At 54.6% G+C, this 70,765-nt stretch overlaps 3 protein-coding genes across 3 annotated transcripts; 2 read left to right on the forward strand and 1 right to left on the reverse strand.

Annotated features, from left to right (window-relative positions):
- Nucleotides 1–2,029: 2,029 nt before the first annotated feature.
- Nucleotides 2,030–13,837, reverse strand: LOC103625954 (protein CASP). Its single transcript, XM_008646355.3, has 18 exons — nucleotides 11,937–13,837; nucleotides 11,146–11,435; nucleotides 10,474–10,623; nucleotides 9,918–10,006; nucleotides 9,361–9,470; nucleotides 9,176–9,270; nucleotides 8,522–8,574; nucleotides 8,186–8,351; nucleotides 7,356–7,448; nucleotides 6,782–6,910; nucleotides 6,523–6,642; nucleotides 6,194–6,274; nucleotides 3,884–3,991; nucleotides 3,396–3,539; nucleotides 3,222–3,320; nucleotides 3,041–3,120; nucleotides 2,515–2,607; nucleotides 2,030–2,419 (listed from the first exon to the last, which is right to left on the reverse strand). The coding sequence occupies exons 1-18, from the start codon at nucleotides 12,070–12,072 to the stop codon at nucleotides 2,353–2,355; spliced, it is 2,103 nt and encodes a 700-aa protein (XP_008644577.1). The 5' UTR covers nucleotides 12,073–13,837; the 3' UTR covers nucleotides 2,030–2,352.
- A 147-nt stretch (nucleotides 13,838–13,984) lies between these two features.
- Nucleotides 13,985–16,202, forward strand: LOC100278613 (uncharacterized). Its single transcript, NM_001151835.3, is given in 4 exon segments — nucleotides 13,985–14,570; nucleotides 15,058–15,230; nucleotides 15,617–15,759; nucleotides 15,911–16,202. Coding segments are annotated over 4 exon segments (702 nt in total). The 5' UTR covers nucleotides 13,985–14,291; the 3' UTR covers nucleotides 16,018–16,202.
- A 6,464-nt stretch (nucleotides 16,203–22,666) lies between these two features.
- On the forward strand, nucleotides 22,667–26,222 carry LOC118471984 (uncharacterized). The gene is made up of 3 exons (XM_035958948.1): nucleotides 22,667–22,892; nucleotides 24,840–24,951; nucleotides 25,940–26,222. The coding sequence occupies exons 1-3, from the start codon at nucleotides 22,761–22,763 to the stop codon at nucleotides 26,005–26,007; spliced, it is 312 nt and encodes a 103-aa protein (XP_035814841.1). The 5' UTR covers nucleotides 22,667–22,760; the 3' UTR covers nucleotides 26,008–26,222.
- The last annotated feature ends 44,543 nt before the right edge of the window (nucleotides 26,223–70,765 follow it).

The following is a 70,765-nucleotide window of genomic DNA, read 5'->3' on the forward strand; positions in this document are numbered from 1 at the left end:
CGGGATGTTTGCGATCAGGGAGCCTGGCATATGCTCGACGAGGGAGGGCAGCACAACCATGGCGACGTTCGGCGGCGTGGCCATGATTATGTCCGTCAGGCTGGGCACAATTCTGTCTGGCGGCGCCAAGATTGCAGGTATAGTGCTGCCAATCAAGGGTTGGATTGCAGTTTGGATAATAGGTGGGGGGACTCATTTGTAAAAATGCAGCAAGGATGGTTATACACGTTAGATATAGATCCAGTGGCCGGCGTCGTGGTTTGCACAGGTTTGCACGAGACGTGCAGTTTGCACCTGATCTGCAGCCTTGTCAAACCCTCCTTATTTATTGGCTCGATCTTGTTTTCTTTCTTGTGTAAGTCATTATTATGGCTCTTTCTAATTAACCAAAACACTTTACTATAGTATCTGTCTATACATACCTCATGTATAGACACAGGGATAACGACGACTTCTCAATTCATCCTCCATGCATGCACATCACCTGCTCTATCGCTGCACGCAAATAGAAAAGAAAAAAAAGGCGAGGAATGGGAGCATGGATTTGTGTATGGTCGACAATAATATACGGACAACGGAGGTCGTTTTCCAAAAAATGACCATGGCGGCATGGCCTCCGTGGCTGCGTCCACTTGTCCCCGGCCACTTTGGATGAATCGACCCCCCCCAGTCGCACAATTATCCGATTGAATTCAATGCACGACCAGCAACACGGAGGACTGCACACTGGACTGGAGTGCAGTGCAACAAAAATGGGACAGTCAAACAGATTGTGCGATCGCTGACAGGCAAATAAGATTGGCTTTGGCTATGGAGACGGAAAATGCTAGGAGAGAGCCAAAGCCTAGCATGGGCGTGCTACGTAACGTACTAGTGCTCCAAAGATGCTAGTGAGAGCTAAAGCCTCATATCTAAAATAAAGTTGTTGCATGCTTATCAAAATAATATATTTTCTATTATATTTTATATGCTAAAAGCTATAGATAATAGAGGGGTATGCACCGAAATCTATATAACATGGAGCTCGATCCCAGCGGCACAACCTATAATATCGAGACTAAAATCCAAAAAAAAAAACACGCTGGGTGTAAAAAAAAAAAAAAATCAGCCGTGACCTCCACCACTCCACCTCCCTGTACTACCACCGCACCGGAGCCCACCTCCCGTGCCGGCGAGAGGCTGCGATCTGCGGCTATTCGGCAGCTCAGCCAGTGCTAGTCGTTGATGGCTGCTCGTGCTCGGCGTTTGGTGCCTTCCGCTTCCGCACCAATTGGCCGTAGCGAAGCCGATCTCATACTTGGAATCGCCGCTTTTGCAGGCCTGTTCGGTCGCTGTTGCTGCCGCTTGTGAGGGCCACACAAGATGGCAGTGATCAGTGAACAACCACGTAACGGAACTCGATGTCTTGACGACTTCTTTTCTATACTGTATTGTAGTACTCTGCTTTTTTTTATTATGGTAGTATATTAGAGCAGTTCATTTACTACTCTTAAGAAGTGATTCTAACAGCAACTTCTATTCTAAAATTTAGATACTATTTGACACAGCTCTAAAACTTAGAGCCTGACACAGCTCCGATTCTGACTTCAACTTCTATGAAGGAGCTATGCCAAACCTTCTAGGAGGTGAAGCTATTTTATAGTAAATGCTAGAGAAATCTAGAAGCTGTCTTATGGTAAATAGTAAAGAAGCTAAGCTGTGCTTTTTTATAAAGGAGTTGTAATTTATGGCTTCTTCAGCTCCTTCAAAAAAAACTTCAGGAATCATGCAACTACCTATGAGTGAAATGCATCCTGGCAAACTTTTTCTACGTTCTCATGGATCCATGTTCATTACAACTTCACTCTACGTCCAATCGTAGATCTAAACACATTTCGAATGGACTACTTGAAAAGTCAAATGGGTTCACGTTCATTTTAAGTGTACTCTAGACCCAATCATGGATCTAAACACACTTCAAATGAACCACTTAAAAAGTGAAAAAAAATAACGAATGACCATTCCATGAGTTCATAGAGCTAGAAGAGAATGCAGAAAAAGTTTAGAGGCATTTCACTCTAAACGATGTAGTGATGGTATGGCATACCGTATACCTTTGTGACAAGTGTGCTTTCATTTACCAACAAAATGGTAAATTGGCAGTACAACAGTATTACATAGTTCAAAGCTCATGCCGCACCCACGCCTGCCCCCAAAACAGGTTTTTTTTTCTTTTTATCTACAGAAACATATCAAGGCGCTTAAGGGTACAAAGCAAACAAATCAATAGCAATCTCAGCAACGATCCTGTCCAAAGATTCTATAGATCAAAACCCAGAGAGCCTCTTTTTCTACTGTTATATGGAACTTGGCCTAAAGCATGTGCGTTAGCCTCTGATTACCAGCATCCAGAATGATTTCATCCTGCTGAGTTGTTGTGCTGTGCAAAAAAAAATGGTGTCAGCCATGCTCAGGAGTTCATTTGAAATTTGTTTGCAAAAAACAGCTTAAATTGCTATAGCACTGCACACTTACTTGAGATAGCTCAAAGCTGACATTCTGTACAGTAATGTAAATACAAGGAGATGCAATCCGATGCTGTAGAAGAATATAAACGTCCGTGCGTATCTGAGTGGAAATAAATAGATGGCAATGTTAATACCATGTTCTATTCCCCACTCCATGACAAAAATAAAGAAATTATGGCCCCATGCAGAATAAACATATATGATTATGTATCATGAAAGATTTATATATATGGTTCAACTTGGAACGAGTTTCGCATGCAATGAAGCAAAAAATAATAATAACAGATCTGGACATTGCATATTGACCATGTATGGAAATTTAAGCATCCCTGTGATGAGTACAGCATGATTTCAAAAAGGTAGAGTCATAGTAATCAATTCCAGTTTCTAGTATAAAAAACAAATGGGCATACAAAGACATGTCTAACTTGATTTTTCTACAATAATCTACCAGTTATTATCAAACAGTATCATTAGAAATAAATAAATAAAAAGGTAGGTGGGATGATTTTTACACAAAGATAGTATCATACTTGTTACCAAGGACAAAACGGCCACTACTAAGTGTGATTTTGTCTCTTAAACCAAGTTCCTTATAACGCTGATCCTTTTCCTGGGTACAGAAAGGAAAATAAAATATAAATAAACTATATGCAATACCATACAGAACAAGAGTTATAATAATATGTTATCTATCAATAAAGTGAATGATACCTTCTTTGAAAAAGCAGCAAACGGGTTTATGTCATCCTCATACATTTTCTTGTACTTTGCTTCAACATCAGAAGAACCACTTTCAATATCTTCTGCGTACTGCAATAACACAACAAAGGTCAAATGCAAGAAAATGCGGAGAGACAAATTTACATAAAAAGATTTGTGATAAACCTTTTTTGGTCCCCTGGAAACAATCTTGTCGTGGCTATAGTCTTGGACATATCGAATCTTTCCATACAGTTGCACATTATCAGCTTTAGTTTTTTCCAGTTCAACAGTCAGCATCTCATGCTTCTCTTTTAGTCTCCTCAGTTCCTATTATCCTCAAAAATGGCAATTAATCAGTGACACACATTCATGTTTCATGTAGACAAGAGACATCATGTGATAAAAAAATCTAAAGGGAAGTGTGACAAAGCCAGAGGCTATGAATATGATCGAGGCAAATCCCCATGTCACCTCATTTTCACTCTTATAAATATTACTCCAAAGATTAGCCCCGTACACCGATCACCAATGGTGTAAAACATAGTGTGTTCTCAGCTTTCCTCAATAATAAGAAAAGCCATAGTGTATATTTGTCTTAGGACTAGACAACCAATCTCACTTGAAACAGTAAGATGACACTGCCAGTTTCTACAAATTCATCAAATATATACCTCCTCAGTTTCACGCAGACGTGCACGGAAACGATCCCTCTGGTTGCAAATGACCTTGAGCATCGAACTTTGATCTTGATCTGCCGATGCATGCCTTGGATCAGAGCCCTGCAAATAAAAGACACAAGTGAATCTGAGAAAAGTGGGCATCCCACTACACACAGAGGGTAAATAGAGTCAGATTATAATAACCTTAGTAACTACGTTCCAGGATCGATGGGATTGAGAAACGGGAACGTGGTACATTACTAAATCTAGGTTTTAACACAAACGAGAACGAATGTTCTTGGAACGAGGAACGTGGCCAAGTTCCATGTTCCTAGTTTCTAAGAATGAAACCATAAACTAGTAATTAGAAATAAAATAAATAAAAAGGGAGGTGGGATGAGTTTTACACAAAGATAGATTATTACTAAAGTCAGGTGGTCCGAGTAGCACTCCTCAAGTCCTGAGTTCGAATCCCAGTGGGAGCGAATTTCAGGTGAGGTTAAAAAATGTCATTCACCAGTTCCCCTGGTTGTGTGCACACGAGATGGACTAGCCTATGGGGGCGGATCCTCGTGTAGGATTGGGAGGGCTCAAAGCACGAGTAAATATTTGGCCTGTAGGGGGCGGACCCTCATGCTGCACGGGAGGCCAGCTTTTCTGACCTTTATCAGTCGGGGCTCCAATTGAACTTCTTCTTAATATAATACCGTGAAGGCGGTATTTCCCCTACCACCGAGTTTTTTTTAAGAATGAAACCATAATGGTAGATAGATGAAAACTCGAAGCAAGTACATACATTTATAGCCAACTATACTGCCAAAAGTACATGTACAGCAAGCACAATATAAGCAAAATTCTTGGCAAATTAGCATATTTGCATAAATTAATGTCTAGAATGGTGAATTCTGGACACAGATATCTGCATATATTACCAAATATTTCACTAGCATGCATGGTTTTTAAAGCGGTAAGGCGGTCCAAGGCGTTGGAGCACCGCCTGGATGCCTAGACGATGCCTAGGCGAGGTAGGCAGGCAAGGCGCCTAGGCGTTAGACCACTGCCCGGACGCCTAGGCGTCGCCTATGCGACGCCTTAAGAACAGAGCTAGCATGTCTACAAAATCAGAACATTGGAGCTGTTATTTATGCTGGCAATGGAGCTGTTAGTAAAGAACCAAAGGTAAGTACAACCATTAATACAGAAAACGATTGTAAATACAAGTATTCTAGAACAAACTTCACAGCATATCTTAAAATAAACAAAAGTTATTGCAAACAACAGCAAGATAGGGTGTGATTGTTAGACTTAATCTTGAGTTCTTGACTAGTTAGTTTTTGTTGATTAAGTGTGTGTGTGTTAGTGAAGTGCTACTCTGAGTTGTGCTGCAAATGTTGTCGAGTGGCTGGCCGAGCTGCCAAGTTGTGTGGCAAGCCAGTACACCAAGTGGACGTGTTATTTGTGTGCAAGTGCAGATCATGCACGGTGCAGAGGAGACTCCGTGGTGTGCGTGGAGGAGTTGTGGAGCTGCAGGCAGAGCGCTAGACGTGGCTGGGTTGTCAGGTGTTCGTTGGTGGTGCTAGTCTTTAGGGCCAAGCAGGTGTTTGCCTATCTAGTCTGAGATGCGGTGGTCATCCGGTGGAATCCCATCAAGCCTGGAGATTATGTGCTTGCATGCAGGAGTACGTGCGTCTTAGCGTGTGTATGGGCAATAATGGCCGCATACTTAGCGCTTAAGCATGTCATTACTTCTTTATCCAAAGTGTGCAGTGTTTGTTCGCAGAGTAATAGTGTGTACTGCACAAGTGCTGTGCGTGAGCAGCGTGTCCTGTGTGGGTACTGGCGTGCAGTGCCGCCGTGAACAAGTGTGTGCTGTTGTGAGAATTCTTTTGTCCACCAAGAAGCTAGCAAGGGCTGCTTGCTTGTGCTGTTTCATCCTCTTCTCTTCTTATCTTCTCCTTGAGCCAATTGCAAGAGTGTTGTGTGAGAGAGTGAACTGGGTCAACAATGGGTATCAGAGCTCAGGTCGGCCCAGTGCATTCGCAGACAAAACTTGGCTCACAATGTTTGAAGGGGAGATTGACCAATTGTTGGAACCGGACCGCCGATACACGGCGCACCCGCACACACACCCAGGCCATTGGGCCATGACACCCGCACCTGAACGCACATCAACGAGCTATAGGTCTATTGGACCAACACTCCCCCTCCCTAAAAAGCTAGCCCTTTAAGTCGCCTTCATCCATATAAACCATGATTGCCCACCCACAACTCATAATGTGGGGCTATTCCAACAGTGATTAGCAAAACTAAACTAGAAATTACCTCAGATGCTTCACTTGAGCCGATTTCTTGAATATCCCAGTCATTCAAGAGTGAGCCCCTCCTATCAGTTGAACTGTAGCCCTGCATAGATGATGAACATCAGATCTATGCCCTTCTGAAAAGTATAGCAATAATATAGAAGACTTGGTTTCTAACATCTGAATTCCGAAACACGGAATTATGTAGTTATAACAACACTGACAATATTCAGTTTCAGGTTGCAGTTCTGAAGTCTCATGCATGCTAAATGCACAAGATTCTATGAATAATTGTAGGAAGCTACTATTAACAGGTATCAGGTGAATAATCAAATGAGCATGCAAACCAACCTTTAGTATGTCATCCTCAAGTTTCAAAATCAGCTTTTGCTGCTCTTCAACCTTTGAAGTTAGTTCAACAATCCTTTTTTCAGCTTCCTCAAGAACACTTGTTTTCTCTGATATTTTAACCTTTAAAATTAAGCAAATCAGCCAGTCCAATAGGTAAACGTAACAGATACGTTGTAACCTTGCATGCATGTTAAAAACTAATGTCCTTAGAGAAAATTGATTAAACCACCACGGCTTCCAGCATCCAAACTAGAGGTACCTTCAGTTGTGTTAGCTCATGCTCCATTTTACGGTTCTTGTCTAGAAGCAATGCTTCCAACTTGCTCATTTCTTCACCATTAGTAGCAAGCTCCCAGTCTTCAGCTTCAATGGAGTTGTAACCAACAGCCTGTCGGAAGAAATACTGGTGTCAGGAGGACGACAGACTAAAGAATCAAAAGAAAGATGAAATCACATGCAGTAATGGCAAAAGGTACAACACTAACCATATGGCAAATAAATCATTTTTAGGATCATCAACAAGGCATCACAATGAACCCTAAATATATCATTTTAGGGAGAATGGAACACAGTAAGCTGACCTAATGTATTATTTAGATTTGATTGAAAGAATGTGTGTGCGTTGAGAACAACCTTTTATAGGATATAGTTGCAGACTCGCAGTTAAGAATCTAGAAATTAGCAGTCAGTGTTCAACTAGCCTACCACAACTTGCTTGGGACTACAAGGCTTTGTTGTTGTTGTAGTGCTTAACACCATGGTGGACTGGTAGTCCCAAAAAAGGTTAGTACTGTTCCAGTTGCAGTGAACAAGAATTTTTTTTGTTGTAATACCTGCAAAATCTGAACCTTTTTCTTGAGATCATCTACCAGTTTTTGTGTAGGTCTTTCCTGGAGTTCTTTCTTCAACTCCATAAGAGCACTTTCCTACAAATAGGAAATCAATTAATAAAAATATAAATAGAAGGTGATGTAGTTGCATAAAGATAAACAGTTTCAGGAAATAGCATGACAACCCAGTTCACATATTTAAAAATACTAATAGAAGCAATAAATATGCATCATGTTTTACCTCACTAGGATGACTCTGTCCTTGTTTCTAAGACAAGATGCAAACCTGAAGGATATACTCATGTTTATCCAAATCACCCATAAAACATGAGGTAAATGAAGAATGTCCAGTGAAGAGTGATGGAAGCAAAAGAAAATAGCATGTCATGAACTGCTTTTGGGCAAAGGAGCACACAGTGTGAGTAACTAAACCGGTTACAGTCCATGTATGAACGTATACGCTCTATAAAGGCTTTGTGACCTTCACAGATGAAGGAAAGATCAGGCAGGAAAGTTATCAAATGTTGCTAGATCTATTAGCATCTCGATGATAGGCTGTGGTGGTGTTTAATGTGTAAAAGGCGTGAATATAATATAAAGAATAACTAGTTGTAACAAACTCTCTTCTTACTGTAATAACACAGTATTCTTCTGTGTGGCCAAGGAAGAAAAAAACGGGCAACTTTTCTAAATATGGTTATCAGAGTATCCCCCCTTCCAAAACTCTATGTGAAGATACATGCAAAATGAACGGATTATATTCAGATTGATATTTGATGATCAGTAACAAGAATACTGAGTTGATCCAAAAAGACCACTTAATAAAGTAGTACCTGTTCAGTGAGTAAAGTAGTCAACTTCTTAAGCTCGTTCACATGCATTTCTCTCTCACTTGATAAAGTACTTTCAATGTTGCGAAGTTCTGCATTCAACTCCGAAATAATCTTCTCCTTGGCGTTCAAGGAACTCTCAAGTATATCACTTGATTCCAAATAGTCACTGCAGAATTATGTAGTTCGCAAGCTCCAATTAATTTTAAACAGACATTGAAGCCCACTGCTAAAGTGCAGCACTAGCGCACTACTGCAATTATGTATCGTACACAGGATGAGTCTCTGTGTGTGGGGGGGGGGGGGGGGGGGGGGGGGGGAGGGGGGTTGCAAACTGACCTACTTTTGCTTGCATCCTCATTAGTTGTCTGCAATTGTGAACGCAGATCCCCCTGTAGTCAAGTAAAAAAGAATAGGAAAAGTTATCTTGGGCCATGCACTGAGCAAAACAATAGTTTTACACATTTGAAGTTATCCACAATTTGATGCTAACATAATGAATAAGGAAAGGTGAAACGTTAACGCGGTACCACTACATAGCATTATTTCTCAGAAAAATGTGGTTAGTGTTTGACACTAAACTTTCAATATAAGGTAACACTATTTAGTCCCTGAATGATTGAATCATAGTTTAGTTAATTTGGCCCTGACTCTTAAGGATGCAGATCATCAGGAAAGATTTGGTACAGTTTACTCCAAGTTCAAATCATATTCCAAAATGTCCTATCCTCATACCAACAATGAGTATGTGGGAACAAGCTCCTCTTGCTTGCGTGCCACGGAAACATAGATTTTATACATGATTCTGATAGACAAATTTCTACAGAAACTGGAAAAAATAAAGGACAGAAATGGCCACCAAAAAAACTGACACCAGTAAGTATGTTAAACCATTCACACATGACTGGTGGTAAAAAATATTGTAACATGTTGGACATGTTAAGCAGTCAGAACTCAGAAGCATTAAACTGGAATTTCAAATCACAAGGCTACCTTTTCCCTCTCAAGACTGACTAATCGTGCTTGAGCCCTTTCAACTTCATCCATCAGAAGGCTGACTTCAACCTCCTTTGCAGCTCGATCCTCCTCTGGGGAAAAAAATGAAATGCTTCAATTCACTATAACCTTTAAAATATAAGTCACAAAGATGATCATGATCACACTGGTTGGAAAGAGACCTGATTGAGTGCGAAGCTCAAACAATTGGCTTTGCGCCGATTCATGTAGCTTTTGCATATTCTTTACACTTTCTGTAGCTTGCCTTAGTTGGTCCTGCAATGACCGTTCCCTACAAGTATGGCAAGCCGAAGGTCAAAATATACAGTATGAGTCATGGTACATGAATTAGCCTTTGATGTCAGGCAAGAATTCTATATGGCAGTTCAGGTGATAACAGACTAACACTCTAACAGAGCGATTTTTTTCATAGATGTAGTATAGCCTCTTCTACTACCTTCGAAATACATGTCATTCTACAGTTTCTAGGGAAATTTAGCCAAATTTCCAATCTTACCCCTACTTAATTTCATAATTTAACTAAATTATCCACATGCATATCTCGTTTCCCGTGCTGTTGCACGTAAGCAGTCATGCACGCACCAATTAGAAGACACAACTGGGTAATAATAAAATGAGAGTAAAATGGCCGTATGATTGAACTTCTTAGTTCTTGTGGCCAACTCTAAAACAGCACCTGGTTTGATCCAAAGGTAGTACTACAGATGATTTTGCATACCTATCTTTCAGGGCTTCTAGAGTTTTCTGACTATCCTCAGCCATGCTTCGCTGCTTCATTTCAACCATCTCCCTTACTTTCTCCTCCATCTAAAATGATACAAATGGTAATAAAGCGAAAAGGTACAAAGCTTGAGAGATCGAATTGGTTATTATAATTTATCTGGAACGCTTTTTTATATAAGTTTGGACCCCTGTTGTTTATAAAAATTTTGACTCCTGACTGCATGCTTGCTATTGGTAGATAAAGGAATCTTCTACCCTCTATACTACATTTAGACAACACTCACATAGAAACATATTTCTACAAAATAAAATGTAGATAATAATGTGATGCTCAAAAAAAATTACAACACATTAAAATGGGTAGAGATCTAGTATTTTAATTGGAATTATTATATGGATAATGTCAACTCTTATGATTGACAAAGAAATAGGACAAGAAGAAACTCTTATTTGTAACACCAATGTCATATAAAAGTAAAAAAAACAAAGACATGTACGATAAATTAATAGTAGAGCATATAACTAAATGGTGACAGAAGTACAGAAAAGACCTGCTGTTCCAGTTGGCGATTACGCTCTTCAAGTCGCCTAATTGTTGCCTGCTGGTTCTTCAAGTGTGCAGCTTCAGCACGGTATTCTTCAAGCTCTAGTTTCATCTTACGGTTCTCAGTCTCCAGTTCAGACAATTTCTGGTCTTGATCCTGCATGAAATAGATCATTAACACTAGAATTGTTTATTAAACCCACCTATCATATTCAGACAAGCCTCTTGTTAGATAAACTGATTCAAGATCAAGCAAAAAAAGTGAAGTTGAAAATTCATGATGCTACGGAGGAAAACAGACCACGTCATATTTTTCACAAACTACTATCATGTTTTTTTTTACATTTTGATAACTTACCGTGATACATTTATATTTCTCAATGTTAAATCCGCATCATTTGTTGCACAAAAAAACCTTGCATTTTTCGAGTGTGGGAATACAGCTGGGTGATTTAGTACAAAATAGGTGCTATACAAGAATTTTGATCATATAAAGTATTTAATATGTTAGGTAAATTATAATAAGATGATATCTGTTGCTTCATGTTCATGATGATGTGCAATCTTTCAGCCTTGAAAGAGTAAGGACTTCCCACTGTGCATTTGTGATTGGGAGTACAAGAGAATTGAATTAGAAGAATGCAAGTATACAACAGAAGAAAAAATTGAAAGAACATACAGTCATTGAAGCAAGAGCTGGATATGGATCAGGAGCTTCATAGAGCTTCTGATAGATGTTGAGAAATGCATTTTCTCCAAACTTTGCTCTCTTTGTGAGGTTATCAACTTCCTCTTGATAACTCTTCAGCAAAGAATTGAGTAAACTGAGTTTCTCATCTGATGATGCCTTTTTGAAATCCCGTGTGTTCTCAGCAAGCTTACGCCTGTTCTTTTGACTAGTTTCTTGATTCTCCGCAATCTTTAAACCTTGCTCATCCAATCCACTTCTTTCCTTCTCCAAATCAAAATCTAGAGTGCAAAAGAAGCCAGAGTTAGAATTTTTCACCACTAATATGAAGTGAAAGTCACATAACAGTCAGTGTGGCCAAATAAATTACAACATGGAAACCCCAAACACTGAAACTACTAGTGAATGGTTTCCAGGAATATCAGAATGCCAGGTTTGAGATGAAGAGTAGCATTTTTTGCATTCAAACTGCATTTGCGTATTTCTGCTAGTGGATTGCTGAGTAATGTAGTCGAGCACAAGTTATACGTTCTCATAGAAGATTCAGATTAAGACTCGAAGCTATTTGACAAAGTGGACGGAGCAAATGTTAGAGCCGATGGCTGTGGCTATGGAAATGGCAAATGCATGTCGGCCCTTCAGGGTAATGAGTACGATCTAAACATCGTAATTAGAGAAAAGTCGAAACATCCTATTCAACTGATCCTGGAGCTCACCAACTCAAACCTACACCGCTTACTCGACGAGTTCAACTAAAAGGTCAAGCAAGGACAGAAGCACACCTTTCCAGAAACTGCAGACGACGGCAAGCGGCGATGAGATCGTCGCTGCGGTAGACGACTGGGACGGCGGTGGCGGGGGCGGAGGCGGCGAGCGGTCGCGGTCCGACGCGCCCGCTTGCGCCGGCGAGGGCTCCATGGGGATATGCGCAGGGGTTCAGGCCTTCGCCCTTCGGGGATCTGGACACCTGGATCTGGCGGGTGGGCGGGATCCGGTGGTGGGACGGACGGCGACCGGGCGACGACGCTCTGTGAGGAACCGGTATATATGTGGCCTGCCTTTCAGAAATCAAGTGGTTTCGTGTAGTTGTCGCAGGTCGCAGAGATGGGTTGTGTTGTCTCGTGGAGCGGTGAAGAACTGCTGAACTGGAGATGGCGATGCCGCGTGATTTCGGACGACCAGACGTGTTACTTGCTGTTTTCCGTGGTAAAAAATACAAGTGGAAGAAAATGCAAGCATTCCATTTGATTTAGCACCAAAATGTTACTGAGACGAGAACACATTGGTTTTGCCATTTTATATGCGAATGCGATTTTTGTGGATTATTTTTTTTTGTTGTAAGTGGCACAGGACAAAAAAGAAAATATTATCTTCATTCATAAATATATGACACCGCTGAATTTAAAACAAAAAACTTTAACCATTTGTATTATTAAATATAATGAGTTGTTATTTATTTATTTTTTTGATTTGTTTTATCACTTAAGTTAGTTTGTGTTTGACTTGAAATTTTACATTTTAAATAAATATTTTGAATAAGACGAATGATTAAAATTTTCGAAAAAAAATAACGCTGTCATATATTTATGAACTGAGATAATATTAGGGTAGGAATGTATCGATAATGTGGCTAGCAAAGTAAAGAGTGTTTGGTTTCTATAGACAAATTGTTAGTCTCTTACTCTCTTTTGGTTCTTAAATTACCAAACACAAGGACTTTAAAAGGATAAATTATCTCTATTTAGGTCTAGGTTTGCGCCTCTTTAGGATTGGCACAATGACTTAGCCATACAGGCCCAAGTTCGCAGACAAGAGAAATTCATTTTTTTTTTCTTTTCTCATTCATCAAATGGTGTTTTTTATTATTTTTCATGGTAACTCTATTTAGCACATGACACACAGACATTATAGCCTCACCTATCATTAGGGCTTGTTCGATTAGCTCTCAATTCATGTGGATTGAGTGGGATTGGGTGAAATTAAATCTCAAGTAAGTTAAACTCCTTAAATTTTTCTAATCTCATCCAATACATGGATAACGGGATTAACCGAATAAGACCTTAGTTGGAGAGTCTCGATGTTTCTAACATAGCGCTAACCATCTCCATTAGAATTCTGTTATTACTTTACACAATCCTATTGGTATGTGGAGAATAGGGACGTTCCTTTTCATGAATGATATCATGTTCCTCGCAGAATGAGTTAAATTCGTTTGGCAAATACTCTCCATCATGATCAGATCTCAGGCGTTTAATCATTCTTTCAAACTGATTTTTTAATTTTGTTTTTATAGATTTTGAAATAGATAAGATACACATCTCTTATTTTAAACAAGTACACATCGATATCAATATCATGAAATATCTTGTCCCTTCTTTTGTCAATATTCCATTTCTCTCGAAAAAATCAATGTGAACTAGTTCTAATGATTCTAAACTCGTCGCCTCTGTTGTCTTGTTAAATTATTTAGATTGCACATATATTTTATATTTAGATATTTTTGACAAAAGTAAATTTTAGGATTAAGCTCATGTACATGTTAGGACATATACAAACTATTGCCATTGGTTTTAATTTTTAAGTATAAGAGACCGTATGAAAAACTAAATCTTCTACATCATAAATATAAGAGTTAAGGGATAATATATAAAGAATTGTGTAGAAACGGACTCTTCAAAAAAAACACATCTTAATTTTTGTTCACTTAACCCCTATAGACCTTTTAAGGGCTGGTTAGTGACCATGAAATTGGATAACAATAGAATTCCTTTCTCACGAATACTTTCCAATTCTCCGATCACTAAATTAGCTTAAAAAATCTATAATTAATGGGGTTGTAGTAACTGCTGTGCAGTATGTGACTGGACAAACCGCGGATCCTCTTCGGATCTTCCTTCCCATGGCAAAATTCAGGTTCCGGCCGACTCCTATACATAGGCAGCCAGCCTTTTCACCCTTTTCCCTTCCCCCTCCCCAACCCCCCACACAGACTAGCAAGCCGCGCGCGGAGGCGAGGCGTTCGCACACCTCGCCGCGCGTCCTTGGCCTCTCCCCGCGCCACCACCGTTCCGTTGCGCCCGCTAACGATCACGCGTTTCCGGTGGGAGAGAGAGTAGGTAGGGAGAGGACGGGACAGGATGCTCGGGTTCAGGCAGATGTCGTGGTCGTCGGCGGAGGCGCAGGCGCCGTCGGAGCAGCTGTGCGAAGGGGTGGCGGCTGTCGTGGCGGCGCGCCAGGGGATGGAGACGCCGCTGACGGCGGTGGCCGAGGCGTTCGAGGAGCTGGTGCGCGGGATGGACGCCGACGGCGGCGAGCTCCGCGTCGCGCCCTTCAGCGACACCTGTGCCCTCGTCTCCGTGCTCTTCAGCAGCCTCGGGATGGCCTTCAGGTTCGCCGAGATGGAGTACGTCACCAAGGTGAGCGCCTGATCGATCCGAAAGTTCTGCGCGATCTCTCCTCTCTTTTTTTTCTCTCTCTCTCGCCCCTGCCGGGATCGTTTGCTTCGCTTTGTAGTTCGTACCGTTGTTGCGATCTCTCTGTGTCAGGAATCCAAGATTTTACACGGCTGGCGAGGTGAAATCCAACGAGTGATGCCTGGATAACATGGCGCCATATTATTTATTACTTTCATCAGATCTTCCTTCTTTCTAGAAAAGAACACACGTCACCGAAAAAAAAACGAACTTTGCAATCTTCTCCTTCAAGGAAGCTCCAGGAAAGAAAGTTGTCGCGTTGATTTGACTCGCGGTCGATTGCGTGCAGACTCTTTCAGTATTTCAATGGTCGGCGTTATTAGCACCACTGCACCAATCAAAATTGCTCCCGCGTACTCCCGGCAACGGAACGTAACGCCGCTTCTCCGCGTGAATACTGCGTACTCATACCACCCATCTATCCTTCCAGGTGAACGATCTCATCGGTGCCGGCAAGTCGTACCGCACGCTGAGCGACATCCTCGACAAGGACATCCAGAACGACTGCGTGAAGAAGCAGGGAAGCCACTCCCGGAACCTGCGCAGGGTCCGTCTCGGACTCGGCCTCATCAAGGCCCTCTTCGAGCAATTCCTCGCCACCGAGTAAGTCTCCTTTACATTGAGCCAAACGCAAACATCTCGTCACTGAAGTCTGGACATTTCAGGCCAGATAGGCCGTCTTGACTGAATCTCAAGGCGTCTATCTGTCCTGTATACAGCTTCTGATGTCCTTTTGTGAGATGGCAACTTCTGATGGCGACGAATGCATGATCCAGAACTGGCTATCTTTCGGATAAATATGTTTACCAAATTGCCAGCTAGTGCTCATAAGCTATTTAAAGCCAAATTGCCAGCTAGTGCTCATAAGCTATTTAAAAACACAGTGTGGCTGTCAAGTGCTATGATTGACACTTTGACAGGTAGATGTTTTGTTCTAAAAAGGTGTATATTGACAGGTCGCTCTGTTCTCTGGCACTTGATTTTTTCAGGGGTTCATTGTATGATGCTGCTACGATAGCTTACGGGCAGGTCTGCGCGCCGTTTCATAGCTGGGCGATCAGGAAGGCTGTTGGCGCTGGCATGTACACCCTTCCAACCAGGGAGCAGTTGGTAGTGCGGCTGAACGAAACTGGTAAGCAAACATGAACACCCACCACCACGTTTTTAAGCATTACATTACAAGTTTACCAAGCTTCGAATCTTGGTGCCCCGGAAGAAAACGCCTTGATTTCTCCAGGGGCTGATCAAGTGTTGACAGCGTCCTTTATTGATCGTTGACGCAGATCTCTCGGTGCAGAAGCAGATGAGGAGATACATTGACGCTTCTAGTCCTATCATAGAGTACATCGATAACCTTTTCCTCTCGAGGAACATTAGTCTAGATTGGTGAACTAGTTTTTCTGAGCTGTACTGAAAGTCAAGTTTGTAACTTGTTCACAAGCTGTTGTTGGTACCATCGATTTATTTCTTCATAGTTGTTTACTAGGTATGTGTCCGTGCGTTACGAAAGAAGTAAAAAATTTATATTAAACATATATACGAAACGACAAACGTCACTATGATATGCAAAATTTGTGTGGCAAACATTATCAATATCGCAAAACAACTTCATGTACTGCTACTGTTGACCTCGAGCGAGTCGTGATTGCACCTCCCGCCCGAGGTTGGCTTTGGGCAAGCCGTGACTACATCTCTCGCTTGTGTCTCTAGTGGCGGATCCAGGATTGATCTAAGAGAGGGGCTACTAACTTAAGACTATAACAAAAAAATTTAAACCAAACAAAAAAAATATAATTGATGCATCCATGATCCATCCCCTTGCTATAGATGCATCCATCCGGTAATATGGTATGTAAACAGCGTAAATTTTTGCGGTTCGCATCATATACCCCTCCATCAGCAGACGTATATGCAAAACCTTTTGTTGCACCCAGGCTAAAAAAAACTGACAATAACTTTCGTTGCCTGCGGCGGCGGCTCGGGCTCCTGCGCAACGGTGCTCCACGACTGGCGGCTCGGGTTCCTGTGCAGCGGCGCTCCACGGCTGGCGGCTGGTGCATCCACGCGAGTGCCGAGTGCGCGACCGCACCTGGTGGTGGGGGGCGACTGGGGCGAGCAGCGAGCGCGGCAGCGCGCTGTGGCGTGTGGGTGGAGCCGTGGCGGGCGAGCGCACTGGCGCTGCGGCGGCGGACTGGCGGGCGAGCGCGCCTGGTGGTGGAGGCCTAACGCTGGCGGGCCGCGGGCGAGCACGCTAGTCTGGAGAGGAGGCAGGACCAGAACGCTGGACGCAGGAGGTGGCGAGGCGGGTAGAGGGAGGCAACGGCAGGGAGCGACGGCTGGAGCTGGGGCTGTCGCTAGGTCACGCGACGATGGGCCTCTATTGGGCCGCGATCGCCGACCGGGGCTGCAGCCTAGGCAACCCTGGGTGGAGATCCGCCCCTATGTGTCTCCCACCTAAGGGTGGCCTTGGGCGAGCCGTGACTGCGTGTAACACCCTGAATTTGGGAGTATAAAATTTCTTTTCTAATATTCACCAAATTCAGGTGTTACCCTCTCTTTTCCTTGCTTTTCTTTTCTTTATTCTAAATGGTGAAGAGTTATTATATATATATATATATATATATATATAAGTTTTTAGCGTAGTAAAATAAAATCTTGGAGAAACTTTGGTTGTTGCATTTCATGCTGAAGCATAATTTTTATCTGCTACCGCATTTATGCTAGTTGGACATGATCTAAAATAAACAAATACATTCATATGTATATATAAATATATATATCTATATCTAAATAAAAGGAGTAAATAGAAAAGGAAAAGAAGAAAGCAAACCCACTCCCCATTCCCTGTCTCAGTTCAGCAACCGCCCCGCGTCGATGTATCATTTGAACCCCATGTCTCCTCAACCTCGCTACTCTCTCTCACCCTTGCACGGTGTTCGAACCAAAATTGAGCGCGGACGGTCCGCGCCTGTGGGCCGGACGGTCCGCGCGTGCGCAGAACAGATTAGGGTTCCGAGTTTTGTGCTACGGTTGTTAGCTAAAATCATGGGATAAGCTCGGAAATTAGTTTGTAAAGGGTCCAGCCCCCCTCCTCTATAAATAGAGAGGTATACGGCCGATTTGTAATCATCAACAATCGAATCAATACAACTTCTATTTCGCATTTTATCCTAGGAGTAGTTCTAGTCTAGTTTAGCTTTAGCCTTCCAATCCCCAATTCTTCGTCTCTCTTCGACTCTACGTCGATTAGAGGAGTCTAGGTCGGCCGGCCCGAGCCTAGACACCACCTAGGATCTCTCCTCCCCGACGGGGTCCCTCCCGGGAGCGAAATCCAGGCGCCGTCGGCGGTCTTCCGCCGCCCCTGCGCACGCGCGGACCGTCCGGCCCTAGGGCGCGGACCGTCCGGCCGTCAGGCAGGGAACTCGGGCTCCTGCACCAGGTCGCGGACCGTCCGGCCCTGTGCCGCGGACCGTCCGCGCCTGACCAGAAAGCACCGCCGCCTCGCACCAGGCCGCAGACCGTCCGGCCCCCGCGCGCGGACCGTCCGCCCCTGTGCAGAGAGCACCGCCGCTGGTTCTCTTGAGTAATTGGCGCCTCCAAAAAGGCGTCAACATACTTTTTGGCGACTCCGCTGGGGACAACACATATAGACCTATCAAATCGGCCCTCAATGGCCGGTTCAAAAGATAGCTCTGAGGTTTCCACCAGCAATATCATCACACCGACATGGGAAGCTTTGCCGGCTGAAGAACAACTTCTGTTCGAGGAGCGCCAGGAGCAGCTGATCCAAGAAGCAAAGGCGAAGTTCCTGGCTGACTTCAAAGTGGACAGGAACAACAAAGTCGTTCGGCAACGGGCGACAGATCTGGCTTCGCTCCGACCTACTACGATTACCCCAAATGTAAGTAGCACCAACGAACTCCAATCTCTTAAAGCTTACATAGACGAACAGCGAGAACAGATGCAAAATATCATAGGGGTTATGCAAAACGATTGTAGGAGACTAGTACGTGCATTTGATAAATCTAGTATAACAAATTTTCCTTCACACGAGGTTGAATTAGGAGATAATACACGTAATACATCAGCTAAAGGTTGTCACGACCAGTCACAACCCCCTTATGGGATGCCGATGGACACGTACCCTGAGCAAACGCAAATCGGCAGTAAACCAGCCGATCTACACATGTCCGGACCGTCCGCTCGCGAGCGCGGACCGTCCGGGTCAGCCACAGTCGGGCCCATTTTTAATGAGTTACCTAGACACACACCCGAGCCACCACATAGGGCACCGAATTTAAATTATCCAGTCGGACGGTCCGCATACAACGACGGACGGTCCGCATATAATCACGGACGGTCCGGGTACGTATCCGGACAGTCCGCGCATGAGTCTTTTGAGGGGGATTATTACCTAAATCCTCGCCCGTCCCAACAACACTTCCCATCACATTATGCAATGCACCAGCCCATTAATTCAGGATCCAGAGCCCAGGAAAGCTTCCCGGCCCCACCTAGAAGGCCGGAAAGAAACGATCAAACATATGAGCCATATAGCGCAAATGGAAATGCACCACGTAGCCCAAACCAATGGGGGAACGACAACATACTAACATGCAACCACCCCCACCTATGTTTGACCAGAGAGCCGGTGGTCTTGCACCGGCTGCCATTGGTATAGTGAGAGAAGAAATAGCCGGGGCGTTCCGAGATAAGCTCGGAGTAAGCATGATCCCTGGAGGGCAATCATATCGGAAGCCTTATGACAGCCGATTTGATCACCACCCATACCCACAGGGAACTAGGATACCCGAGTTTGCAAAGTTTTCGGGTGACCAAGGAAAGAGCACGCGTGAGCACATAGGCCAGTTCCTAGCACAATTAGGAGAATTGGCTGACACCGAAGCATTCCGTGTGCGTTTATTTTCATTATCCTTAACAGGGACTGCATTCACATGGTATGTCACGCTCCCTCCTAATTCCATTTTGTCATGGGGAGACTTAGAGCAAAAATTTCATGAACACTTCTTCTCTGGTGATTATGAGCTAGATTTAGTAGACTTAGTGACCCTACGACAAGAAAAGGATGAATCGGTTAGTGATTATATCCGGAGATTCCAGGATACGAGAAACCGATGCTTTCAAATTCATCTAACAGATAAACAACTGGCGGGAATAGCCTTTGATGGATTGCGCTATTATTTGAAAGAGAGATTAGAAGGCATCCAGTTCTTTACTCTAGCACAATTACATCAGAGAGCTTCGGCTTGTGAAAGCCGAAGCAAAGAACTAGTCAGAACGGTTCATCATAATGTCCCTATAGTAGAACACAATCAAAGTAGTTCGGACGATGAACCAAAGAAAGTTTACACTGCCGAAATAGTTTGGCCCGAGCAGGCCAAATCTTCGGCTTGCTACTCCTTGCAGTCAGTTCAAAAGGAACGACAAGAGGAGGTTAAGTTTACATTTAATGTCGGCAAATGTGATAAGATATTCGATGAATTACTAAAAAATGGTAACATTAAAATTGATTATATCGTTCCACCTGCCGACGAACTAAAGCGTCGCGCATACTGCAAGTGGCACAACTCATTTTCACATGCCACTAATGATTGTAATGTGTTCCGACGACAAATTCAATCGGCCATTAATGAGGGACGATTGAAATTTCAGGAGGACACGGAGCCCTTCCCAATGAATGTGATCGACTTTAATGGCAAAAAGGTCCTAATTCGGCCCAACACAGCCGATAAGGGCAAAGACAAAGAAGTCATCATCGGCAACGCACGGGAGGCCGATGGAAACAACAAAATTTCTTGCAGGAAAGTGATGGCCGAGAAGACTCCTGATGGAGGGGAGACACTGAAGGTAACCATCACAAACTCCAGCGCTGGGGGGCAAGCACAGACAAGGGGATATGCGCGAGAACCCATACTACGCATCGCGGACGGTCCGGTGTCTAGGCGCGGACGGTCCGTAACATCACCGGACGGTCCGAAGCGTTCCGACGGACGGTCCGGCAACGTCAAAGAGCCGCGGCAACCACGTACCTTCAAACCACGACGACCAGAAATAGGTACGTGGAAAACTAACACATTCAAGGCAACTGGTCGGTTGGTAAAATCTAGCCCGACCTTTGATCAATTATTGTCTAAATATGTGAAAAAGAAGGCTGGCTCCAGTGACCGGCCACCAAAGGGACCTCGCTTACCCACCCAGGTGCGACGGCAGGTTAGGCCGATTGGACCACCACACCAATCGGAAAGGACGGAAGGTCATAATGTTCAATTAAGACCTAACGTACCTGCATGGACACCTCCACCACCATATCCACCTATGCCATATCCATACACATACATACCTCCACCATATGTCCCAAATCAAATGTGGGGCATGCCACCATATCCATTTGGGATGCCACAGTACCCCGCTTGGGGGGCACCCCAAACATCTGTATTCAATAGGTTGACACCTCCAGTACAAGACCGATTGAGAGCCCCTCAATCTGGTCCACGAGCACAGGCCCAGCAAGATTGCCGAACAACTCAGCCCCAAAGGCTGACTAATCCGGCAGGGGGACATACAGCTATAACCTCCAACAGTACGAAAAAGGGAGAGGTCATTAAAATAGGAGCGACAGATGTCGTCGTACAACAAAATAACGAAGGGCCGATGATTTTTGGTGAATCGGCCAGCACAAACAAAAAAGAAAGTGCGACTGTCAATAAAATAGCCGATCCAAAATACTCCATGCCCCGATGGTGTCCATCGGGATTGACACGATCGCAAAAGCGAAAATTACAGCGCCTCAGAGCAAAGGAGAATCAGGAAAAAGAGGCAGAAAGAATATTCAATGACACGCATCCGCAGTATCCGCCACCGCAAAAGAGATGGAGACCAAAGGCCGTTGAGAAAAGTCAAACGGCCACAAAGATAGTAAATAAAACAACAACTGTGCATCTCTCTGCAGGTATGGTAGACTGTCCGGCTATAAAGGCCGGATCATCTGCACAGGACGCGGACTATCCGACCCCTGAGGCCGAACCATCCGCACTACACCAAGACACCTCCGACGACGTACCGACGCCCATGGAGGAAGACGACCTGCAAGGAGAAGACCTGGTCGACTACGGAGCTACGCCAGAACACTTAGAGAATTAGGAAGGCAAGGTGACGAATTGGTTAGGACCAGTATGACGCTCGGCGATGTTGGGACTGACAGTTCGATCAAATCTAAAGGGATCACGTCCGTTGAGTCAACCATCGAGACCAAGGCCACTGCGTACCATCCTAGTAAGTGGCAAGATGCCTAAGAAAACCGATGTGATAACATCGAGTTAGTTGCTTTTGGTTCGCTCAGCTCCACCAAAAGGCAGGGGGGCATATGTTCGAACCAAAATTGAGCGCGGACGGTCCGCGCCTGTGGGCCGGACGGTCCGCGCGTGCGCAGAACAGATTAGGGTTCCGAGTTTTGTGCTACGGTTGTTAGCTAAAATCATGGGATAAGCTCGGAAATTAGTTTGTAAAGGGTCCAGCCCCCCTCCTCTATAAATAGAGAGGTATACGGCCGATTTGTAATCATCAACAATCGAATCAATATAACTTCTATTTCGCATTTTATCCTAGGAGTAGTTCTAGTCTAGTTTAGCTTTAGCCTTCCAATCCCCAATTCTTCGTCTCTCTTCGACTCTACGTCGATTAGAGGAGTCTAGGTCGGCCGGCCCGAGCCTAGACACCATCTAGGATCTCTCCTCCCCGACGGGGTCCCTCCCGGGAGCGAAATCCAGGCGCCGTCGGCGGTCTTCCGCCGCCCCTGCGCACGCGCGGACCGTCCGGCCCTAGGGCGCGGACCGTCCGGCCGTCAGGCAGGGAACTCGGGCTCCTGCACCAGGTCGCGGACCGTCCGGCCCTGTGCCGCGGACCGTCCGCGCCTGACCAGAAAGCACCGCCGCCTCGCACCAGGCCGCGGACCGTCCGCCCCTGTGCAGAGAGCACCGCCGCTAGTTCTCTTGAGTAATTGGCGCCTCCAAAAAGGCGTCAACACACGGCCACCAACCGCTCCCGCGGACGCGGCAAGGCAGGTCTGGGCCTGTGCGCACGGCAGCCGGCCGGCTGTAGCCGCTAGCCGTGGCCATGGCGGCGGCCAGCCCTGCCCCCAGCCGACCTCGACCCTCCGGCGAGCTGCCCTCCATGTCCCGGTCGCTTGGTCGTTCGCCGTGCCGATCGCCCTGCGCTGCTCTCGTCGTCGCCGGGGTTAGTGGCCGGGTGAGGCTCCCTCTTCTTCTCCTTTTATCCCTCTTCCTCTCTGGCTGCTCCCTCCCTCCCCACGCGTTCTTCCCCTCCCCTCTGTTCTTGGCCAGCGCGACGGCTTGCCCCCTGCCGCGGCTCCTAGCTCGCCCAGCCCCTGCTAGCCCCGTGTCCCTTGCATGGCAAACCTCCATGGCCAGGGCCATGGCTAGCTAAGCGCCTATGCGATCGCGCCCATGTCCGTCTCGCCCCTGTTCGTCTCACCCCTGACGGCGTCGTCTCCTGGTCGCAGCTCCCATTGTGCCCAGAAGCTAGCAAGCCCCCTACGAAGCCTTTTCTTTTCCCATGGATGTGCCCTTCTCTCTTCCTTCTCTTTGCTGCAATGTGTGTCCACGGAAGGAGGAAAGGAGAATCGTCCGTGCGTAGGAACTGAAAGGTGGAAAAGAAGAACGTTGGATCCCCTGCGTCTGTAGTCCTTGTGGCCTTCCATGTGGCTGATTTTACAACCAAATAGATCACGCATTAACTTTGGTCTTATAAACCTGTTTTGCACTAGCTACGTTAGCTTCGCAATATATCGTGTACACGAGTTAATTAATTAATATTGGTTTTTCGATGGTTATGAAAATAGTGATCTAACTAAAACTAATGTATAATTTTAATTTACACATTTATACATAAATGTTAACATGATTTATGCCAACTTAAATACTTTTATTTAATTATTGGTTTGTTGTGCACATAGTCGTGTGTCATTGTAGCTGTCGCCCTCTGCATTGTTTCGCGTTGTCCGCACGTTATTTAATTATTTCTGTTATTGTCGCTCGCGCTAATTAGTCAATTATTGTTTAGTTGTTGGTTATTTAAGATAACAATTTATTTAGAACGAGTCTATAGTTTTAACTCGTGTTTTTATAAATATAAATGTTAATTAACTTGATTAATACCAGATTAAATACTTTTAACTAATTATTTGTTTGTTGTTGTTCGCACGATGCAACGTTTGTGCGTCATCGTGTTGTTCGCGCGCGTAGTCGCGTTGACTCACACGTGTCACGCACTGTCACGCACTGTCGTGCGCATTGTCTCGCGCGAGTGTCGCGCGTGCCGTTCGCACGTGTCGTCGTGCACTGTTCACGTGTGTCGCATGATGTCTGCACGTGATAATAAATTGTTTTTTTGCTCATAAGCACTCATGTTAATAAGGTTAATTCGTCAGGTCATATATTTTAAATAATTAACTTAAGCTTCGCTTGACTAGTATTTATTAGATTAATATTCTAACTAAATTAAATGTGTAGTGTTCCACTTGAGCTTTTATAATAAATATTAACATGATAAATATTATCTTAACTACTTTCTATTTACTTAACATTCGTTTAGTATAAACATGTCGCCTGTTCAGTTATTCTCGTCTGTCGCGGGTGTTGTTCCTCGCGCGGTGGCGTGCTGCTTCACGCGTCGTGCCCGTGTTGTCTGCGTGTTGTTCGTGCGTGATGTGTTCGTGGTCGCGTGCTGATTCGTGCGCGTTCGCGCTCGTCGCGCGCTGTTTTCGTGTGTCGTCAGCGTGCTATGTCGCGCGTGTCCGCACGACGTTTGCATGTTGTCGTGCTGTTTCACGCGTCATAAATTTGTCTCGCTTAAAATCTCCCATTTTAATTAAATTACTTAATTAACTGACATTTGTTAGTGTAGCAGATTAATCGAACTAAACGGTGTATAATTTTTATATTTGATAATGTCGAATTAAATGTTATAGTTAATATTTATTTAGTGTAAACGTGATATCTTCTTGACCGTAGCTTCGATTGTCGCGTTTCTTTTTCCTCGCGTGACCGTAGTAACGCGTTCCGTTTTCATATTGCATGTTTTATTACATTTTATCTTGTATGGTGTAATGTTCTTATGCGTATATATATGTTTGTTTGTTTGTTCCTGTTTGTCTTCGCTTCGCGTTGCGATTAGATCGCGATCTGTTTCCGAGCTTCGAGGAATCGACGGTCAGGCTTCAATGACCAAGTGATCAAGCTCTTCGAGTTCTACGAGGCTGAAGACCCTGAGCATCTGATTGGTGAAGGCAAGTGTCATATGTCCCATTATGTCCCATTTACTTTATAATACACTGTCCCGCATACTATGAACAACATAAGGATTTACTAGCTTTCTATTTACCTTGTCCTTGATTACCTATTGGGTTACTATGGTTAGCTTTATGCTATTGCTTTAACATAATCAACGAACATGATGTGAACATTTATGATACGATGATGTTGTCCCGATGATCTTGTGATATTTTAGGGGACTCGGGATGTTTCCCGAGTACCTCTCCGTAAGGACCTATTCGTTGAGAGACCACCCGGGATAACAGTGCAACCATGAGGGTGAAATGGGACGCCCTTAGCTAATTAATTAGAGGAACTAGAGGTGTAGTTGCTTCGCCGTCGTGCCGTCAATGGGGTCCAGGCACAATGCTTGCTCTGCCGAGGCTGAGTGCCGAGGTTCTTTCGTTTTGCTCTTGTTAGTCACCCTCCTGTGGGGAGAGGTACTGTGTTTATCAAACTGGAGAAACCTAACGAGCGGCTATGACCTCTAGGGAATCTTTGTAAAGGCTACGTAGTGATACCCTACCGGACCACCTAGGAAGTGATCAATGGGGAGTCATGATCCCCGGGCAAAATGGGAATCACGGCTCATGGGTAAAGTGTGCGACCTCTGCAGAGGGTAGTGAAACTGATATATCAGCCGTGCTCACGGTTAAGAGCAGCCTTGGGATCCTCTTTGATTAGAGATACTCCGGATACACCTCAGATGATGACTTTAATGATGATGGTTAATGATGGCGACTTTAATTATGAATTCTAGTATTTCCTCTATGAGGAGATACTTTTTGGGATAATAACTTGGGTTTTATGATAAAATCTGGCTTCTACTAACAATAAATACCTGACCAACTAAAAGCGACTACTTGAGCCTAACCCCACATAAAAAGCTAGTCCACTTCAGCCAAACGGGACATTTGCTGAGTACGTTGATGTGTACTCACCCTTGCTTTCACAAAACACTAGGTTGCCTTTGGTGCAATCTATGCCCAGGTAAAGAAGAAGGCGTCGAGGCGGATCTCCAGGAGTTCTAGGACTTCGACGAGTTCGAGGATTAGGCTAGCGACCTCCCCCAGTTAGCTGCCTGTGGTGGGTTTATTTACGTTGGCTACGTTTCTATTCTGTGTACTTTGATTTTACTATGTAAATGACTCTAGTCTTTCATATTATTACTTACCCTTTATTGTTATTCGAAGCATTGTGCTATGATGAGTCATTTATGTAATCGCTATGTACGTGAGTTCTGATCCTGGCACGTACATGGTTCGCATTCGGTTTACCTTCCAAAACCGGGTGTGACATAAGTGGTATCAAAGCTGTGCTGACTGTAGGACCGCTGACCTAGAGTAGCATTGGCCATTTTAAGGACTTATTGATTATTACTTCATCTCATCCTTGATTCTGCTTCAAAATATTAGTCACCTCGACTAATTCTATGTTGTGCTCCTATATACCCCCTTGTCAAAAGTATTTTATTCTAGTATGATCTATACTTCTCTCAATCCATTAGATCTGATCTCAGTCTTGTGCTTGCGACATCTTTGTAGATGCCCCTGACCATAACCTTTTTGTCTGTTGGGATTCTTCCCTCTTCCGTCATTAAATTGCTACCCTTTGACTATCTTTATTCCCTTAGTATTGACATGCTCATTGTCGGGGACCATAATTAGGGGTACCCTCAAGACGCCTAATTCTCAGCTGGTAACCCCCATCAGCATAAAGCTGCAAAGGCCTGATGGGCGCGATTAAGTCAGGGATCAGTCCACATGAGTGACTCGATCACGCTTCACCCGAGCCTAGCCTCGGCCGAAGGCAGCCGACCTCGAGAGACTTCCGTCTCGCCCGAGGCCCCCTTTTTATGGCGGACACATCACCGGCTTGCCCAAGGTCTTGGCTTCGCTCAGAAGCAACCTTGACTAAATCACCACACCGACTGACCAAATTGCAGGGGCATTTAACGCAAAGGTGGCCTGACACCTCTATCCTGACACGCGCCCCCGGCAGAGCCGAGGTGACCGCCGTCACTCCACCGCTCCACTGGCCAGTCTGACAGAAGGACAGCGCCACCTGCGCCACTCCGACTGCAGTGCCACTCGACAGAGTGAGTCTGACAGGCAATCAGGCCTTGCCAAGGGCGCCACAGCGAACTCCGCTCCGCCCGACCCCAGGGCTCGGACTCGGGCTAAGACCCGGAAGACAGCGAACTCCGCTCCGCCCGACCCAGGGCTCGGACTCGGGCTAAGACCCGGAAGACGGCGAACTCCGCTCCGCCCGACCCAGGGCTCGGACTCGGGCTAAGACCCGGAAGACGGCGAACTCCGCTCCGCCCGACCCCAGGGCTCGGACTCGGGCTAAGACCCGGAAGACGGCGAACTCCGCTCCGCCCGACCCCAGGGCTCGGACTCGGGCTAAGACCCGGAAGACGACGAACCCCGCTCCGCCCGACCCCAGGGCTCGGACTCCGCCCTGGCCTCGGTCGAACGACCTCCGCCTCGCCCGACCCCTTGGCTCGGGCTCGGCCACGGCAACTGAAGGCAAGACTCAACCTCGGCTTCGGAGGAAACCCCACGTCGCCCTGCCTAGAGCACAGACCGCCACGTCAACAGGAGACGTCATCATCATCCTACCCCGAATCGACTCGGGTCACGGAGAACAAGACCGGCGTCTCGTCCGGCCAGCTCCGCCAGAGGGGCAATGATGGCGCTCCACAAGCTCTATGACGACGGCGGCCCCCAGCTCTCTTACGGAAGCAGGACAACGTCAGCAGGGACTCGACCGCTCCAACAGCTGTCCCTCCATCAGGCTCCGCCGCACCTCCGATAGCCACGACATCACGCCAGCAGGATGCCCAGATCTCTCCGGCTGCCACATCGGCATGTACCTAGGGCGCTAGCTCTCCCCCCGCTAGACACGTAGCACTCTGCTACATCCCCATTGTACACCTGGATCCTCTCCTTACAACTATAAAAGGAAGGACCAGGGCCTTCTCAGAGAAGGTTGGCCGCGCGGGACCGAGGACGGGACAGGCGCTCTCTTGGGGCCGCTCGCTTCCCTCACCCGCGTGGACGCTTGTAACCCCCCTACTGCAAGCGCACCCGACCTGGGCGCGGGACGAACACGAAGGCCGCGGGACTTCCACCTCTCTCACGCTCGGCTCCGGCCGCCTCGCCTCTCCCCCCTCCGCGCTCGCCCACGCGCTCGACCCATCTGGGCTGGGGCACGCAGCACACTCACTCGTCGGCTTAGGGACCCCCCTGTCTCGAAACGCCGACAGTTGGCGCGCCAGGTAGGGGCCTGCTACGTGCTGACGAATAGCTCCCCGTCAAGCTCCAGATGGGCAGTCTCCAGCAACCTCTCCGGCCCGGGACGGTGCTTCGTTTCGGGGCTCTCGAGTTCATGTCCTTCGACGGCAGCTACGACATGATACTTCTTCCACCGCCGTGCGACCACGACAATGGCGGCCGACAACCCGCCCGCCGGCGGCGGAATCGACAACGTCTTCCCCGCGTGGTGGAAGAGCTATATTCGGGCTCGCTCCGTTCTCTCCCCCGCCAACGGAGGGGAAGGCGGAGCCGTCAAGGCCAGACGGGAGGCCGCGCTTCGTCAGCCGTCGAGCGAATCGACGCCCCCGACGCCCCGACGGAAGGCACGCCGGACGTCGACCTCGTGTTCGAGACGGAGGCGAGCGTCGTCCCCCCGCGGCACGCTGACCCTGAGCAAGAAGACGACGCCGGCGCGCTCGCGGAAAGCCTGCAGGACGTCGCCCTCGAACCAGAGATGACGGCGCAACCAGTCCCCGATGTGACTACATCGCTCCTCGTCGACCAAGAGGTAACGACTGACTCCCATCTTGCGTCATTTCGACTCGGCCTCAACCCGCCAAACGACCTCGATTTGGCGGGCGCTCTCATTGAGGCGAGTGCAACCCCACTGAGGTTCTGTATGCGATCGCCTTGGGACCGACTGACGGACGTCTCGACCTACGGGCCCTCTGGGTCCGAGGAAGATGACGATCCCAGCATCGGTTGGGATTTCTCCGGACTTGGCAACCCCAGTACCGTGCGGGACTTCATGACCGCATGTGACTACTGTCTGTCCGACTATTCCGATGGAAGCCGCAGCCTTGGCGACGAGAGCTGCGGCCCAAGCCGCGAATGTTTCCACGTCGAGCTAGGGGATCCCACCGAAGGCAACCACCTTGGCATGCCGGAGGATGGTGATCTCCCTAGGCCGGTGCCTCGCGCCGACATCCCACGGGAGCTAGCTGTGGTCCCCGCTCCGGCGGGGGGTTACGACCCACAACTCGAGCGAGTCCGCGAGGCGCAGGCCAGGCTCAACGAGGGAACAGGAGCACTTGAGCCGATCCGTCGAGACGTCGGACAGGCATGGGTGGGCCAACCCCTGGCCGGGGAAATACGTCATCTGCCCCAAGGTCCCCAGCACCGCGTCGCCAACGACGTCAGGATCAGGCCGCCGCCCGCATCCAGCGGGGTCGGTCAGAACCTGGCAACTGCAGCAATGCTCATCCGCGCGATGCCGGAGCCGTCAACCACCGAGGGTCGGCGAATCCAGGGAGAACTCAAGAATCTCCTGGAAGGCGCTGCGGCCCGGCGGGCCGAGAGCACTGCATCCCGGAGGCAAGGATATCCCTCGGAACCTCATGCCGCGACTTCCCGATTCATGCGGGAGGCCTCGGTCTACACCGGGCGCACGCGCAACACCGCGCCTGCGGCCCCGGGCCACCTCGGCAACGAGCACCATCGGCGCGACCGTCGGGCTCACCTCGACGAAAGGGTGCGCCGAGGCTACCACCCCAGGCGTGGGGGACGCTACGACAGCGGGGAGGATCGGAGTCCTTCGCCCGAGCCACCCGGTCCGCAGGCTTTCAGTCGGGCCATCCGACGGGCGCCATTCCCGACCCGGTTCCGACCCCCGACTACTATCACAAAGTACTCGGGGAAACGAGACCGGAACTGTGGCTCACGGACTACCGCCTTGCCTGCCAACTGGGTGGAACGGACGACGACAACCTCATCATCCGCAACCTCCCCCTGTTCCTCTCCGACACTGCTCGCGCCTGGTTGGAGCACCTGCCTCCGGGGCAGATTTCCAACTGGGACGACTTGGTCCAAGCCTTCGCTGGCAATTTCCAGGGCACATACGTGCGCCCCGGGAATTCCTGGGACCTTCGAAGCTGCCGGCAACAGCCGGGGGAGTCGCTCCGGGACTACATCCGGCGATTCTCGAAGCAGCGCACCGAGCTGCCCAACATCACCGACTCGGATGTCATCGGCGCGTTCCTCGCCGGCACCACTTGCCGCGACCTGGTGAGCAAGCTGGGTCGCAAAACCCCCACCGGGGCGAGCGAGCTGATGGACATCGCCACCAAGTTCGCCTCCGGCCAGGAGGCGGTCGAGGCCATCTTCCGAAAGGACAAGCAGCCCCAGGGCCGCCCGTCGGAAGAAGCTCCCGAGACGTCTGCTCCGCGCGGCGCCAAGAAGAAAGGCAAGAAGAAGTCGCAATCGAAACGCGACGCCGCAGACGCGGACCTTGTCGCCGCCGCCGAGTATAAGAACCCTCGGAAGCCCCCCGGAGGTGCAAACCTCTTCGACAAGATGCTCAAGGAGCCGTGCCCCTACCATCAGGGGCCCGTCAAGCACACCCTCGAGGAGTGCGTTATGCTTCGGCGTCATTTCCACAGGGCCGAGCCACCCGCCGAGGGTGGCAGGGCCCACGACGACGACAAGAACGAAGAACACCCAGCAGGGGGGTTCCCCGAGGTCCGCGACTGCTTCATGATCTATGGAGGGCATGCGGCGAACACCTCGGCTCGGCACCGCAAGCAAGAGCGCCGGGAGGTCTGCTCGGTGAAGGTGGCGGCGCCAGTCTACCTAGACTGGTCCGACAAGCCCATCACTTTCGACCGAGCCGACCACCCCGACCATGTGCCGAGCCCGGGGAAATACCCGCTCGTCGTCGACCCCGTTGTCGGCGATGTCAGGCTCACCAAGGTCCTGATGGACGGGGGCAGCTGCCTCAACATCATCTACGCCGAGACCCTCAAGCTCCTGCGCGTCGATCCGTCCTCCGTCCGAGCAGGCGCTGCGCCCTTCCACGGGATCATCCCTGGGAAGCGCGTCCAGCCCCTCGGGCGACTCGACCTCCCAGTCTGCTTCGGGACACCCTCCAACTTCCGAAGGGAGACCCTGACGTTCGAAGTGGTCGGGTTCCGAGGAACCTACCACGCCGTGTTAGGGAGGCCATGCTACGCGAAGTTCATGGCCGTCCCCAACTACACCTACCTGAAGCTCAAGATGCCGGGCCCCAACGGGGTCATCACCGTCGGCCCCACGTACAAACACGCGTTCGAATGCGACGTGGAGTGCGTGGAGTACGCCGAGGCCCTCGCCGAGTCCGAGGCCCTCATCGCCGACCTGGAGAACCTCTCCAAGGAGGTCCCAGACGTGAAGCGCCATGCCGGCAACTTCGAGCCAGCGGAGACGGTCAAGGCCGTCCCCCTCGACCCCAGTGGCGACACCACCAAGCAGATCCGGATCGGTTCCGGGCTCGACCCCAAATAGGAAGCAGTGCTCGTCGACTTTCTCCGCGCAAACGCCGACGTCTTTGCGTGGAGTCCCTCGGACATGCCCGGCATACCGAGGGATGTCGCCGAGCACTCGCTGGATATTCGGGTCGGAGCCCGACCCGTCAGGCAGCCTCTGCGCCGATTCGACGAGGAGAAGCGCAGAGCGATTGGCGAAGAGATCCACAAGCTAATGGCGGCAGGGTTCATCAAAGAGGTATTCCATCCCGAATGGCTTGCCAACCCTGTGCTTGTGAGGAAGAAAGGGGGGAAATGGCGGATGTGTGTAGACTACACTGGTCTCAACAAAGCATGTCCGAAGGTTCCCTACCCTCTGCCTCGCATCGACCAAATCGTGGATTCCACTGCTGGGTGCGAAACCCTGTCCTTCCTCGATGCCTACTCGGGGTATCACCAGATCTGGATGAAAGAGTCCGACCAGCTCGCGACTTCTTTCATCATGCCGTTCGGCATGTACTGCTACGTCACCATGCCGTTCGGCCTGAGGAATGCAGGCGCGACGTACCAGCGGTGCATGAACCGTGTGTTCGGCGAACACATCGGTCGCACAGTCGAGGCCTACGTCGATGACATCGTAGTCAAGACACGGAAGGCTCCCAACCTCCTCTCCGACCTTGAAGTGACATTCCGGTGTCTCAAGGCGAAAGGAGTCAAGCTTAATCCTGAGAAGTGTGTCTTCGGGGTGCCCCGAGGCATGCTCCTAGGGTTCATCGTCTCTGAGCGAGGCATCGAGGCCAACCCGGAGAAGATCGCGGCCATCACCAGCATGGGGCCCATCAAGGGCTTAAAAGGGGTACAGAGGGTCATGGGATGCCTCGCGGCCCTGAGCCGCTTCATCTCACGCCTCGGCGAAAGAGGTCTGCCTCTGTACCGCCTCTTAAGGAAGGCCGAATGTTTCGCTTGGACCCCAGAGGCCGAGGAAGCCCTCGACAACCTGAAGGCACTCCTTACAAAGGCGCCGGTCTTGGTGCCGCCGGCGGACGGAGAAGTCCTCTTGGTCTACGTTGCCGCGACCACTCAGGTGGTTAGCGCCGCGATTGTGGTCGAGAGGCAGGAGGAAGGGCATACATTGCCCGTTCAGAGGCCGGTCTACTTCATCAGCGAAGTGCTGTCCGAGACCAAGATCCGCTACCCACAAGTTCAAAAGCTACTGTACGCTGTGATCCTGACAAGGCGGAAGCTACGACACTACTTCGAGTCCCATCCGGTGACTGTGGTGTCATCCTTCCCCCTGGGGGAGATCATCCAGTGCCGAGAGGCCTCGGGCAGAATCGCAAAGTGGGCGGTGGAGATCATGGGCGAAACGATCTCGTTCGCCCCTCGGAAGGCCATCAAGTCCCAAGTGTTGGCGGATTTCATGGCCGAATGGGTCGATACCCGACTACCAACGACTCCGATCCAACCGGAGCTCTGGACCATGTTTTTCGACGGGTCGCTGATGAAGACGGGGGCCGGTGCGGGCCTGCTCTTCATCTCGCCCCTCGGAAAGCACTTGCGCTACGTGCTGCGCCTCCACTTCCCGGCGTCCAACAATGTGGCCGAGTACGAAGCTCTGGTCAACGGATTGCGGATCGCCATTGAGCTAGGGGTCAGACGCCTCGACGCCCGCGGTGATTCGCAGCTCGTCATCGACCAAGTCATGAAGAACTCCCACTGCCGCGACCCGAAGATGGAGGCCTACTGCGACGAGGTTCGGCGTCTGGAAGACAAGTTCCTCGGGCTCGAGCTCAACCACATCGCTCGGCGCTACAACGAAACCGCAGACGAGCTGGCGAAGATAGCCTCGGGGCGAACGACAGTCCCCCCGGACGTCTTCTCCCGGGACCTGCATCAACCCTCCGTCAAGCTCGACGACGCGCCCGAGCCCGAGGTACCCTCGGCTCAGCCCGAGATCCCCTCGGCTCGGCCCGAGGTACCCTCGGCTCAGCCCGAGGTACCCTCGGCCCCCGAGAGCGGGGCATTGAACATCGAGGAAGAGCAGAGCGGGGCCACGCCAGACCAAGATTGGCAGGCCCCGTACCTGCAATATCTCCGTCGAGGAGAGCTACCCCTCGACCAAGTCGAGGCTCGGCGGGTAGCGCGACGCGCCAAGTCATTCGTCTTGCTGGGCGACGAAGAGGAGCTCTACCATCGCAGCCCCTCGGGCATCCTCCAGCGATGCATCTCCATCGCCAAAGGTCGGGAACTGCTGCAAGAAGTACACTCGGGGGCTTGCGGCCACCATGCAGCACCCCGAGCCCTTGTTGGAAATGCTTTCCGGCAAGGCTTCTACTGGCCAACGGCGGTGGCTGACGCCACTAGAATTGTCCGCACCTGCGAAGGGTGCCAATTCTATGCGAAGCGGACACACCTGCCCGCTCAGGCTCTGCAGACAATACCCATCACCTAGCCCTTCGCTGTATGGGGTCTGGACCTCGTCGGTCCCTTGCAGAAGGCGCCCGGGGGCTACACGCACCTGCTGGTCGCCATCGACAAATTCTCCAAGTGGATCGAGGTCCGACCCCTGAACAGCATCAGGTCCGAGCAGGCGGTGGCATTCTTCACCAACATCATCCATCGCTTCGGGGTCCCGAACTCCATCATCACCGACAACGGCACCCAGTTCACCGGCAAAAAATTCTTGGATTTTTGCGAAGATCACCATATCCGGGTGGACTGGGCCGCCGTGGCTCATCCCATGTCGAATGGGCAGGTAGAGCGTGCCAACGGCATGATTCTACAAGGGCTCAAGCCTCGGATCTACAACGACCTCAACAAGTTCGGCAGGCGATGGATGAAGGAACTCCCCTCGGTGGTCTGGAGCCTAAGGACGACGCCGAGTCGTGCCACGGGCTTCACACCGTTTTTCCTGGTCTACGGGGCTGAAGCTGTCTTGCCCACTGACCTGGAATACGGCTCCCCGAGGGCGAGGGCCTACAACGAACAAAGCAACCAAGCTAGCCGAGAGGAATCGCTGGACCAGCTGGAGGAAGCTCGGGACAAGGCCTTGCTACACTCGGCGCGGTACCAACAGTCCCTGCGACGTTACCACGCCCGAGGGGTCCGGTCCCAAGAACTCCAGGTGGGCGACCTGGTGCTTCGGCTGCGACAAGACGCCCGAGGGAGGCACAAACTCACGCCCCCTTGGGAAGGGCCATTCGTCATCGCCAAAGTTCTGAAGCCCGGAACATACAAGCTGGCCAACAATCAAGGCGAGATCTACGGCAACGCTTGGAACATCAAACAGCTACGTCGCTTCTACCCTTAAGATGTTTTCAAGTTGTTCATATACCTCGCACCTACGCAAAGTTTAGTTGTCAAGGAAGGGTCGGCCTAGCCTCGGCAAGGCCCGACCCTCCCTCGGGGGCTAAAAGGGGGGAGACCCCCTCTGCGTCGAATTTTTTCCTCGAAAAAGGACCTCTTTTTAGCAGGATTTCTTCCGTGCTTCTTGACTACTTTGGAAAGCGGATCCTGGAAACGACGAGGTACACGTAAGCAGCCAAGGCTGACCGAGCCGAGGGACTCCTACGCCTCCGGGATACGGATACCTCACTCGTCCCCTTCTGCGATAAGTAACTTGCGCTCGGATAAAGCGACTCCGTGGACCGAACGAGTCATCACGTTCGGAAGCTCTCCTGCCGAAGCAGTCCTTCAAGCTTTCTCGACTAAATCGGGGACAGGGCCTCATGGACGGGTGAAAGTACGCGTAAGCGGCAAGGCCGACCGAGCCGAGGGATTCCCACGCCTCTGGGATACGGATACCTCACTCGTCCCTTCCGCGAAAAGCAACTCTCGCTCACACAAACATCCCTATTACCGACAGAGTCCAGATGCTCGAAACAAGAGGAAAAAAGGACGCAGCTTCGCAAGAGCGGCGAGGGCGTGTTCTTCTGGCCTCGGCGGCCGCAGAAAACACACGCTACAAGACGATCTGATCCTGCAGGCTCGGGTCTTCACGCCGAAGGGAGCCGTAGCACCCTCGGCATCGATGACGTCTACAACAAAGCCCGACCCAGCCTCGGGCGGCACCGAGGTCCAGGGGCTCCTCCAGGAATCCGGCCCGAGCAGGCGGCTCAACCGGTTACCCCTGAGGCCTCGGGCAACCGGCTTCCAAGGGCGCTAGCCCGATCCGAGGCCTCGACTGACCGACTTTGGCGTCGGCTCCGCTGACGGACGACACGGCTAGGCTTCGGCCAACCAGGTTCCCCATTCTCGAGCCAACTCCGCCTCTGTTCATACTGATATCGCTACCCCTGGCCTCGGTCCACCGAAGGGCGGCCGAGGGGTCTCTTCAACTAAGCTAGAGGAGCCCCAGACAACAAGGCCGAACGGGCCGAGGGATTCCTACGCCTCCGGGATACGGATACCTCACCCGTCACCTTGACATGGGGCAACTCATGCTTGGTAGAGCGGTTCAGATAATCAAACAGGCGAGACTTAGTGCTCGGAAATGAGGAAAAAACACGGCTCCGTGCCAAAATTACATACACGTTCAGGCCTCGACAGCCACAATGAACGAACTCACTGGCATTCGAAGTGCCATTACAAACGGAACTCCGGTTCCCCCTCCGCAGGTGCGAACAACCCCACTCCGAAGGGGAAGGCCTGCGGAGTAACTGAAGAACGATGGACGGCTCGCTGCCGCCCGTTTCAACTGCGACGACCACCACCCCTGCCCCAGACAGCGAAGCAGCTTGGGCAGCGGCTTTGGGGGGAGGTGTCACAGCAGAAGGGTTCCCCCCCCCGCTGAGGACGAGAACCAGCCATTCAGGCAGGGAGACGGGGACCCAGGGCCCCTAGCGCCCCGCGTATCCTGGCATGGCTGGAGGAAGTCTCCGTGGGGCTTAAGGACGCCCTTCACCCCCGGGCGCAGGGGGGAGAAAGGGGCAGCCGACCCGCGCGGAGGCGGCCCCCCGACTCGCCTCATCTTCCATCTTGGCCTGGATGACGAAAATCCTTGAGGCCAAGGGAGGAGTAGAGGCCGCGGCCTGGCCCGTTTTCCCCACCGTCGAACTGGAGGTCACCATCTTGGGTGACCACCGGTGGCGGAGTGTGGCCAGGCTGCGTGATGAAAATCCTTGAAGCCGAACGATGGCTGAGAGGTACCAACTCCCATGGAGTTGCGTTCCTCCAACGAGGAGGCGGAAAGGCGGCGGATATCCCCCATCCGGGGGCTTGGAAGACGGGAAGACCCGGCGCTTAAGGGAGGAAGAAGACATGGTTGCCTTACGAAAGGAGCCTCCCTCCTTTTAAAGGCAACTCCCCCTACGTGCGCCCCCAGGCGCCGCGGGCCGAGTCTTCTCCAACACGCTCCAAGGCCCTCCCCTGCGACTCGGGGGCTGGGTCCCGCATGTCATGCAAGCCGGCTCAGGGCAGAAGAAGCCAAACCGCCGCGCATGGTGCGCACGACCGTCCAGCGGTTACAGGCGACCCCCCATTTTCGCTCAGACCAACGGGCAGAAGGGGCGGGCAGCCATGCAGGCGGCATGCAACCGCGCCAGATGGACGCGCTTCTCCGACTTCTGACACGCCAGCTTGGAACCCAGGCCCACGCGTCGAGCAACCGGCACGCCAGTTGCTGCATGCAAGCAACCGCACCGCCACTTGTGCCACCATCGCGCCTCTTCGGTTGCGAAGCTTATGCCACGACTCGAGGCGACCCAACAGCGCCAGACTGGCGCGTCGGTCAAAGCGACCGAAAGTGGGCCGGCAGTAATAGCGGTGGCAGGCGGGCGGGCGCAGCGGTCACGTCGTCAGCCAGGCTCACGTCCCATCCTGAGACAGCAAGAGAGCCTCCTCTCACGGCGTGAAGACGGTGCACCCGTGACCCGTTCCTTGAACGGATCACCCGCGCGCAACGGCCGCCCCGCCAACCACTCGTCCCGTCGCATTAACTCCGCGGCGGGACACGCGGCGCTTCTGGCAGAAGGAGCACGCGACGCTTCACCTTCGCCGTAATAACCGCGTCAGAAAAGGTACGCCACGCCGTCCGATTTCGTATCCTTTTCCGTTTTCCTCCTTCTCTATCTCTTGCAACAGGGACCGGGGAAGGGGGATACCCCGAAAGGGATCCTTCTCCACGAAGGAACCGGGCTCCAAGCCCCCCATTACTGATCAGGGGTTCGAAGGCTGGCCCCCCGAGGGTTCAACAGCCGCCTCAGATCGCGTGGGCCCGACACCCACTACTGGTCAGGGGTTCGAAGGCCAGCCCCCCGAAGGGCTCCATGGCCGCCTCAGGCTACTCGGGCTCCGTGCCCATTACTGATCAGGGGTTCGAAGGCTGGCCCCCGAAGGGTTCACAGTCGCCTCAGACACCGAGCGAGGGATGACCAGGGGTACGTTCGATACATAACCGAGGCTCGGGCTGCGCTCCCGAGGTACCCTAGGACATATCCGAGACCAGCGGGAACGATCTTGTAACGGAATCCCATCGGAGGGAGGCATCGAGCCCTCGGACCCCGTCGCCAGGGGACCGGGTCCGGCAAGTCACCCGCAGGTACTTTTGGGCGTGCCTCTGGGCCCCTAGCCGACCCCCAACGAACGGGGCACGGACGTCCACTCGGATTACCCGCTTGCAGCTCACCGGAGACACCATGTTCGGTGCCCATCGAGGGTAACATGGCGCACTCCCCCCCTCCTCCTTGCGGAAAGGCGACGTAGGGGCGTATGTAAAAAGCCGAGTCTGTCCCTGATCGTCCTCTCACCCTGTGCAGAGGCTCGGGGGCTGCTCTCGCAAAAACCGGCTCCGGCCAAATCGTTGACAGCGTCAACATACCAGCCCGAGAGCTTGGGCCCCGACCGTGCACCCGGGCTACGGCCAGTTCGCATGAGGGAACGACCAGACCAGCCGAAGCGTAAAGCGAAGCATTAAGACCTCGAAGGAGTGTAACCACTCCTCCGAGGCCTCGGGGGCTACACCCGGCGGGTGCGCTCGCGCGCACCCGCCGGAACGAAATGCAACCGAGAAAGGCTGGTCCCCTTGCAAAAAAGTGCGACAAAAGCCTCCAAGCGAGTGCTAACACTCCCTTCGAGGCTCGGGGGCTACTGTCGGGGACCATAATTAGGGGTACCCTCAAGACGCCTAATTCTCAGCTGGTAACCCCCATCAGCATAAAGCTGCAAAGGCCTGATGGGCGCGATTAAGTCAGGGATCAGTCCACACGAGTGACTCGATCACGCTTCACCCGAGCCTAGCCTCGGCCGAAGGCAGCCGACCTCGAGAGACTTCCGTCTCGCCCGAGGCCCCCTTTTTATGGCGGACACATCACCGGCTTGCCCAAGGTCTTGGCTTCGCTCAGAAGCAACCTTGACTAAATCACCACACCGACTGACCAAATTGCAGGGGCATTTAACGCAAAGGTGGCCTGACACCTCTATCCTGACACGCGCCCCCAGCAGAGCCGAGGTGACCGCCGTCACTCCACCGCTCCACTGGCCAGTCTGACAGAAGGACAGCGCCACCTGCGCCACTCCGACTGCAGTGCCACTCGACAGAGTGAGTCTGACAGGCAATCAGGCCTTGCCAAGGGCGCCACGGCGAACTCCGCTCCGCCCGACCCCAGGGCTCGGACTCGGGCTAAGACCCAGAAGACAGCGAACTCCGCTCCGCCCGACCCAGGGCTCGGACTCGGGCTAAGACCCGGAAGACGGCGAACTCCGCTCCGCCCGACCCAGGGCTCGGACTCGGGCTAAGACCCGGAAGACGGCGAACTCCGCTCCGCCCGACCCCAGGGCTCGGACTCGGGCTAAGACCCGGAAGACGGCGAACTCCGCTCCGCCCGATCCCAGGGCTCGGACTCGGGCTAAGACCCGGAAGACGACGAACCCCGCTCCGCCCGACCCCAGGGCTCGGACTCCGCCCTGGCCTCGGCCGAACGACCTCCGCCTCGCTCGACCCCTTGGCTCGGGCTCGGCCACGGCAACTGAAGGCAAGACTCAACCTCGGCTTCGGAGGAAACCCCACGTCGCCCTGCCTAGAGCACAGACCGCCACGTCAACAGGAGACGTCATCATCATCCTACCCCGAATCGACTCGGGTCACGGAGAACAAGACCGGCGTCTCGTCCGGCCAGCTCCGCCAGAGGGGCAATGATGGCGCTCCACAAGCTCTATGACGACGGCGGCCCCAGCTCTCTTACGGAAGCAGGACAACGTCAGCAGGGACTCGACCGCTCCAACAGCTGTCCCTCCATCAGGCTCCGCCGCACCTCCGATAGCCACGACATCACGCCAGCAGGATGCCCAGATCTCTCCGGCTGCCACATCGGCATGTACCTAGGGCGCTAGCTCTCCCCCCGCTAGACACGTAGCACTCTGCTACATCCCCATTGTACACCTGGATCCTCTCCTTACAACTATAAAAGGAAGGACCAGGGCCTTCTCAGAGAAGGTTGGCCGCGCGGGACCGAGGACGGGACAGGCGCTCTCTTGGGGCCGCTCGCTTCCCTCACCCGCGTGGACGCTTGTAACCCCCCTACTGCAAGCGCACCCGACCTGGGCGCGGGACGAACACGAAGGCCGCGGGACTTCCACCTCTCTCACGCTCGGCTCCGGCCGCCTCGCCTCTCCCCCCTCCGCGCTCGCCCACGCGCTCGACCCATCTGGGCTGGGGCACGCAGCACACTCACTCGTCGGCTTAGGGACCCCCCTGTCTCGAAACGCCGACACTCATACTCCTAGATTCTTCAATACTCTTGTTTCAAATACTTACATCTGAATTTCTCCTGCCTACTTAAACACTCTAGTTTATATATCCATGAACTTCTGGTCTTCTAAGATCCCTCCCTATTCCGTTGTTAAGTCGTTACCCTCTGCCTTTTTCTGTTCCCTTGTCTTGGTACGCTCATATCCTTGGAATCTTGCACACCCTTATTTTTATATACGCTTACCTTTATATCCCCATGTTTGTTTAAGACATTTCGGTTAACATGCTTTTGACCACCCTTATTTTCTGATGATTCATGAGTGACCATTCTATTTCGCACATCCTTGATGATCTCATCGTTCCCTTATAACTTCCCTCGGTAATAATTTCTATTACTTCAACCGTTTTGTTGGACCCTTACCTATTTTACCTTTGATTGTTTTCTCCACTTCGTCATTTCGCTAGTCTTGCCTTAACTCTATCCTTTGTTATGCCTTTCGTTATTATCACCTTCGCCTTTGACACCTCTATATCTTACCTTGATGCCTATATTATACCTGTGCTCCAAAATCTTCTCTCTTTCGTCTCAATTTTAAAAGTTGAAGGTTACCTATTTTCCCTTGGTCGTATCCCTTTCCTTGTCGCATGCGAGTTTTTAACTCCATCCTTTGTTGTGCTCCGATTGGGTATTAATTTTACCTTTCTCATCTCTTGATCTTACCTTGGTGATTACACTATGCCCGTTCTCTAAAATCTCCAATCTCCAATCTCAATATGAGAGCGGTGTTTTACTTACCTCACTCTTGGCTATATCCTCTTCTTTACCGCGTGTAAGCTTGGGCGCAATTCCATTCTCTGTTGTACTCATATCACTGGCTCTCCAATACCTTCATCTTTTCTCTTATACCCTTGTATGTTATCGCCTTCGACCCTAGCGATATTTATGTCTTCTACCTAAATGCTTACCTTGAACTTATCCTTTAAAAGCCTCCCTTTCTTTCAACCTAGTTTGAGAGCTATGGGTTACCTATCTCTCCCTTGATTTCTTTTCACTTCTTGTCGCCTTACAAGTTTTGTGTTAATTCCATCCGTTGCTGTTTTTTTATTTACTATCACCTTCACCTTGTCGTCCATCGACCTTGCCTTGATACTCATCTTTATTCCTACTCTTTAAAAAAATCCCCTCTCTTCCACCTCAATTTGAGAGTGACAGTTTACCTATCGGGCCCTTGGACGTATCCTCTTCTTTTCCACTTGCAGATCTTGTCTAAACTTCATCCTTTGTGGTACTTATATCCTTGGTTCTTATGCACATTTACTTCCTCTCTTACATTCTTGTTCGGTATCACCTTTAGCCCTTGTAATATTCATACCCTTACCTTCATGCTTACTTTGAACCTCCCTTTAAAAGCCTTCTCTTTTCCATCCCTGTTTGAGGATAATGCCTCATCTATTTCATCATTGACTGCTTCCCCTTCTTTGACACCTTGCAAGTCTTGTCTAAAATATATTCTTTATTCTGTGTTTGTCTGTTATCACCTTAACCCTTGTCATCCCTCGATCTTTTACCTTGATGCTTATCCTGCACCTTCATTTTAAAGCCACCTTTCCCATTTCAGTTCAAGAGTATTGTCTTACCCATCCCAATCATGTTCGTTCCATTTTCCTCTGCCTCGTTGCCAGTCCTAGCTTTTGCTCGATATCACCCTTACCTTCCTAATATATGGATCTTTCCATGATGCTTATCCTATGCCTACCTTTTGAAATATCATCTTCCCCATCTCAATTTGAGAATGGTGTTTACCTACCCTGCCCTTGGTTGCATTCTCTCCCTTATCGATTACTACTCTTGCTTTAGCTCCATCCTTTATTGTGCTCATGCCCCTACCATCCATGTCTTATTATTCCCCTTGCCTTTTGTTGGCCTTAGAGTAGTTTCCCCTTTGTAAGGAAAGACCACCATCTAGTTAACATTAACGTATAGCAACGGGATGTTTGTTGTTGTATGCTTGTGTTGTTTGTCCTTGTGTGATGACTGGTTTGCTTCCTTGTGATGAGTGTTGATGTGTTGTGGCCCTTGGTCCGCAATGACATTAGTTTACTAGCTGAGTGCCATAGAGTTAGGTAGTTGGGTGCTCTCCCTTTTCGCTCTTTAATACATCTATGCTTACCTTGTCTATCTATACCCTTCCCTCTTGCACCTGTCCGGTTGGCATCCTCCAACTCCTCCAAATCAGTCAAGATCAGAGTCGACAGCATCTTCACCAAGTGCATATCAACGCTCATGTTAAGGGGGTTAGCCGCAAACCCCAATGAAGACAATGCGATCAACATCAACCAACAAGATCAAAGTGGCGCAGCGGAAGCGTGTGTGGGTCCTAACCCACAGGTCCAAGGGATCCTCAAGAAGCGTATCGCTTGGTCTCGAGCATCTGAAGATGACAGCAACCAGTCCACAAGTTAAGCTGGCAGAGTCAAAGTCAACTCAAGAAAGCAGTGAATAACCTATGAACCAACCTTGTTTTCCTGCTAGTTTCTTCTTGAATCTCGGGGGCGAGATTCTTGTTAAGGGGGTTAGATTTGTAACACCCTGAATTTGGGAGTATAAAATTTCTTTTCTAATATTCACCAAATTCAGGTGTTACCCTCTCTTTTCCTTGCTTTTCTTTTCTTTATTCTAAATGGTGAAGAGTTATTATATATATATATATATATATAAGTTTTTAGCGTAGTAAAATAAAATCTTGGAGAAACTTTGGTTGTTGCATTTCATGCTGAAGCATAATTTTTATCTGCTACCGCATTTATGCTAGTTGGACATGATCTAAAATAAACAAATACATTCATATGTATATATAAATATATATATCTATATCTAAATAAAAGGAGTAAATAGAAAAGGAAAAGAAGAAAGCAAACCCACTCCCCATTCCCTGTCTCAGTTGAGCAACCGCCCCGCGTCGATGTATCATTTGAACCCCATGTCTCCTCAGCCTCGCTACTCTCTCTCACCCTTGCACGGCCACCAACCGCTCCCGCGGACGCGGCAAGGCAGGTCTGGGCCTGTGCGCACGGCAGCCGGTCGGCTGTAGCCGCTAGCCGTGGCCATGGCGGCGGCCAGCCCTGCCCCCCAGCCGACCTCGACCCTCCGGCGAGCTGCCCTCCATGTCCCGGTCGCTTGGTCGTTCGCCGTGCCGATCGCCCTGCGCTGCTCTCGTCGTCGACGGGGTTAGTGGCCGGGTGAGGCTCCCTCTTCTTCTCCTTTTATCCCTCTTCCTCTCTGGCTGCTCCCTCCCTCCCCACGCGTAGTCCTGAAAGTCTGGGCCGTGCCCAATGGGCCGGCCCGAGCACGGCCCGTAAAAAATAGAACAAAGCACGGCCCGACACGACTGATTTAAAATCGGGCTAGCACGGCACGAATCACGGGCTGGGCCGTGCTCTAAATGTCGGCCCGTCGTGCTACCAGGCCCGGCACGGCGCTGTGGGCCGGGTTCGTGCCGGCCCGGCACGGAAACAGCACGGGACGCACGCGATTAGGGTTTTCTGACTTTCTCCCACTTTCCTCCACCGGCCGCCGCCATCCATTCGCTCGTTATATGGAGGTTGGAGGAGTCGAGGAGAGCACAGCACGCCCAGCCAAACGCGATTCCTGGCTTGCAGCCATGAGTTCACGAGCCATGCATGAATTCACGAGCATCTCCCACTTCAACTTCCTGGCTTCCTGCACTCCGCGTCTGTGCCACGAGTTCACGAGCTGCAGCCGCGAGCTGGACGACTGGACCACGAGTCTGCGGGTGCGGGTGAACCATGCGTCTGCGGTGGACCACGAGTCCACGAGCTGGAGCGCAGCCGCAGCGTCCGCCTGTCTTCCTTCCTGCCTCCTCGTCTCCGCCGCGAGGTGTGCCGATTGCCCATGCGCGTTAGCGGCCCGATGCGTCGTGTCGTCTTCGAGTCATGTGCGTTAGCGGCTCCATGCGTCGCAGTAAATGTTTGATCCTTGCGTGCCGTGCCTGGGCCAGCACGGCCCGACAGAAGCCCGTCGTGCTTTAGGGCCGTGCTGGGCCTTACTTCAACTCATCTGGCCCGATAAGGCACGGCCCGATCTTTTTTCGTGCTATCTTGGCCCGACTAACTTAGGCCCGAAGCACGGCGTGCTCGTGCCGGGCCGGCACGGCACGACCCAAGTTGCAGCACTACCCACGCGTTCTTCCCCTCCCCTCTGTTCTTGGCCAGCGCGACGGCTTGCCCCCTGCCGCGGCTCCTAGCTCGCCCAGCCCCTGCTAGCCCCGTGCCCCTTGCATGGAAAACCTCCATGGCCAGGGCCATGGCTAGCTAGGCGCCTATGCGATCGCGCCCATGTCCGTCTCGCCCCTGTTCGTCTCGCCCCTGTCGGCGTCGTCTCCTGGTCGCAGCTCCCAGTGTGCCCAGAAGCTAGCAAGCCCCCTACGAAGCCTTTCCTTTTCCCATGGATGTGCCCTTCTCTCTTCCTTCTCTTTGCTGCAATGTGTGTCCACGGAAGGAGGAAAGGAGAATCGTCCGTGCGTAGGAACTGAGAGGTGGAAAAGAAGAACGTTGGATCCCCTGCGTCTGTAGTCCTTGTGGCCTTCCATGTGGCTGATTTTACAACCAAATAGATCACGCATTAACTTTGGTCTTATAAACCTGTTTTGCACTAGCTACGTTAGCTTCGCAATATATCGTGTACACGAGTTAATTAATTAATATTGGTTTTTCGATGGTTATGAAAATAGTGATCTAACTAAAACTAATGTATAATTTTAATTTACACATTTATACATAAATGTTAACATGATTTATGCCAACTTAAATACTTTTATTTAATTATTGGTTTGTTGTGCGCATAGTCGTGTGTCATTGTAGCTGTCGCCCTCTACATTGTTTCGCGTTGTCCGCACGTTATTTAATTATTTCTGTTATTGTCGCTCGCGCTAATTAGTCAATTATTGTTTAGTTGTTGGTTATTTAAGATAACAATTTATTTAGAACGAGTCTATAGTTTTAACTCGTGTTTTTATAAATATAAATGTTAATTAACTTGATTAATACCAGATTAAATACTTTTAACTAATTATTTGTTTGTTGTTGTTCGCACGATGCAACGTTTGTGCGTCATCGTGTTGTTCGCGCGCGTAGTCGCGTTGACTCACACGTGTCACGCACTGTCGTGCGCATTGTCTCGCGCGAGTGTCGCGCGTGCCGTTCGCACGTGTCGTCGTGCACTGTTCACGTGTGTCGCACGATGTCTGCACGTGATAATAAATTGTTTTTTTTCTCATAAGCACTCATGTTAATAAGGTTAATTCGTCAGGTCATATATTTTAAATAATTAACTTAAGCTTCACTCGACTAGTATTTATTAGATTAATATTCTAACTAAATTAAATGTGTAGTGTTCCACTTGGGCTTTTATAATAAATATTAACATGATAAATATTATCTTAACTACTTTCTATTTACTTAACATTCGTTTAGTATAAACATGTCGCCTGTTCAGTTATTCTCGTCTGTCGCGGGTGTCGGGGACCATAATTAGGGGTACCCTCAAGACGCCTAATTCTCAGCTGGTAACCCCCATCAGCATAAAGCTGCAAAGGCCTGATGGGTACGATTAAGTCAGGGATCAGTCCACACGAGTGACTCGATCACGCTTCACCCGAGCCTAGCCTCGGCCAAGGGCAGCCGACCTCGAGAGACTTCTGTCTCGCCCGAGGCCCCCTTTTTATGGCGGACACATCACCGGCTCGCCCGAGGCCTTGGCTTCGCTCAGAAGCAACCTTGACTAAATCGCCGCACCGACTGACCAAATTGCAGGGGCATTTAACGCAAAGGTGGCCTGACACCTTTATCCTGACACGCGCCCCCGGCAGAGCCGAAGTGACCGCGGTCACTCCACCGCTCCACTGGCCAGTCTGACAGAAGGACAGCGCCGCCTGCGCCACTCCGACTGCAGTGCCACTCGACAGAGTGAGTCTGACAGGCAGTCAGGCCTTGCCCAAGGCGCCACGGCGAACTCCGCCCCGCCCGACCCCAGGGCTCGGACTCGGGCTAAGACCCGGAAGACGACGAACTCCGCTCCGCCCGACCCCAGGGCTCGGACTCGGGCTAAGACCCGGAAGACGGCGAACTCCGCTCCGCCCGACCCCAGGGCTCGGACTCGGGCTAAGACCCGGAAGACGGCGAACTCCGCTCCGCCCGACCCCAGGGCTCGGACTCGGGCTAAGACCCGGAAGACGGCGAACTCCGCTCCGCCCGACCCCAGGGCTCGGACTCGGGCTAAGACCCGGAAGACGACGAAACTCCGCCTCGCCCGACCCCAGGGCTCGGACTCCGCCCTGGCCTCGGCCGAACGACTTCCGCCTCGCCCGACCCCATGGCTTGGGCTCGGCCACGGCAACGGAAGGCAGACTCAACCTCGGCTTCGGAGGAACCCCCACGTCGCCCTGCCTAGGGCACAGACTGCCACGTCAACAGGAAGCGCCATCATCATCCTACCCCGAATCGACTCGGGTCACGGAGAACAAGACCGGTGTCCCATCCGGCCAGCTCCGCCGGAGGGGCAATGATGGCGCTCCACAAGCTCTATGACGACGGCGGCCCCCAGCTCTCTTACGGAAGCAGGACGACGTCAGCAGGGACTCGACCGCTCCAACAGCTGTCCCTCCACCAGGCTCCGCCACACCTCCGACAGCCACGACATCACGCCAGCAGGGTGCCCAGATCTCTCCGGCTGCCACATTGGCATGTACCTAGGGCGCTAGCTCTCCCTCCGCTAGACACGTAGCACTCTGCTACACCCCCCATTGTACACCTGGATCCTCTCCTTACGACTATAAAAGGGAGGACCAGGGCCTTCTTAGAGAAGGTTGGCCGCGCGGGACCGAGGACAGGACAGGCGCTCTCTTGGGGCCGCTCGCTTCCCTCACCCGCGTGGACGCTTGTAACCCCCCTACTGCAAGCGCACCTGACCTGGGCGCGGGACGAACACGAAGGCCGCGGGACTTCCACCTCTCTCACGCTCGACTCCGGCCACCTCGCCTCTCCCCCCTTCGCGCTCGCCCACGCGCTCGACCCATCTGGGCTGGGGCACGCAGCACACTCACTCGTCGGCTTAGGGACCCCCCTGTCTCCAAACGCCGACAGTTGGCGCGCCAGGTAGGGGCCTGCTGCGTGCTGACGAACAGCTCCCCGTCAAGCTCCAGATGGGCAGTCTCCAGCAACCTCTCCCGCCCGGGACGGTGCTTCGTTTCGGGACTCTTGAGTTCATGTCCTTCGACGGCAGCTACGACATGATACTTCTTCCACCGCCGCGCGACTACGACAATGGCGGCCGACAACCCGCCCGCCGGCGGCGGAATCGACGACGTCTTCCCCGCGTGGTGGAAGGGCAACATTCGGGCTCGCTCCATTCTCTCCCCCGCCAACGGAGGAGGAGGCGGGGCCGTCAAGGCCAGGTGGGAGGCCGCGCTTCGTCGACCGTCGAGCGAATCGACGCCCCCGACGCCCCGACGGAAGGCACGCCGGACGTCGACCTCGCGTTCAAGACGGAGGCAAGCGCCGTCCCCCCGCGGCACGCTGACCCCGAGCAAGAAGACGACGCCGGCGCGCTCGCGGAAAGCCTGCAGGACGTTACCCTCGAACCAGAGATGACGGTGCAACCAGTCCCCGATGTGACTACGTCGCTCCTCGTCGACCAAAAGGTACCGACTAACTCCCATCTTGCGTCATTTCGACTCGGCCTCAACCCGCCAAACGACCTCGTTTTGGCGGGCGCCCTCATTGAGGCGAGTGCAACCCCACTGAGGTTCCGTATGCGGTCGCCTTGGGGCCGACTGACGGACGTCTCGACCTACGGGCCCTCTGGGTCCGAGGAAGATGACGATCCCAGCATCGGTTGGGATTTCTCCGGACTTGGCAACCCCAGTGCCGTGCGGGACTTCGTGACCGCATGTGACTACTGCCTATCCGACTGTTCCGATGGAAGCCGCAGCCTTGGCGACGAGAGCTGCGGCCCAAGCCGCGAATGTTTCCACATCGAGCTAGGGAATCCCTCCGAAGGCAACCATCTTGGCATGCCGGAGGACGGTGATCTCCCTAGGCCGGTGCCTCGCGCCGACATCCCACGGGAGCTAGCTGTGGTCCCCGCTCCGGCGGGGGGTTACGACCCACAACTCGAGCAAGTCCGCGAGGCGCAGGCCAGGCTCAACGAGGGAACAGGAGCGCTTGAGCCGATCCGTCGGGACGTCGAACAAGCATGGGTGGGCCAACCCCTGGTCGGAGAAATACGTCACCTGCCCCAAGGTCTCCAGCACCGCGTCGCCAACGATGTCAGGATCAGGCCGCCGCCCGCATCCAGCGGGGTTGGTCAGAACCTGGCAACCGCAGCAATGCTCATCCGCGCGATGCCGGAGCCGTCAACCACCGAGGGTCGGCGAATCCAGGGAGAACTCAAGAATCTCCTGGAAGGCGCTGCGGCCCGGCGGGCCGAGAGCACTGCCTCCCGAAGGCAAGGTTATCCCTCGGAACCTCATGCCGCGACTTCCCGATTCATGCGGGAAGCCTCGGTCTACACCGGGCGCACGCGCAACACCGCGCCTGCGGCCCCGGGCCACCTCGGCAACGAGCACCATCGACGCGACCGTCGGGCTCACCTCGACGAAAGGGTGCGCCGAGGCTACCACCCCAGGCGTGGGGGGCGCTACGACAGCGGGTAGGATCGGAGTCCCTCGCCCGAACCACCCGGTCCGCAGGCCTTCAGTCGGGCCATCCGACGGGCGCCATTCCCGACCCGGTTCCGACCCCCGACTACTATCACGAAGTACTCGGGGGAAACGAGACCGGAACTGTGGCTCGCGGACTACCGCCTCGCCTGCCAACTGGGTGGAACGGACGACGACAACCTCATCATCCGTAACCTCCCCCTGTTCCTCTCCGACACTGCTCGCGCCTGGTTGGAGCACCTGCCTCCGGGGCAGATCTCCAACTGGGACGACTTGGTCCAAGCCTTCGCTGGCAATTTCCAGGGCACATACGTGCGCCCCGGGAATTCCTGGGACCTTCGAAGCTGCCGGCAACAGCCGGGGGAGTCGCTCCGGGACTACATCCGGCGATTCTCGAAGCAGCGCACCGAGCTGCCCAACATCACCGACTCGGATGTCATCGGCACGTTCCTCGCCGGCACCACTTGCCGCGACCTGGTGAGCAAGCTGGGTCGCAAAACCCCCACCAGGGCGAGCGAGCTGATGGACATCGCCACCAAGTTCGCCTCTGGCCAGGAGGCGGTCGAGGCTATCTTCCGAAAGGACAAGCAGCCCCAGGGCCGCCCATCGGAAGAAGCTCCCGAGGCGTCTGCTCCGCGCGGCGCCAAGAAGAAAGACAAGAAGAAGTCGCAATCGAAACGCGACGCCGCTGACGCGGACCTTGTCGCCGCCGCCGAGTATAAGAACCCTCGGAAGCCCCCCGGAGGTGCAAACCTCTTCGACAAGATGCTCAAGGAGCCGTGCCCCTACCATCAGGGGCCCGTCAAGCACACCCTCGAGGAGTGCGTTATGCTTCGGCGTCACTTCCACAGGGCCGGGCCACCCGCCGAGGGTGGCAGGGCCCGTGACGACGACAAGAACGAAGATCACCTAGCAGGAGAATTCCCCGAGGTCCGCGACTGCTTCATGATCTATGGAGGGCATGTGGCGAATACCTCGGCTCGGCACCGCAAGCAAGAACGCCGGGAGGTCTGCTCGGTGAAGGTGGCGGCGCCAGTCTACCTAGACTGGTCCGACAAGCCCATCACTTTCGACCAGGCCGACCATCCCGACCATGTGCCGAGCCTGGGGAAATACCCGCTCGTCGTCGACCCCGTTGTCGGCGACGTCAGGCTCACCAAGGTCCTGATGGATGGGGGCAGCTGCCTCAATATCATCTACACCGAGACCCTCAAGCTCCTGCGCGTCGATCCGTCCTCCGTCCGAGCAGGCGCTGCGCCCTTCCACGGGATCATCCCTGGGAAGCACGTCCAGCCCCTCAGGCGACTCGACCTCCCCGTCTGCTTCGGGACACCCTCCAACTTCCGAAGGGAGACCCTGACGTTCGAAGTGGTCGGGTTCCGAGGAACCTACCACGCCGTGCTAGGGAGGCCATGCTACGCGAAGTTCATGGCCGTCCCCAACTACACCTACCTGAAGCTCAAGATGCCGGGCCCCAACGGGGTCATCACCGTCGGCCCCACGTACAAACACGCGTTCGAATGCGACGTGGAGTGCGTGGAGTACGCCGAGGCCCTCGCCGAGTCCGAGGCCCTCATCGCCGACCTGGAGAACCTCTCCAAGGAGGTGCCAGACGTGAAGTGCCACGCCGGCAACTTCGAGCCAGCGGAGACGGTCAAGGTCGTCCCTCTCGACCCCAGTGGCGACACCACCAAGCAGGTCCGGATCGGTTCCGGGCTCGACCCCAAATAGGAAGCAGTGCTCGTCGACTTTCTCCGCGCAAACGCCGACGTCTTTGCGTGGAGTCCCTCGGACATGCCCGGCATACCGAGGGATGTCGCCGAGCACTCGCTGGATATTCGGGCCGGAGCCCGACCCGTCAGGCAGCCTCTGCGCCGATTCGACGAGGAGAAGCGCAGAGTGATTGGCGAAGAGATCCACAAACTAATGGCAGCAGGGTTCATCAAAGAGGTATTCCATCCCGAATGGCTTGCCAACCCTGTGCTTGTGAGGAAGAAAGGGGGGAAATGGCGGATGTGTGTAGACTACACTGGTCTCAACAAAGCATGTCCGAAGGTTCCCTACCCTCTGCCTCGCATCGACCAAATCGTGGATTCCACCGCTGGGTGCGAAACCCTGTCCTTCCTCGATGCCTACTCAGGGTATCACCAGATCCGGATGAAAGAGTCCGACCAGCTCGCGACTTCTTTCATCACGTCGTTCGGCATGTACTGCTATGTCACCATGCCGTTCGGTTTGAGGAATGCGGGCGCGACGTACCAGCGGTGCATGAACCATGTGTTCGGCGAACACATCGGTCGCACAGTCGAGGCCTACGTCGATGACATCGTAGTCAAGACAAGGAAGGCTTCCGACCTCCTCTCCGACCTTGAAGTGACATTCCGGTGTCTCAAGGCGAAGGGAGTCAAGCTTAATCCTGAGAAGTGTGTCTTCGGGGTGCCCCGAGGCATGCTCCTAGGGTTCATCGTCTCCGAGCGAGGCATCGAAGCCAACCCGGAGAAGATCGCGGCCATCACCAGCATGGGACCCATCAAGGACTTAAAAGGGGTACAGAGGGTCATGGGATGCCTCGCGGCCCTGAGCCGCTTCATCTCACGCCTCGGCGAAAGAGGTCTGTCTCTGTACCGCCTCTTAAGGAAGGCCGAGTGTTTCGCTTGGACCCCTGAGGCCGAGGAAGCCCTCGGCAACCTGAAGGCGCTCCTTACAAAGGCGCCTGTCTCGATGCCCCCAGCGGACGCAGAAGCCCTCTTGGTCTACGTCGCCGCGACCACTCAGGTGGTTAGCGCCGCGATTGTGGTCGAAAGGCAAGAGGAAGGGCATGCATTGCCCGTTCAGAGGCCGGTCTACTTCATCAGCGAAGTGCTGTCCGAGACTAAGATCCGCTACCCACAAGTTCAAAAGCTGCTGTATGCTGTGATCCTGACAAGGCGGAAGCTGCGACACTACTTCGAGTCTCATCCGGTAACTGTGGTGTCATCCTTCCCCCTGGGGGAGATCATCCAGTGCCGAGAGGCCTCGGGCAGGATCGCAAAGTGGGCGGTGGAAATCATGGGCGAAACGATCTCGTTCGCCCCTCGGAAGGCCATCAAGTCCCAGGTGTTGGCGGATTTCGTGGCCGAATGGGTCGGCACCCAGCTGCCAACGACTCCGATCCAACCGGAGCTCTGGACCATGTTTTTCGACGGGTCGCTGATGAAGACGGGGGCCGGCGCGGGCCTGCTCTTCATCTCGCCCCTCGGAAAGCACTTACGCTACGTGCTGCGCCTCCATTTCCCGGCGTCCAACAATGTGGCCAAGTACGAAGCTCTGGTCAACGGATTGCAGATCGCCATCGAGCTAGGGGTCAGACGCCTCGACGCCCGCGGTGATTCGCAGCTCGTCATCGACCAAGTCATGAAGAACTCCCACTGCCGCGACCCGAAGATGGAGGCCTACTGCGACGAGGTTCAGCGCCTGGAAGACAAGTTCTTCGGGCTCGAGCTCAACCACATCGCTCGGCGCTACAACGAAACCGCAGACGAGCTGGCTAAGATAGCCTCGGGGCGAACGACAGTCCCCCCGGACGTCTTCTCCCGGGATCTGCATCAACCCTCCGTCAAGCTCGACGACGCGCCCGAGCCCGAGGTACCCTCGGTTCAGCCCGAGGTACCCTCGGCACAGCCCGAGGTACCCTCGGCCCCCGAGGGCGGGGCACTGAACGTCGAGGAAGGGCAGAGCGGGGCCACGCCAGATCAAGATTGGCGGGCCCCATACCTGCAATATCTCCGTCGAGGAGAGCTACCCCTCGACCAAGTCGAGGCTTGGCGGGTAGCGCGACGCGCCAAGTCATTCGTCTTACTGGGCGACGAAGAGGAGCTCTACCATCGCAGCCCCTCGGGCATCCTCCAGCGATGCATCTCCATCGCCGAAGGTCGGGAACTGCTGCAAGAAATACACTCGGGGGCTTGCGGCCACCACGCAGCACCCCGAGCCCTTGTTGGAAATGCTTTCCGGCAAGGCTTCTACTGGCCAACGGCGGTGGCTGACGCCACTAGAACCGTCCGCACCTGCGAAGGGTGCCAATTCTATGCGAAGCGGACACACCTGCCCGCTCAGGCTCTGCAAACAATACCCGTCACTTGGCCCTTCGCTGTATGGGGTCTGGACCTCGTCGGTCCCTTGCAGAAGGCGCCCGGGGGCTACACGCACCTGCTGGTCGCCATCGACAAATTCTCCAAGTGGATCGAGGTCCGACCTCTGAACAGCATCAGGTCCGAGCAGGCGGTGGCGTTCTTCACCAACATCATCCATCGCTTCGGGGTCCCGAACTCCATCATCACCGACAACGGCACCCAATTCACCGGCAAAAAATTCTTGGATTTTTGCGAGGATCACCATATCCGGGTGGACTGGGCCGCCGTGGCTCATCCCATGTCGAATGGGCAAGTAGAGCGTGCCAACGGCATGATTCTACAAGGGCTCAAGCCTCGGATCTACAACGACCTCAACAAATTCGGCAAGCGATGGATGAAGGAACTCCCCTCGGTGGTCTGGAGCCTAAGGACGACGCCGAGTCGTGCCACGGGCTTCACGCCGTTTTTCCTGGTCTACGGGGCTGAAGCTATCTTGCCCACTGACCTGGAATACGGCTCCCCGAGGGCGAGGGCCTACACCGAACAAAGCAACCAAGCCAGCCGAGAGGAATCGCTGGACCAGCTGGAGGAAGCTCGGGACAGGGCCTTACTACACTCGGCGCGGTACCAACAGTCCCTGCGACGCTACCACGCCCGAGGGTCCGGTCCCGAGAACTCCAGGTGGGCGATCTGGTGCTTCGGCTGCGGCAAGACGCCCGAGGGAGGCACAAGCTCACGCCCCCCTGGGAAGGGCCATTCGTCATCGCCAAAGTTCTGAAGCCCGGAACATACAAGCTGGCCAACAATCAAGGCGAAATCTACGGCAACGCTTGGAACATCAAACAACTACGTCGATTCTACCCTTAAGATGTTTTCAAGTTGTTCATATACCTCGCACCTACGCAAAGTTTAGTCGTCAAGGAAGGGTCGGCCTAGCCTCGGCAAAGCCCGACCCTCCCTCGGGGGCTAAAAGGGGGGAGACCCCCTCTGCGTCGAATTTTTCCTCGAAAAAGGATCTCTTTTTAGCAGGATTTCTTTCGTGCTTCTTGACTACTTCGGAAAGCGGATCCTGGAAACGACGGAGTACACGTAAGCAGCCAAGGCTGACCGAGCCGAGGGACTCCTACGCCTCCGGGATACGGATACCTCACTCATCACCTTCTGCAATAAGTAACTTGCGCTCGGATAAAGTGACTCCGTGGACCGAACAAGTCTTCACGTTCGGAAGCTCTCCTGCCGAAGCAGTCCTTCAAGCTTTCTCGACTAAGTCGGGGACAGGGCCTCATGGACGGGTGAAAGTACGCGTAAGCGGCAAGGCCGACCGAGCCGAGGGATTCCCACGCCTCTGGGATGCGGATACCTCACTCGTCCCTTCCGCGAAAAGCAACTCTCGCTCACACAAACCTCCCTGTTACCGACAGAGTCCAGATGCTCGAAACAAAAGGAAAAAAGGCGCAGCTTCGCGAGCGCGGCGATGGTGTGTTTTTTCTGGCCTCGGCGGCCGCAGAAAGCACACGCTACAAGATGATCTGATCCTGCAGGCTCGGGTCTTCACGCTGAAGGGAGCCGTAGCACCCTCGGCATCGACGACGTCTTCAGCAAAGCCCGACCCAGCCTCGGGGGGCGACGCGGCCCAGGGACTCCTCCGGGAATCCGGCCCGAGCAGGCGGCTCGACCGGTTACCCCTAGGGCCTCGGTCAACCGGCTTCCAAGGGCGCCAGCCCGACCCGAGGCCTCGACTGATCGACTTTGGCGTCGGCTCCGCTGACGGACAACACGACTAGGCTCCGGCCAACCAGGTTCCTATTCTCGAGCCAACTCCGCCTCTGTTCATACTGATATCGCTACCCCTGGCCTCGGTCCACCGAAGGGCGGCCGAGGTGTCTCTTTAACTAAGCTAGAGGAGCCCCAGACAACAAGGCCGAACGGGCCGAGGGATTCCTACGCCTCCGGGATACGGATACCTCACTCGTCACCTTGACACGGGGCGACTCATGCTTGGTAAAGCGGTTCAGATAATCAACAGGCGAGACTTAGTGCTCGAAAATGAGGAAAAAACACGGCTCCGTGCCGAAATTACATACATGTTCAGGCCCCGACAGCCGCAATGAACAAAAAACACTGGCATTCGAGATGCCACTACCAACGGAACTCCGGTTCCCACCTCCGCAGGTACGAACAACCCCCCTCCGAGGGGGAAGGCCTGCGGAGTAACTGAAGAACGATGAGCGGCTCGCTGCCGCCCGTTCCAACCGCGACGACAACCACCCCTGCCCTAGACAGCGAAGCGGCTTAGGCAGCAGCTTTGGGGCAGGTGTCACGGCAGGAGGACTCCCCCCGCTGAGGACGAGAACCAGCCATTCAGGCAGGGAGACGGAGATCCAGGGCCACTAGCGCCCTACATATCCCGGCATGGCTGGAGGAAGTCTCCGTGGGGCTCAAGGACGCCCTTCACCCCCGGGCGCGGGGGGAAGAAAAGGGCAGCCGACCCACGCGGGGGCGGCCCCCCGACTCGCCTCATCTTCCATCTTGGCCTGGATGACGAAAATCCTTGAGGCCGAGGGAGGAGTAGAGGCTGCAGCCTGGCCCGCTTTCCCCACCGTCGAACTAGAGGTCACCATCTTGGGTGGCCACCGGTGGCGGAGCGTGGCCAGGCTGCGTGATGAAAATCCTTGAAGCCGAACGATGGCTGAGAGGTACCAACTCCCATGGAGTTGCGTTCCTCCAACGAGGAGGCGGAAAGGCGGCGGATACCCCCCATCCGGGGGCTTGGAAGATGGGAAGACACGGCGCTTAAGGGAGGAAGAAGACATGGTTGCCTTCCGAAAGGAGTCTCCCTCCTTTTAAAGGCAACTCTCCCTACGTGCGCCCCCAGGCGCCACGGGCTGAGTCTTCTCCAACACGCTCCAAGGCCCTCCCCTGCGACTCGGGGGCTGGGTCCCGCATGTCATGCAAGCCGGCTCAGGGCAGAAGAAGCCAAACCGCCGCGCGTGGTGCGCACGACCGTCCAGCGGTTACAAGCGACCCCCCATTTTCGCCCAGACCAACGGGCAGAAGGGGCGGGCAGCCATGCAGGCGGCATGCAACCGCGCCAGATGGGCGCGCTTCTCCGACTTCTGACACGCCAGCTTGGGAACCCAGGCCCACGCGTCGAGCAACCGGCGCGCCAGTTGCTGCATGCAAGCAACCGCACCGCCACTTGTGCCACCATCGCGCCTCTTCGGTTGCGGAGCCAATGCCGCGACTCGAGGCGACCCAACAGCGCCAGCCTGGCGCGTCGGTCAAAGCGACCGAAAGAGGGCCGGTAGTAATAGCGGTGGCAGGCGGGCGGGCGCAGCGGTCACGTCGTCAGCCAGGCTCACGTCCCATCCTGGGACAGCAAGAGAGCCTCCTCTCACGGCGTGGAGACGGTGCACCCGTGACCCGTTCCTCGAACGGATCGCACGCGCGCAACGGCCGCCCCGCCAACCACTCGCCCCGTTGCATTAACTCCGCGGCAGGACAGGCGGCGCCTCTGACGGGAGGAGCGCGCGACGCTTCACCCTCGCCATAATAACCGCGTCAGAAAAGGTACACCACGTCATCCGATTTCGTATCCTTTTCCGTTTTCCTCTTTCTCTATCTCTTGCAACAGGGACCGGGAAAGGGGGATACCCCGAAAGGGATCCTTCTCCGCGAAGGAACCGGGCTTCGAGCCCCCCATTACTGATCAGGGGTTCGAAGGCTGGCCCTCCGAAGGGTTCAACAGCCGCCTCAGATCGCGTGGGCCCGACACCCACTACTGGTCAGGGGTTCGAAGGCCAGCCCCCCGAAGGGTTCCATGGCCGCCTCAGGCTACTCGGGCTCCGCGCCCATTACTGATCAGGGGTTCGAAGGCTGGCCCCCGAAGGGTTCACAGTCGCCTCAGACACCGAGCGAGGGATGACCAGGGGTACGTTCGATACATAACCAAGGCTCGGGCTGCGCTCCCGAGGTACCCTAGGACATTTCCGAGACCAGCGGGAACGATCTTGTAACGGAATCCCATCGGAGGGAGGCATCGAGCCCTCGGACCCCGTCGCCAGGGGACCGGGTCCGGCAAATCACCCGCAGGTACTTTTGGGCGTGCCTCTGGGCCCCTAGCCGACCCCTAACGAACGGGGCACGGACGTCCACTCGGATTACCCGCTTGCAGCTCACCGGAGACACCATGTTCGGTGCCCATCGAGGGTAACATGGCGCACTCCCCCCTCCTCCTTGCGGAAAGGCGACGTAGGGGCATATGTAAAAAGTCGAGTCTGTCCCTGATCGTCCTCTCGCCCTGTGCAGAGGCTCGGGGGCTGCTCTCGCAAAAACCGGCTCCGGCCAAATCGTTGACAGCGTCAACATACCAGCCCGAGAGCTTGGGCCCCGACCGTGCACCCGGGCTACGGCCAGTTCGCATGAGGGAACGACCAGACCAGCCGAAGCGTTACGCAAGGTATTAAGACCTCGAAGGAGTGTAACCACTCCTCCGAGGCCTCGGGGGCTACACCCGGCGGGTGCGCTCGCGCGCACCCACCGGAACGAAATGCAACCGAGAAAGGCTGGTCCCCTTGCAAAAAAGTGCGACAAAAGCCTCCAAGCGAGTGCTGACACTCCCTTCGAGGCTCGGGGGCTACTGTCGGGGACCATAATTAGGGGTACCCTCAAGACGCCTAATTCTCAGCTGGTAACCCCCATCAGCATAAAGCTGCAAAGGCCTGATGGGTACGATTAAGTCAGGGATCAGTCCACACGAGTGACTCGATCACGCTTCACCCGAGCCTAGCCTCGGCCAAGGGCAGCCGACCTCGAGAGACTTCTGTCTCGCCCGAGGCCCCCTTTTTATGGCGGACACATCACCGGCTCGCCCGAGGCCTTGGCTTCGCTCAGAAGCAACCTTGACTAAATCGCCGCACCGACTGACCAAATTGCAGGGGCATTTAACGCAAAGGTGGCCTGACACCTTTATCCTGACACGCGCCCCCGGCAGAGCCGAAGTGACCGCGGTCACTCCACCGCTCCACTGGCCAGTCTGACAGAAGGACAGCGCCGCCTGCGCCACTCCGACTGCAGTGCCACTCGACAGAGTGAGTCTGACAGGCAGTCAGGCCTTGCCCAAGGCGCCACGGCGAACTCCGCCCCGCCCGACCCCAGGGCTCGGACTCGGGCTAAGACCCGGAAGACGACGAACTCCGCTCCGCCCGACCCCAGGGCTCGGACTCGGGCTAAGACCCGGAAGACGGCGAACTCCGCTCCGCCCGACCCCAGGGCTCGGACTCGGGCTAAGACCCGGAAGACGGCGAACTCCGCTCCGCCCGACCCCAGGGCTCGGACTCGGGCTAAGACCCGGAAGACGGCGAACTCCGCTCCGCCCGACCCCAGGGCTCGGACTCGGGCTAAGACCCGGAAGACGACGAAACTCCGCCTCGCCCGACCCCAGGGCTCGGACTCCGCCCTGGCCTCGGCCGAACGACTTCCGCCTCGCCCGACCCCATGGCTTGGGCTCGGCCACGACAACGGAAGGCAGACTCAACCTCGGCTTCGGAGGAACCCCCACGTCGCCCTGCCTAGGGCACAGACCGCCACGTCAACAGGAAGCGCCATCATCATCCTACCCCGAATCGACTCGGGTCACGGAGAACAAGACCGGCGTCCCATCCGGCCAGCTCCGCCGGAGGGGCAATGATGGCGCTCCACAAGCTCTATGACGACGGCGGCCCCCAGCTCTCTTACGGAAGCAGGACGACGTCAGCAGGGACTCGACCGCTCCAACAGCTGTCCCTCCACCAGGCTCCGCCGCACCTCCGACAGCCACGACATCACGCCAGCAGGGTGCCCAGATCTCTCCGGCTGCCACATTGGCATGTACCTAGGGCGCTAGCTCTCCCTCCGCTAGACACGTAGCACTCTGCTACACCCCCCATTGTACACCTGGATCCTCTCCTTACGACTATAAAAGGGAGGACCAGGGCCTTCTTAGAGAAGGTTGGCCGCGCGGGACCGAGGACAGGACAGGCGCTCTCTTGGGGCCGCTCGCTTCCCTCACCCGCGTGGACGCTTGTAACCCCCCTACTGCAAGCGCACCTGACCTGGGCGCGGGACGAACACGAAGGCCGCGGGACTTCCACCTCTCTCACGCTCGACTCCGGCCACCTCGCCTCTCCCCCCTTCGCGCTCGCCCACGCGCTCGACCCATCTGGGCTGGGGCACGCAGCACACTCACTCGTCGGCTTAGGGACCCCCCTGTCTCCAAACGCCGACAGTTGGCGCGCCAGGTAGGGGCCTGCTGCGTGCTGACGAACAGCTCCCCGTCAAGCTCCAGATGGGCAGTCTCCAGCAACCTCTCCCGCCCGGGACGGTGCTTCGTTTCGGGACTCTTGAGTTCATGTCCTTCGACGGCAGCTACGACATGATACTTCTTCCACCGCCGCGCGACTACGACAATGGCGGCCGACAACCCGCCCGCCGGCGGCGGAATCGACGACGTCTTCCCCGCGTGGTGGAAGGGCAACATTCGGGCTCGCTCCATTCTCTCCCCCGCCAACGGAGGAGGAGGCGGGGCCGTCAAGGCCAGGTGGGAGGCCGCGCTTCGTCGACCGTCGAGCGAATCGACGCCCCCGACGCCCCGACGGAAGGCACGCCGGACATCGACCTCGCGTTCAAGACGGAGGCAAGCGCCGTCCCCCCGCGGCACGCTGACCCCGAGCAAGAAGACGACGCCGGCGCGCTCGCGGAAAGCCTGCAGGACGTTACCCTCGAACCAGAGATGACGGTGCAACCAGTCCCCGATGTGACTACGTCGCTCCTCGTCGACCAAAAGGTACCGACTAACTCCCATCTTGCGTCATTTCGACTCGGCCTCAACCCGCCAAACGACCTCGTTTTGGCGGGCGCCCTCATTGAGGCGAGTGCAACCCCACTGAGGTTCCGTATGCGGTCGCCTTGGGGCCGACTGACGGACGTCTCGACCTACGGGCCCTCTGGGTCCGAGGAAGATGACGATCCCAGCATCGGTTGGGATTTCTCCGGACTTGGCAACCCCAGTGCCGTGCGGGACTTCGTGACCGCATGTGACTACTGCCTATCCGACTGTTCCGATGGAAGCCGCAGCCTTGGCGACGAGAGCTGCGGCCCAAGCCGCGAATGTTTCCACATCGAGCTAGGGAATCCCTCCGAAGGCAACCATCTTGGCATGCCGGAGGACGGTGATCTCCCTAGGCCGGTGCCTCGCGCCGACATCCCACGGGAGCTAGCTGTGGTCCCCGCTCCGGCGGGGGGTTACGACCCACAACTCGAGCAAGTCCGCGAGGCGCAGGCCAGGCTCAACGAGGGAACAGGAGCGCTTGAGCCGATCCGTCGGGACGTCGGACAAGCATGGGTGGGCCAACCCCTGGTCGGAGAAATACGTCACCTGCCCCAAGGTCTCCAGCACCGCGTCGCCAACGATGTCAGGATCAGGCCGCCGCCCGCATCCAGCGGGGTTGGTCAGAACCTGGCAACCGCAGCAATGCTCATCCGCGCGATGCCGGAGCCGTCAACCACCGAGGGTCGGCGAATCCAGGGAGAACTCAAGAATCTCCTGGAAGGCGCTGCGGCCCGGCGGGCCGAGAGCACTGCCTCCCGAAGGCAAGGTTATCCCTCGGAACCTCATGCCGCGACTTCCCGATTCATGCGGGAAGCCTCGGTCTACACCGGGCGCACGCGCAACACCGCGCCTGCGGCCCCGGGCCACCTCGGCAACGAGCACCATCGACGCGACCGTCGGGCTCACCTCGACGAAAGGGTGCGCCGAGGCTACCACCCCAGGCGTGGGGGGCGCTACGACAGCGGGGAGGATCGGAGTCCCTCGCCCGAACCACCCGGTCCGCAGGCCTTCAGTCGGGCCATCCGACGGGCGCCATTCCCGACCCGGTTCCAACCCCCGACTACTATCACGAAGTACTCGGGGGAAACGAGACCGGAACTGTGGCTCGCGGACTACCACCTCGCCTGCCAACTGGGTGGAACGGACGACGACAACCTCATCATCCGTAACCTCCCCCTGTTCCTCTCCGACACTGCTCGCGCCTGGTTGGAGCACCTGCCTCCGGGGCAGATCTCCAACTGGGACGACTTGGTCCAAGCCTTCGCTGGCAATTTCCAGGGCACATACGTGCGCCCCGGGAATTCCTGGGACCTTCGAAGCTGCCGGCAACAGCCGGGGGAGTCGCTCCGGGACTACATCCGGCGATTCTCGAAGCAGCGCACCGAGCTGCCCAACATCACCGACTCGGATGTCATCGGCACGTTCCTCGCCGGCACCACTTGCCGCGACCTGGTGAGCAAGCTGGGTCGCAAAACCCCCACCAGGGCGAGCGAGCTGATGGACATCGCCACCAAGTTCGCCTCTGGCCAGGAGGCGGTCGAGGCTATCTTCCGAAAGGACAAGCAGCCCCAGGGCCACCCATCGGAAGAAGCTCCCGAGGCGTCTGCTCCGCGCGGCGCCAAGAAGAAAGACAAGAAGAAGTCGCAATCGAAACGCGACGCCGCTGACGCGGACCTTGTCGCCGCCGCCGAGTATAAGAACCCTCGGAAGCCCCCCGGAGGTGCAAACCTCTTCGACAAGATGCTCAAGGAGCCGTGCCCCTACCATCAGGGGCCCGTCAAGCACACCCTCGAGGAGTGCGTTATGCTTCGGCGTCACTTCCACAGGGCCGGGCCACCCGCCGAGGGTGGCAGGGCCCGTGACGACGACAAGAACGAAGATCACCTAGCAGGAGAATTCCCCGAGGTCCGCGACTGCTTCATGATCTATGGAGGGCATGTGGCGAATACCTCGGCTCGGCACCGCAAGCAAGAACGCCGGGAGGTCTGCTCGGTGAAGGTGGCGGCGCCAGTCTACCTAGACTGGTCCGACAAGCCCATCACTTTCGACCAGGCCGACCATCCCGACCATGTGCCGAGCCTGGGGAAATACCCGCTCGTCGTCGACCCCGTTGTCGGCGACGTCAGGCTCACCAAGGTCCTGATGGATGGGGGCAGCTGCCTCAATATCATCTACACCGAGACCCTCAAGCTCCTGCGCGTCGATCCGTCCTCCGTCCGAGCAGGCGCTGCGCCCTTCCACGGGATCATCCCTGGGAAGCGCGTCCAGCCCCTCGGGCGACTCGACCTCCCCGTCTGCTTCGGGACACCCTCCAACTTCCGAAGGGAGACCCTGACGTTCGAAGTGGTCGGGTTCCGAGGAACCTACCACGCCGTGCTAGGGAGGCCATGCTACGCGAAGTTCATGGCCGTCCCCAACTACACCTACCTGAAGCTCAAGATGCCGGGCCCCAACGGGGTCATCACCGTCGGCCCCACGTACAAACACGCGTTCGAATGCGACGTGGAGTGCGTGGAGTACGCCGAGGCCCTCGCCGAGTCCGAGGCCCTCATCGCCGACCTGGAGAACCTCTCCAAGGAGGTGCCAGACGTGAAGTGCCACGCCGGCAACTTCGAGCCAGCGGAGACGGTCAAGGTCGTCCCTCTCGACCCCAGTGGCGACACCACCAAGCAGGTCCGGATCGGTTCCGGGCTCGACCCCAAATAGGAAGCAGTGCTCGTCGACTTTCTCCGCGCAAACGCCGACGTCTTTGCGTGGAGTCCCTCGGACATGCCCGGCATACCGAGGGATGTCGCCGAGCACTCGCTGGATATTCGGGCCGGAGCCCGACCCGTCAGGCAGCCTCTGCGCCGATTCGACGAGGAGAAGCGCAGAGTGATTGGCGAAGAGATCCACAAGCTAATGGCAGCAGGGTTCATCAAAGAGGTATTCCATCCCGAATGGCTTGCCAACCCTGTGCTTGTGAGGAAGAAAGGGGGGAAATGGCGGATGTGTGTAGACTACACTGGTCTCAACAAAGCATGTCCGAAGGTTCCCTACCCTCTGCCTCGCATCGACCAAATCGTGGATTCCACCGCTGGGTGCGAAACCCTGTCCTTCCTCGATGCCTACTCAGGGTATCACCAGATCCGGATGAAAGAGTCCGACCAGCTCGCGACTTCTTTCATCACGCCGTTCGGCATGTACTGCTATGTCACCATGCCGTTCGGTTTGAGGAATGCGGGCGCGACGTACCAGCGGTGCATGAACCATGTGTTCGGCGAACACATCGGTCGCACAGTCGAGGCCTACGTCGATGACATCGTAGTCAAGACAAGGAAGGCTTCCGACCTCCTCTCCGACCTTGAAGTGACATTCCGGTGTCTCAAGGCAAAGGGAGTCAAGCTTAATCCTGAGAAGTGTGTCTTCGGGGTGCCCCGAGGCATGCTCCTAGGGTTCATCGTCTCCGAGCGAGGCATCGAAGCCAACCCGGAGAAGATCGCGGCCATCACCAGCATGGGACCCATCAAGGACTTAAAAGGGGTACAGAGGGTCATGGGATGCCTCGCGGCCCTGAGCCGCTTCATCTCACGCCTCGGCGAAAGAGGTCTGCCTCTGTACCGCCTCTTAAGGAAGGCCGAGTGTTTCGCTTGGACCCCTGAGGCCGAGGAAGCCCTCGGCAACCTGAAGGCGCTCCTTACAAAGGCGCCTGTCTCGATGCCCCCAGCGGACGCAGAAGCCCTCTTGGTCTACGTCGCCGCGACCACTCAGGTGGTTAGCGCCGCGATTGTGGTCGAAAGGCAAGAGGAAGGGCATGCATTGCCCGTTCAGAGGCCGGTCTACTTCATCAGCGAAGTGCTGTCCGAGACTAAGATCCGCTACCCACAAGTTCAAAAGCTGTTGTATGCTGTGATCCTGACAAGGCGGAAGCTGCGACACTACTTCGAGTCTCATCCGGTAACTGTGGTGTCATCCTTCCCCCTGGGGGAGATCATCCAGTGCCGAGAGGCCTCGGGCAGGATCGCAAAGTGGGCGGTGGAAATCATGGGCGAAACGATCTCGTTCGCCCCTCGGAAGGCCATCAAGTCCCAGGTGTTGGCGGATTTCGTGGCCGAATGGGTCGGCACCCAGCTGCCAACGACTCCGATCCAACCGGAGCTCTGGACCATGTTTTTCGACGGGTCGCTGATGAAGACGGGGGCCGGCGCGGGCCTGCTCTTCATCTCGCCCCTCGGAAAGCACTTACGCTACGTGCTGCGCCTCCATTTCCCGGCGTCCAACAATGTGGCCAAGTACGAAGCTCTGGTCAACGGATTGCGGATCGCCATCGAGCTAGGGGTCAGACGCCTCGACGCCCGCGGTGATTCGCAGCTCGTCATCGACCAAGTCATGAAGAACTCCCACTGCCGCGACCCGAAGATGGAGGCCTACTGCGACGAGGTTCAGCGCCTGGAAGACAAGTTCTTCGGGCTCGAGCTCAACCACATCGCTCGGCGCTACAACGAAACCGCAGACGAGCTGGCTAAGATAGCCTCGGGGCGAACGACAGTCCCCCCGGACGTCTTCTCCCGGGATCTGCATCAACCCTCCGTCAAGCTCGACGACGCGCCCGAGCCCGAGGTACCCTCGGTTCAGCCCGAGGTACCCTCGGCACAGCCCGAGGTACCCTCGGCCCCCGAGGGCGGGGCACTAAACGTCGAGGAAGGGCAGAGCGGGGCCACGCCAGATCAAGATTGGCGGGCCCCATACCTGCAATATCTCCGTCGAGGAGAGCTACCCCTCGACCAAGTCGAGGCTCGGCGGGTAGCGCGACGCGCCAAGTCATTCGTCTTACTGGGCGACGAAGAGGAGCTCTACCATCGCAGCCCCTCGGGCATCCTCCAGCGATGCATCTCCATCACCGAAGGTCGGGAACTGCTGCAAGAAATACACTCGGGGGCTTGCGGCCACCACGCAGCACCCCGAGCCCTTGTTGGAAATGCTTTCCGGCAAGGCTTCTACTGGCCAACGGCGGTGGCTGACGCCACTAGAACCGTCCGCACCTGCGAAGGGTGCCAATTCTATGCGAAGCGGACACACCTGCCCGCTCAGGCTCTGCAAACAATACCCGTCACTTGGCCCTTCGCTGTATGGGGTCTGGACCTCGTCGGTCCCTTGCAGAAGGCGCCCGGGGGCTACACGCACCTGCTGGTCGCCATCGACAAATTCTCCAAGTGGATCGAGGTCCGACCTCTGAACAGCATCAGGTCCGAGCAGGCGGTGGCGTTCTTCACCAACATCATCCATCGCTTCGGGGTCCCGAACTCCATCATCACCGACAACGGCACCCAATTCACCGGCAAAAAATTCTTGGATTTTTGCGAGGATCACCATATCCGGGTGGACTGGGCCGCCGTGGCTCATCCCATGTCGAATGGGCAAGTAGAGCGTGCCAACGGCATGATTCTACAAGGGCTCAAGCCTCGGATCTACAACGACCTCAACAAATTCGGCAAGCGATGGATGAAGGAACTCCCCTCGGTGGTCTGGAGCCTAAGGACGACGCCGAGTCGTGCCACGGGCTTCACGCCGTTTTTCCTGGTCTACGGGGCTGAAGCTATCTTGCCCACTGACCTGGAATACGGCTCCCCGAGGGCGAGGGCCTACACCGAACAAAGCAACCAAGCCAGCCGAGAGGAATCGCTGGACCAGCTGGAGGAAGCTCGGGACAGGGCCTTACTACACTCGGCGCGGTACCAACAGTCCCTGCGACGCTACCACGCCCGAGGGTCCGGTCCCGAGAACTCCAGGTGGGCGATCTGGTGCTTCGGCTGCGGCAAGACGCCCGAGGGAGGCACAAGCTCACGCCCCCCTGGGAAGGGCCATTCGTCATCGCCAAAGTTCTGAAGCCCGGAACATACAAGCTGGCCAACAATCAAGGCAAAATCTACGGCAACGCTTGGAACATCAAACAACTACGTCGATTCTACCCTTAAGATGTTTTCAAGTTGTTCATATACCTCGCACCTACGCAAAGTTTAGTCGTCAAGGAAGGGTCGGCCTAGCCTCGGCAAAGCCCGACCCTCCCTCGGGGGCTAAAAGGGGGGAGACCCCCTCTGCGTCGAATTTTTCCTCGAAAAAGGATCTCTTTTTAGCAGGATTTCTTTCGTGCTTCTTGACTACTTCGGAAAGCGGATCCTGGAAACGACGGAGTACACGTAAGCAGCCAAGGCTGACCAAGCCGAGGGACTCCTACGCCTCCGGGATACGGATACCTCACTCATCACCTTCTGCAATAAGTAACTTGCGCTCGGATAAAGTGACTCCGTGGACCGAACAAGTCTTCACGTTCGGAAGCTCTCCTGCCGAAGCAGTCCTTCAAGCTTTCTCGACTAAGTCGGGGACAGGGCCTCATGGACGGGTGAAAGTACGCGTAAGCTGCAAGGCCGACCGAGCCGAGGGATTCCCACGCCTCTGGGATGCGGATACCTCACTCGTCCCTTCCGCGAAAAGCAACTCTCGCTCACACAAACCTCCCTGTTACCGACAGAGTCCAGATGCTCGAAACAAAAGGAAAAAAGGCGCAGCTTCGCGAGCGCGGCGATGGTGTGTTTTTTCTGGCCTCGGCGGCCGCAGAAAGCACACGCTACAAGATGATCTGATCCTGCAGGCTCGGGTCTTCACGCTGAAGGGAGCCGTAGCACCCTCGGCATCGACGACGTCTTCAGCAAAGCCCGACCCAGCCTCGGGGGGCGACGCGGCCCAGGGACTCCTCCGGGAATCCGGCCCGAGCAGGCGGCTCGACCGGTTACCCCTGGGGCCTCGGTCAACCGGCTTCCAAGGGCGCCAGCCCGACCCGAGGCCTCGACTGATCGACTTTGGCGTCGGCTCCGCTGACGGACAACACGACTAGGCTCCGGCCAACCAGGTTCCTATTCTCGAGCCAACTCCGCCTCTGTTCATACTGATATCGCTACCCCTGGCCTCGGTCCACCGAAGGGCGGCCGAGGTGTCTCTTTAACTAAGCTAGAGGAGCCCCAGACAACAAGGCCGAACGGGCCGAGGGATTCCTACGCCTCCGGGATACGGATACCTCACCCGTCACCTTGACACGGGGCGACTCATGCTTGGTAAAGCGGTTCAGATAATCAACAGGCGAGACTTAGTGCTCGAAAATGAGGAAAAAACACGGCTCCGTGCCGAAATTACATACATGTTCAGGCCCCGACAGCCGCAATGAACAAAAAACACTGGCATTCGAGATGCCACTACCAACGGAACTCCGGTTCCCACCTCCGCAGGTACGAACAACCCCCCTCCGAGGGGGAAGGCCTGCGGAGTAACTGAAGAACGATGAGCGGCTCGCTGCCGCCCGTTCCAACCGCGACGACAACCACCCCTGCCCTAGACAGCGAAGCGGCTTAGGCAGCAGCTTTGGGGCAGGTGTCACGGCAGGAGGACTCCCCCCGCTGAGGACGAGAACCAGCCATTCAGGCAGGGAGACGGAGATCCAGGGCCACTAGCGCCCTACATATCCCGGCATGGCTGGAGGAAGTCTCCGTGGGGCTCAAGGACGCCCTTCACCCCCGGGCGCGGGGGGAAGAAAAGGGCAGCCGACCCACGCGGGGGCGGCCCCCCGACTCGCCTCATCTTCCATCTTGGCCTGGATGACGAAAATCCTTGAGGCCGAGGGAGGAGTAGAGGCCGCAGCCTGGCCCGCTTTCCCCACCGTCGAACTAGAGGTCACCATCTTGGGTGGCCACCGGTGGCGGAGCGTGGCCAGGCTGCGTGATGAAAATCCTTGAAGCCGAACGATGGCTGAGAGGTACCAACTCCCATGGAGTTGCGTTCCTCCAACGAGGAGGCGGAAAGGCGGCGGATACCCCCCATCCGGGGGCTTGGAAGATGGGAAGACACGGCGCTTAAGGGAGGAAGAAGACATGGTTGCCTTCCGAAAGGAGTCTCCCTCCTTTTAAAGGCAACTCTCCCTACGTGCGCCCCCAGGCGCCACGGGCTGAGTCTTCTCCAACACGCTCCAAGGCCCTCCCCTGCGACTCGGGGGCTGGGTCCCGCATGTCATGCAAGCCGGCTCAGGGCAGAAGAAGCCAAACCGCCGCGCGTGGTGCGCACGACCGTCCAGCGGTTACAAGCGACCCCCCATTTTCGCCCAGACCAACGGGCAGAAGGGGCGGGCAGCCATGCAGGCGGCATGCAACCGCGCCAGATGGGCGCGCTTCTCCGACTTCTGACACGCCAGCTTGGGAACCCAGGCCCACGCGTCGAGCAACCGGCGCGCCAGTTGCTGCATGCAAGCAACCGCACCGCCACTTGTGCCACCATCGCGCCTCTTCGGTTGCGGAGCCAATGCCGCGACTCGAGGCGACCCAACAGCGCCAGCCTGGCGCGTCGGTCAAAGCGACCGAAAGAGGGCCGGTAGTAATAGCGGTGGCAGGCGGGCGGGCGCAGCGGTCACGTCGTCAGCCAGGCTCACGTCCCATCCTGGGACAGCAAGAGAGCCTCCTCTCACGGCGTGGAGACGGTGCACCCGTGACCCGTTCCTCGAACGGATCGCACGCGCGCAACGGCCGCCCCGCCAACCACTCGCCCCGTTGCATTAACTCCGCGGCAGGACAGGCGGCGCCTCTGACGGGAGGAGCGCGCGACGCTTCACCCTCGCCATAATAACCGCGTCAGAAAAGGTACACCACGTCATCCGATTTCGTATCCTTTTCCGTTTTCCTCTTTCTCTATCTCTTGCAACAGGGACCGGGAAAGGGGGATACCCCGAAAGGGATCCTTCTCCGCGAAGGAACCGGGCTTCGAGCCCCCCATTACTGATCAGGGGTTCGAAGGCTGGCCCTCCGAAGGGTTCAACAGCCGCCTCAGATCGCGTGGGCCCGACACCCACTACTGGTCAGGGGTTCGAAGGCCAGCCCCCCGAAGGGTTCCATGGCCGCCTCAGGCTACTCGGGCTCCGCGCCCATTACTGATCAGGGGTTCGAAGGCTGGCCCCCGAAGGGTTCACAGTCGCCTCAGACACCGAGCGAGGGATGACCAGGGGTACGTTCGATACATAACCAAGGCTCGGGCTGCGCTCCCGAGGTACCCTAGGACATTTCCGAGACCAGCGGGAACGATCTTGTAACGGAATCCCATCGGAGGGAGGCATCGAGCCCTCGGACCCCGTCGCCAGGGGACCGGGTCCGGCAAATCACCCGCAGGTACTTTTGGGCGTGCCTCTGGGCCCCTAGCCGACCCCTAACGAACGGGGCACGGACGTCCACTCGGATTACCCGCTTGCAGCTCACCGGAGACACCATGTTCGGTGCCCATCGAGGGTAACATGGCGCACTCCCCCCTCCTCCTTGCGGAAAGGCGACGTAGGGGCATATGTAAAAAGTCGAGTCTGTCCCTGATCGTCCTCTCGCCCTGTGCAGAGGCTCGGGGGCTGCTCTCGCAAAAACCGGCTCCGGCCAAATCGTTGACAGCGTCAACATACCAGCCCGAGAGCTTGGGCCCCGACCGTGCACCCGGGCTACGGCCAGTTCGCATGAGGGAACGACCAGACCAGCCGAAGCGTTACGCAAGGTATTAAGACCTCGAAGGAGTGTAACCACTCCTCCGAGGCCTCGGGGGCTACACCCGGCGGGTGCGCTCGCGCGCACCCACCGGAACGAAATGCAACCGAGAAAGGCTGGTCCCCTTGCAAAAAAGTGCGACAAAAGCCTCCAAGCGAGTGCTGACACTCCCTTCGAGGCTCGGGGGCTACTGTCGGGGACCATAATTAGGGGTACCCTCAAGACGCCTAATTCTCAGCTGGTAACCCCCATCAGCATAAAGCTGCAAAGGCCTGATGGGTACGATTAAGTCAGGGATCAGTCCACACGAGTGACTCGATCACGCTTCACCCGAGCCTAGCCTCGGCCAAGGGCAGCCGACCTCGAGAGACTTCCGTCTCGCCCGAGGCCCCCTTTTTATGGCGGACACATCACCGGCTCGCCCGAGGCCTTGGCTTCGCTCAGAAGCAACCTTGACTAAATCGCCGCACCGACTGACCAAATTGCAGGGGCATTTAACGCAAAGGTGGCCTGACACCTTTATCCTGACACGCGCCCCCGGCAGAGCCGAAGTGACCGCCGTCACTCCACCGCTCCACTGGCCAGTCTGACAGAAGGACAGCGCCGCCTGCGCCACTCCGACTGCAGTGCCACTCGACAGAGTGAGTCTGACAGGCAGTCAGGCCTTGCCAAAGGCGCCACGGCGAACTCCGCCCCGCCCGACCCCAGGGCTCGGACTCGGGCTAAGACCCGGAAGACGGCGAACTCCGCTCCGCCCGACCCCAGGGCTCGGACTCGGGCTAAGACCCGGAAGACGGCGAACTCCGCTCCGCCCGACCCCAGGGCTCGGACTCGGGCTAAGACCCGGAAGACGGCGAACTCCGCTCCGGCCGACCCGAGGGCTCGGACTCGGGCTAAGACCCGGAAGACGGCGAACTCCGCTCCGCCCGACCCCAGGGCTCGGACTCGGGCTAAGACCCGGAAGACGACGAAACTCCGCCTCGCCCGACCCCAGGGCTCGGACTCCGCCCTGGCCTCGGCCGAACGACTTCCGCCTCGCCCGACCCCATGGCTTGGGCTCGGCCACGGCAACGGAAGGCAGACTCAACCTCGGCTTCGGAGGAACCCCCATGTCGCCCTGCCTAGGGCACAGACCGCCACATCAACAGGAAGCGCCATCATCATCCTACCCCGAATCGACTCGGGTCACGGAGAACAAGACCGGCGTCCCATCCGGCCAGCTCCGCCGGAGGGGCAATGATGGCGCTCCACAAGCTCTATGACGACGGCGGCCCCCAGCTCTCTTACGGAAGCAGGACGACGTCAGCAGGG

This window comes from Zea mays, chromosome 5 (assembly GCF_902167145.1).
Source record: "Zea mays cultivar B73 chromosome 5, Zm-B73-REFERENCE-NAM-5.0, whole genome shotgun sequence".
Lineage (NCBI taxonomy): Eukaryota > Viridiplantae > Streptophyta > Magnoliopsida > Poales > Poaceae > Zea > Zea mays.

What these genes read in the sequence shown, in the direction of transcription:
- LOC103625954 (XM_008646355.3), bottom strand. Translation starts at nt 12,072, where the DNA reads ATGGAGCCCTCGCCGGCGCAAGCGGGCGCGTCGGACCGCGACCGCTCG. An exon ending in AAAAGGTTCAGATTTTGCAG is followed by an intron (nt 6,911 to 7,355) that starts GTATTACAACAA and finishes TTCTTCCGACAG; the next exon opens with GCTGTTGGTTACAACTCCAT. An exon ending in TCAGCTTTGAGCTATCTCAA is followed by an intron (nt 2,420 to 2,514) that starts GTAAGTGTGCAG and finishes TTTTTTGCACAG; the next exon opens with CACAACAACTCAGCAGGATG.
- LOC118471984 (XM_035958948.1), top strand. Translation starts at nt 22,761, where the DNA reads ATGGCGGCGGCCAGCCCTGCCCCCAGCCGACCTCGACCCTCCGGCGAG. An exon ending in TCGCCGGGGTTAGTGGCCGG is followed by an intron (nt 22,893 to 24,839) that starts GTGAGGCTCCCT and finishes CGTTGCGATTAG; the next exon opens with ATCGCGATCTGTTTCCGAGC. An exon ending in TGAGCATCTGATTGGTGAAG is followed by an intron (nt 24,952 to 25,939) that starts GCAAGTGTCATA and finishes ACAAAACACTAG; the next exon opens with GTTGCCTTTGGTGCAATCTA.